Here is a 72,089-nt window from a genome sequence, read left to right as displayed (position 1 = left end):
TTTGTCAAAAGAAATCGTAGTGAAGTCTCTCATTGCTTCATCCACTCTACGCCATTTATCCTTCATTCCTGCAGTTGTGTTTTCAATCCTCTACTATCTTTCACCAAGACTTTCACGGTTGAATTGATGTCTGGTAAGGGCGGTGTAAGTTTCAGCTGAGATCTCCTTTCCATGGTAAGGTGTGTTGGACATGTCAGATGTCGTCTTTGGTACTAGCCGGCCTCGGTTTGTAGCACTGTCGATCGATGTTGAAAGGTTGGTGTCGATCGATATGTTGTTGCGTCTGTCAATCGATATCTATGCTTCTGGTCAACGCACAATGTAGCGCTGAATCTCCACCAACTCCCCTTGTATAGCTTCAATGTTGGAGATTAATGCACTGATTGTAAGATCCATTGGGAAATAGATGTCGACGGGTCTGACTGGTGACCATTCGGGAAACAAGAGGAACGAATAAAAAAGGAATGTTCGGGAATAAAATAGCAGGAATGAAAAGGAATGGTTGTTCCTTATCAATTTTAACAAGGAATAATTTTGTTCTTTAATTTTCTACAAAAAAAGGAATGAAAGGGAATGAGAGGGAATTATTATTCCTTGTGAATAGTGATTATTTTTTGGAAAGTTAGGGAATGCATTATTCCTCGCCGTTCCCTGGTCACCATTCATACCCGTCATCACATCTCCCATGAAGCCTCTCCTCTGTAGTTTCCAGAGCTCTGTAGATCCGTTCTACCAACTAATATATCTCTTCTCTGGTGTGGAAATCTGGTTGAGACTTCATCGTGTGTGGGCGTGGCGGGTTGGTGTCGATCGATGCGGCCAAGCGATTGTCGATTGATTCGTGATGGCGTCTAGCGAGCGGTGGTGATTTTCTGCTGTCGATCGATTGGGGTTTTCTTCCGTCAATCGATGGAGGTTGAGCACCGTGGATTGCGTTCTGAATTCTGGCTATGTCTTGCTGTATCTCTTCCATGCAAGTGGTTAGCCAACTTATACTATCATTCAATGGATAGTAGACAACATCAAGCTTCATCTGGAAGGCTTCTTTGTTCCTATCATGTTCACCACAGACTCCATAGAACATCTCGTTGATCTCGTCCTTGGTGCAGATCTTTGGTACCAACTTTGTCTGTGTGAATGAGCTAGCATGTTCAGGAAGACATATGTAGGATGGTTCATCTATTGATGCTCTTTCCAGAAGTCTTCTGATATCTTCGGTGTGAACATGAATTGTGTGTGCATCTAGATCTCTGGCAAATTCGCAATCATCTCTGTGGACTCCATACTCATCTTTCTCTTCCCAGTAAAATTTCTTGTTACCATAAAGATCATAAGCTCTTTCGCCGAATTCTGGCTGTCTGGCGACCGTTGGGACGTCTATGTTGATCGATGGATGGGTTGTATGGCGAGATCGTTGTTTGAAGCTGTTTTCTATGCCACCAGCTGTGTCATAGAACTCCTTTGTAGTCTTCTGTTCGCGGTTGCTGCGTTGATGCATGAGCAGGTTGTCTACTCTATTGGTTGTCTGAAGGATATCTTCAATATCTTCTCGAGATACGTGTAGTGTGCGGGTCTATAGCTTTTGCGTAGCCATTAGGGTCCCTGAAAATACCAAATTCGTCTGGAGTTAGATACTGATTATCGAATTTATCTTTTTCACTTACAGTGGTTTTCGGTATTGGATGGTTGTCGATCGATGTGGTATTGTAGATGTCGATCGATTGTTGAGGAAGCTTGTCGATCTATTTCGAATGACGAGTGTCGATCGATTGACTAAAAGGAGTTCTTTCCCAAGTAGCTTCTGCTTGACACTGATTTGTATCATCGTGCTTTTGCATATTGAGCAGCTACTCGTCTGTGAAGCTATCTTGTAGTTTATTTTCTCTTGGTGTGTCAGTAATTGTTTCTACGGCAAAGCTCTCATGGTGGTGTTCATCTGCCCAACTACCAATTGAGTAGTCTCCATTTCGTACACGGTTGAAGTCAGTGTCGACCGATTTGTAGTAGGCAGTGTCAGTCGATGCTTGCTTTCGGCTTCGTTATTGAGGTTGAGTGTCGATCGATGGCAAGCTTGTCATATCGAACGATGGTGCATTCCTTTTCCAAGAGGAATGCTGTAAGAGTTTATCTTCCTCATCAAGGATGGCTCTGTACTCAATGGCTTGTTCCTCCTCGAAGTCTTCATCATGCTCTTCTGTATGCATATTTTGTCTTGTGTAAGCGCCAATAGTGGGGTTGTAGTAGTCATTCTCCCATTCATCTGGAATACTATCGACTGATTCGTCATGTGGTATGTCGGTCAATTTATGGTGATCATTGTCGATTGATGTTGATGTGTTAGTCTCGATTGATTCTGAATATTCAGTTCCGTACTCATCTCCACAGTGGCAAGCTGCAATAATTCATGGATCATTAATTCTTCTGGAGATTGTATGTGGCTTCTTGACTTGAATAGGGTCGTAGTGGGCATTAGGATCAATGAGTGTTAGACACAATTGGTTGGTTTGCATGTTGCACACTGCTCCCACTATTGACAAGAAAGCTCTCCCAAGTAGTAGAGAAGAATTCCAGTTTAACTTGATGTCCAAGACATGGAAATCAACTAGAACTAGGCATTACCAATCTGCACCTCTAGGTCTCTCACAATTCCTACTAAATTCTTCTGGGAGCAATCCACAAAAGTGAACAATTCCTGCGAACGCTCCACCAGCAGACCCAGATGTTCTGCCATAACCCTAGGTAGGATGCTGACTGAGGCTCTTGTGTCGCACAAGGCATGTGGGAATTCAATACCCTACACTGTGCATGGTATTGCAAATTACCCAGGATCAATCTTCTTCTTTAAGGTAATCCTTTTTCTCATCTTTTCTCTAGCTTCACAGAACATTCTCCTAATGTCTTCTTCTTTCTCTCTGGTTTCTCTAAATAACATCCACAATTTGTGGCTGTAATAAGCTTCTTTGAATGTCTTATGTAGAGGAATCCTGAAGACTCTCTTTTGGAAATTTTTCTTTTCCTTTTCATTAGTCCCCCTCTTCAGATGTTTCACCACTCTTTCATTTCTTCTCCTTAAGGTTCTTCCAGTAGAAACCCTATCCTCTTCCATAGGATCATCTCCATCATCTGAAGGTGTCTTGACAGGCTCCAGTGGTTGTTCTGAAGGTTTAGGTTTGGTCCTGAGTGCGTTAAGTCGTGCCACATCTATCTTCGGCATCTGCACTCGGTAGGTGATAGGGGCTCGTCGATCGATAGGCGGTGTCGATCGATATTAGCTTCTGAGTGTCTCTCGATGTTTATGTTCGCATGTCGATCGATTCGGACTTTGTCAGGGCTGGGCGGATGTGGGTGTTTTGCTGCGAACTCCTCGTGAGTTATGATCTTCACGGTATTGCAAGATGTGGTTGATTCCGTAGGCGTTGTCGATCGATGCTCTGGTACTCCTGTCGATCGATTTGAGTTGGTGTATGTCGATCAATGCTCGGTGGCTGGTGTCGATCGACACCAATGTGACCCGCCGAAACTCATCAAACTTTCTACCTCGAAGTCGCCTTCTTACAGCTTCTCTTCCTCCAGAACTTGCCAAAAGTCATCCTCAATAATTACATTCACATGGTGCTTCATCACATCATCCCTTACTCCTCTTGTTGAAGCTTCCTGCCTCCTAATACATCTCATGTCTACACAACCTGTATCTCCATCTTCTTCACATGAGAGCTCAAACTCTCAAACTTTGTGTTCAGGTTGGTGTAGACAGAATCTATCTTCACATTGAAGTCCACGGTCGTTCGCTGTTGTGCCTGAAGAACCCTATCGAGCATCTCCTCAATCTTGCTCTCTTGAGTAGGTGGCGGTGGCTTCTGGTAGTAGGAACTTCCAAAATTCTTGTTGTTGCTTTACCTGTTGTTGTAGGGTTTCTGGTATTGCGAGTTTTGGTTGAAGTTACTCCTATTTCCATAGGAGTTTTTGTATCCACCTTGGTTTCCTTGGAATCCAGCTCCACCAATGTAGTTTACTTCTTCTTCCTCTGCTTTACCCTCTACAGCTTCTGCATCTTCAACAAAGCTAACCTGCTTCTTGAGAAGCTTGTGAAGACTGTCCAGTTTTTCCTTCACCTCATCCATCTGATCATTCCCAAAGATGGTGGCAGATCTCTTCCTCTCAAAATCAGTGTTCTTGTTGCTGTTGCTGAATGCTAGTTTTTCAATCACCTTGACTGCCTCCTCTGGATTCCTGGTGTTGAAGTTTCCATTGCTGGAAGCATCAAGAGCCATCTGGTACTGCACCACGATGCCTCTGTAGAAAGTACTCAGTAGTTGTACTTCATTGAATCCATGGTGTGGACAGTCTCTCTAGTAACACTTGAATCTGATCCAATAGCCTCTGAATGATTCTGCAGGCTCCTGAGTGAATGTAGCAATCTTGCTCCTCAAGTCTTCAGCACGCGCCTCATCAAATAAATTGCATAAGAATGCATTCTTGATGTCGCTCTAGGATTTAAGAGATAATGGTTGTAACTGCTTGAGCCAATGCACAGCTTCTCCAGCAAGTGAGTATCTGAAAAGCTTGCAAGATTTAAGAGATCATGGTTGTATTTGCTTGAGCCAATGCAGAGCTTCTCCAACCATGTCTCGCGGTTCAGTATCGATCGATTTATGAGATGGAATGTCAACCGATGTTTGATGAAGGGTATCGGTCGAAGGAAGGTTTGTGTTGTCGATTGACCGGGGTGAGCGAGAATTAGTCGACGGGACTGGTGTCTGGGTGGTTGAGTAGAATCGAGCGACACAGAAGTGTTGTTGTCAGTCGATAGGGAGCGCGCTTCCTTATGGATCGTGCGTTCCAAACTTGCAGGATCTGGCTAGAATAGCAGTTGGGATTCCTTGTTGGTTTTGGTACTGCTGGGCATGTACCTGAAATCCAAGAAAAGAATTTCTGTCAGAATACTTAACAAAAATTAGAAAATAGGCGATCAAAGCTCCCCGGCAACGGCGCCAAATTTGATATCACTCAAATTACCCAAAGGAGTGATTTGTACTCTCTCAAATAAGAGGTCGAGTTGTAGTACTTAGGGATTGATTTCACAGGGAGCTAGCGAACCTAGGGATTCTAATATGATTTGTTAAGCAAAGATGTTTTAAGAGTTCTTAAAAGTAAATTGCAGTTTTATACTAAACAAGTGTTTGTTCAATAGCAGGCTTTTTTGGGTTTTGGTGCTTAAAAGGGAAATAGCTAGACTTAGGGTTTTTGTTCAGGAAAGTTGGAATTATAATCCTTGTTGGGGTAAGAAACGGTCACGACGGAATTAACACCCGAAAACCCTCGGAAATCGTATTTCCGAGAAGATAGTAAAATAAAAATACGATTTTCGTAAAAAATAACCAATACGAATTTTTTACGAAGAAGTATCCTTGAAAGCTCAAAATGGACAACTCAAGCTCGATCATTGCGAAACTACCGCAAATGCACGCTATCCGGTCGCTACGTAGCAACCAAGTCGAAGCCAAAGCTCGGTCGCTACGTAGCGACCGAGCTCTCCCGAAACGTCAAGACGACACCAGTCCATGCACTCTCGTCAAATCTTCAATGCTATCTCCCGAAGACCGTAGCGAGCTCAGTCTAGTTTTTCCGCTATTCTAAATCATCGATCAAACTTTGCGGATTAATACCGCGGAAAGTTTGTTTCTTATCGAAAGAAATCGTAGTTAACGCTTCGAGTCGGAAGACGGCCCAAAGGGACCTAAAACACGACTCGAGGCCCATCCTACGATTTCTTAACCAAAAGCCCGTAAACCACAGCACGGTTTACGCTTGGTCCACAAGGAAGGATAAATGTCAAGTTTCCACGGATAAATACGGAAGTTTTGAAGATAATTGTGAAGATCGGGAAAAATGGAATATCTCCATTTTTATGCTATGAGGGCTTAAGGGCAGAAGAGTAAAAGCGTAAACCGGCCTTGGAGCTAGTATATAAGGAGTCCTAGGCGAGGAGCGTGGGAGGAGATTATTCAGAGCAAACTTAGCATTTAGAGCATTTAGGCAATTTTCCGTTTTTGTTATTTCGAGTTGCGACTCAATTAGGTTTAGCCGTCTTACGGTTGCTAGAACTAGGAATCTCGCCGACAGCTCTCGAGCCCAGGCTTATACCTTGTTGTAAACGCTCATACGCAAATTCGGAATAAGATCTTCTTCGCTCTCTTTTCGATTTCTTATACTTTATCGTTATTATTCTCGTGTTCTGATTGCTTGACGTGTGGTTAATAGCAGATATCCGGGTCCTCTGGGAAATTAGGGTTTTCCTAGTTTCCTTATTTAAACGGAAATTGACAGTGCGAATTTCGGTTCCCACAATCCTCTAGATGCCTAATGAGTTGCATGCATGATAATGTAAAGCTCAACTATTTGATCAACAAGTCTTTCTGCTCTTGTGGGCATTGACTTTTGTATATTATCTAGATCTATGATCTCAACTCTTGTTATATTGATTTATAGAAAGTGTTGATCGATATTCCAATGGGCGTATCGATCGATACACCTTTTCCACCGTCGATCGATTGTTTGAGTGTGATATCGATCGATGCGCTCTAGTCAAGCTTTATGTGCAGGTTGAATGAATGCTTACTATGCTCACTAGATCAGCTCTGGCGTTGCTCATAGTGAGAAACATAGCTCTATTAGAATGTTTTCAGGATGAGAATTAAGCTATGGCTTTTATCAATCAATCCAACGGCAGGTTCTAGGTTGCTAATCTAGAAACATGCATTAATGAACAATCCTAAAGATGATTATCACAACTCAGCAATCTATAGTTCGGGTAATCCCTCCTAACCTATTTAAACCCTAAAATCTAACAAGAGAACTACTCAGACATGGCTAAGCAATTCATAACAACAGTTAAGTATAAAAAATTCATAGAATAAAATAGATATCAGTGGAGTTCCAATCACAAATTATAACTTTGGATCTTCTCTCCTATCTATCAATAAAACAATGAAACACAAAGAAAACCACTCTCTGCCTTTAACATGGCGGCAAGGCTTATATAATTAGGGTAAAAACTCGTCAGGGGCAATCTTGTAAAATAGTGAAATCTTGGGCTTCAAGTCGGCTGTGACCAAACGGGCTTCCTGCGCGCTTCGCTGTTGATCGATACCATGTCTTGTATATCGATCGATTCTAGCTCTCCAATATCAACCGATAGTCGATCTCGATGGTCATCTCGGGTGCTTGCTCCAAATATGTCCAAAAAGCTCCAAAATCATCACTTATCTCCAAAACATTCCTGATCTTATATATATAATAAACAGACTCTATATTAATATAAATATTAGTAAGAACACTTATAAACTATGGATGAAAATGGGGCAAATCAATAGTCTATCATCGGTTGATGTTGAATCTTCTGCTCTTGCGTCTAACTCTGTTTTGTGATGAGTATCGATCGATGTCTTGGTGTTTCCGTCGATCGATGTTTCCCATCTGGTCTCTTGGGAAATCCAGAGAACTCATGTTTCTTCCATGGCAAGGCCAGGGTACTCAATGATGTCTTCTTCTCTGTAGTCCTCATCATATTCATCTGGCTCCATTGTGCTGATTTTCCTCTTTGAAGGTGTAGCAATCTGAATCGTGAAGCTAGGTTGTAGTAATCATTCTCCCAACTGTTGATAGATCCTTCTGGTAAATCGTCTATCTCATTCGCATGGTCACTATCGATTGATATTTCAAGCTCTTCGTCGATCGCCGCATCAGAGTTTTTGTCGATTGATGCCTCAGGTTGAGTGTCAATCGATGCTTCAGTCTCCGATTCCATTTCAGCTTCATGATCTCAGTAGCAAAGTGCAATAAATCATGGATCATCTCCAATCTCCATGTAGCCTGGCTGTTGCTTGACAACTCTAACGGGATCAAAGTAGACAGTAGGATCTATAAGTGTCAGACACCACTTGTTGATCTGCATGTCGCATACTGCTCTTACAGTATCTATGAAGGTTCTCCCAAGTAACAGAGAAGAATTCCAGTTGAGCTTGATGTCCAGGACATGGAAGTCTACTGGAAGTAGGGGCATTACCAATCTGCACCTCAAGGTTTTGTGATGATTCCTCCTGAGTTCCTCTTACAACAATCCACAAAAGTGAATGAATCCTCTGAAGGTTCTATCTTCACACCTATATGGTCTTCCATCACTTTAGGTAGAATGCTGACTGAAGAACCCATGTCGCAGAGCGCACTAGCGTAGTCAATGCCTCCTATCAAGCATGGTACTACAAACTTTCCAGGATCACTCTTCTTCTGTATAATCATATGTCTCATCTTCTCTCTGACCTAGTGGAACATGGTCAATATTCTATCTTGTGTCAAAACATGGGCTCAATCACACCGTGGGAAGGTTTTGGTCCATATCTAAACATCTGACGTGTTTGTGCAGTTCTGCACCTCAAAAGGCTCCAAATGGCCCCAAAATCACCAAAGTTCTCCAAAACGTACATGAACCTACAAACACACTAAAACATACTACAAATATAGTATACTCTAAATAGGTCATACTTTCAGAAGTGAGAGTTGTAATTTAAATTTTTTTGAGTCTCTGCTGTTTCGAAACCTTTTTCAGATGATTGTCCTATATTTTGCTTGAGGACAAGCAAAGGGATAAGTTTGGGGGTGTTGATATGTCATGGATTTTACCCATTTTTACTATGATTTTATATATGTTTTTAGAGTCTTTTATATGCATTTGGAGTCTTTTTTACAGACTTTACATGTTCAGGTACTCATTGGAAATATTGGAGCTTTTGGATCATTTTGGAGCTTTGAGGAACCCTCTGCTGCAAAACATGAAGTCGGAGTCAACTGTTGCAACAAACATCGATCGACGGAAGACATGAAGCGTCGATCGAAATCTTGCTCCGCGAGTTTAATGATCATTTTCGGAAATTACAAGTTTTACCCATATGTTCTTAGATATTACACCACAAGTTCTTGGCCGCCTGTTAGGCTATTTATTAGGGTTTTTCTATTATACCTAGACACATACTTTTAGAGATAGATACTAATTTCTGAGGCAGGTGATACCACTCAAATTACCCTAAGGAGTGTTACTCTCATTAAAAGAGGTTCAGATGTAGTACTTAGCGATCGAATCCACAAGGAGCTAGGGAACAATTAAATCTAGTGTTTATTAATTCTAAGAGTTGTAAGTGTTTAGATGAAATAGTAATAGTAACAAGCGAAGTAAATAGTAAATATAACTTGGTTGGAAATGATATTAGATGCAAGGTCACTATTCAGCTGTTGGAGGTTATAATATAGATGCCTATTTGTTGCATGCATGATATGTTAGAGCTCACCGCTTAACTCAGTGATCAGCTGTCGCATGTTTCACTGGTTAACAAGCTAGATCTCGTGTCTTAACGGTTAGTATGTTGACAACGAAAGAGTGTCGATCGATGGTCCTATAGGGACGTCGACCGATACACCTTTACCTACGTCGACCGATAGTCAGTTGAGGACATCGATCGACGGGTTCTAGCCAGGCCTATGCGCGAGTATGATATGCCCTATTAAGATACTAAATTGGCGGTTAGCCCTCTCTAGCAGTCCTAATATGATAGATAGATGTCAGGATGGGATAACAAGAGTGCTTGAATATGCAATCATATGATCATGTTCTAGTTAGCAAGGCTAAAACAATCAATGAATACAAATTTATCATGAATATCACAACAAGGCAGATCTATAGTTTGGGGCTAATCCCACAAACCTATTTGAACCCTGGAACTAATAAATGAACTACTCAGACATAACAAAGCAATTCATGACAATGAAGAAATGGGAATTCATAGTATAGATGAAAAGAAATGAAAACAAGGAGTTCCAATCACAAGTGATTTTCTCTCCAAAACTCTCTCTCTCTCTCTCAAAGTAAAACTGTAACAAAAAGCTCTCCCTGCCGTCAAAACACTTAGGCAGTATATAATCTACTAGGTTATAAAATCGTCAGGGCATTTTCGTAATTTGGCTTGGACATAGGCTTCAAGTCCGCTGGATCCAAAATGTCGCATGTCCAATGTCTCGACATCGATCGATGGTACTTGTGTACATCGATCGATATTAATCTTCATTTGTCGAGGCATCTCATGGTGTAGATCGACATCATTGGATGCGCATCGATCGATTGTTCTTCCTCTCGTCGACTTCCACATGGTCAGCTCGGATGAAATGTCCTTTAAGCTCCAAAATGCTCCAAAGTCATAGCTTTACTCCGAAATGCACCTGAACCTGAAAACATACCTAGAAGAGTAGAAAACATAGATATATATATATAGTAAAACATTTATATACCATGGATGAAAACAGGTCAAATCCGAGGTATATCAACTCCCCCAGACTTACCCTTTTGCTTGTCCTCAAGCAAAACATACAGGCAGTCTCTCTGAAAGAGGTTTGAAAATATTTGGGACTACAGATTTTAAAGCATAGAAATCTTTTCCTCAACAATTTTGCAACCACATCTAAAAAGTCCTAATCACAGAAGCACACTATGCAATATCCTAGCTTAGCAACCATTTCTAACATAACACAACTCAGCAATTCACGTCTGACATCCCCTCTACTGACTTCATTTCTTGTCATAAATATAAAGTGAATGCTTTACCTTGGGAGTATCGATCATAGGATGCAAGGATTTCTCTCTCTCTAATTTTCTCTCTTGAGTCAAAGTCTGCTTCCATTGCAGGATCAGTGACCAAGATTGGACAGGCTTCCATGAATCAAAACTTAATGGTGGCTGCCACTTCTTTTTGACCTATATCCAAGAATTCTTTGTGAAAGCGAGCCTTGAAGATTGCCGCCTCCAAGTCCCGTTTCAAACTCTTTAATTGGATTCTTTATGAATCAAGCCTTAATGGTTTTAGCCACCAAGTCCTGTTCAGACTCATCCTAAGTAAACAATAGATCTTTTTTTTTTAATGGGATATAAATCACTAACTATTCTAGGGTCAAAATTTAGAGAGAGAAAATGTGATAAATAATCTACACAAGGCGTTACCTTCCAGACCTGTCTGAAGAATCCGATCCCATGTATACCAAGCCCCAAGACAAGCAGTTATGTCAAGTTTAGTGTTGGAAATCAGTTTTGGTTACTTCATACGGTCAAGGCAAGTGTGTAGTTGATAGGTTGATCTGCTTTAGCATCTATAGTGCTATCTGCAATTAGTAAATCTAAAATGGTGCTAAAGATTGGTTAGATATTCTAGTTTAAATCAATATAAGATTATAGTCCCATTTTCAATCGCTAAGCATAATTTATTATAATTCCTTTTATATAAGAATAAAATAAATTATATCAGTAAATCTCCCCCCAGACTTAAATTACACTGACCCAGTGTAACTCAGCCGGAGTTATGATGGAATAATTCATAGGTACGAAATGTAACAAGTAAGGAAGATACATCTGACCGAATTAGATATCGATCGATGGGAAAATGTTGCATCGATCGTCGTGTGTTTGTCTATGTCGAGCGATGTCGACGTCTCGTCGGCGGTCGATATTCAGGTCCTCCTACTTGGGTCTCCTAAATCTGAAAGAAATAAAACGAAAGTAAATAAATGCTAGCTAATAAAACCAAAATAAAATACCTAATAGTGGGTTGCCTCCCTTTCAGCGCTTGGTTATAGTCATTTAGCTTGACTGTGGTAGTGATTGGCTATTTGGTGGATAAACAGCTGCTTGTTGGAAAACAAGCATCCACGTCATCTCTGCACATTCTGGACCAAGATGCAATGAAACTTCTTGTGGCCTCATCATTTCTTGTCCATTTGTCATCCATCTTCTTAAGTACATTGGAGATGTTCTGTAGCCTATCTTTAACGTTGTCAATGCTGACCTGGTGCCAGCCTATGTTGTCATAGGCGTATGCTGAAAGTTCTGTCAGTTCCTCGTGCATTGACTGTATTCTTTTGTGTATCAGCTGATCGCCGGCTGGTGTACACTCGGCGTCGATCGATGCGATTAAGTGTTCGTCGGTCGATCTCGGCGACTTACCATCGAGTGATTTCGCTCGCTTCCTGTCGATCGATGCTGATATATGCGAGTTGCCTCTGAATGGCTTTGACTTCTTTCTGTAGCCATTCTGTGTGGCTGTCTAGTTCACCGATTCTGTTGTCGAATGGAAAGTAGATGTCATCGCAGCGTTTGTCAAGTCGTTCCTCCATGGTGCCTTTAGCAGAGTAGATCTTGGATGTGATCTTGTCAACCTATGCTGCTGTGTAGGGAAGTAACTCCACAGGATTCTTGCCATCGATCCATGGCCCTCTTAGCCTCTCGATCGAAGATGAGTTTGCCTGCAAAAAAATTTGATTAGTAATTTTATCAATATCCCCTTGGGCACAAAGTATTTGACTAGACAATTTGTTTAAATGTAGCATGACTGGTGATACGAAGCGGTCATGCATGACCTCGTAAGTCTGCAGCCTATCATCCATGGCTGAGATCTTAGCGTCGAGCGATGTGATGGTACACACGTCGATCGATGTGGCTGGTTGTTTGTCCTTCTTGCGAATGGTGTCCAGATCTTGCTGTAGTAGCTCGATTTTAGTGCTCAGCCAAGCCACGTTGTTGTTGAGAGGGTAGTACACGTCGTTTATCCTCGTGTTGATGTATGAGACTTCCCATTCATCCTTGTGTTCTGCTGAACATTGCGGTTCTGCAGGGATCTGGGCTGTCGGAAGACTGACGTCGATCGAGGGTGCATGTGGTGCGTCGATCGATGCTGAGGTCGTGGCTTCCTTCTCAAGTTACTGTCGTAAACTCTCAATTTCTGTCCTCATTTCTGCCATACTTCTGAAAAGCTCATTGTAGCATCTATCTAAAGGTTGATGTGTATCTTCTACCAATGATTTGAGCTCCTCTCCCAGTTTTTCCTGAGCTCCACAAATTCCAGTCACCATCTCGTTGATTTCATCTTTGGTGTAGAGTTCTGGTGCCAGTCTTGTGAGTGTGAAGGAAGTGACATGTTCTGGAAGACAGATGTGGCTCTCTTCAAAAAGAGATGCTCTTTCCAGTAATTTCCTGATGTCGTCCTTTGTGACAGGTATCATCTCACCAGCTACGCCTCGTGCGTGTCCACACTCATCTCTGTAGAGTCCATACTCGTCCCTTCGTTCCCAAGTGAACTTTCTGGCTCCGTACATGTTAAAAGCGCGGTATCCAAATTTATAACATCTGTCGATCGACGTCGGGTCATCCTTATCGGTCGACGTTGGTGTTATCCTGTCGATCGATGTTTGAGTTGTCCCGTCGATCGATGCTTGGCCTTTTGATTGGCATGATATATCTGGATTGATTTCTGTTGTGGCGACTCCTACGTGTTTGTTTGGATCGGTTTGAATGACGTCTGGAGTGCCACGTTGCTGTGAGAATAGGTTGTCAGGTCCATTGGCCACTTGAAGGATATCTGCTATGTCCTCTCTGGACACTTGTAAGATCCTTCCATCTATTGCACGTGCGTTGCCATCTGGGTCCCTGAAAATACTAAATTCATCAGGTGTTAGAAAACCGTAATGAATGTTTGCATTATCATTCAATTTAGAAATAGAAAGATTAGGTTTAAGAGTAGTATTGATTGATGTTGATACAGATGCATCGATCGAGGGCAGAATAATTTCCGCAGAACTTGTGTTCTTGAGATGATTTCTCTTCATGGATTTTCCTGTTGATGTAGACGGAAGAGTGTTCATCTTTTCTGCTTGTGTGTCTGCTCTGGTGTGTGGAGGTGGTTTCAGGGGTGCAAAACGTTTTAAATAGGTATCTATAAACCTAGTTGGAGAAGGAATATTCTCCTGCTCCTGGATTTTTGCTGCGGCGCGAATATCGATCGATGTTCCTGTATGGGTGTCGATCGATGTGAACGGTTGTTTTGCTGGACGAGGGTGGGTATCGACCGATGTGGAGTGCACTTCGTCGAACGATGTTGGAAACGTGTTGGTGAACTTATGTGTTTCAAATCTTTCATCCTGCAAAGACATTTCTATTGCACGTTCCTTCCAATAATCCTCATCGTATTCCTCTGTATGTGCCTCGTTAGGTGAAGTAATTACAGTGTCAACTCCAAAACTTTCTTGGAAACCACTGTCTGCCCAACTGTCTATGGAGTAATCATCACGTCCTCTCTTGCTTGGAGGTTGGAAGGCAAAGTGTGGGTAACAATGATTAGGTAGAGCGAAATGGTCAACCGGCTGAGCAACGTCGAGCGACGTGTTGTTGCGGTCATCGGTCACCGTTGACTCGTTGGAATCGATCGATGGAAAGGTGTGGGTGTCGATCGATTCCGAGTACTCTGATTCGTACTCTGCTCCACAATGACATGCGCCAATGAAGCCAAGTTCTTTCCAGTAATCCACAGAATTAACAATTTTTCTTTTAGGTCGGATAGGATCGTAGTGGATGTTGGGGTCTATCAGCGTCAGACACAATTTGTTTTTGTTCATGTCACGTACAGCTCCTACTGTAGCTAGGAAAGATCTTCCAAGCAGAAGTGAAGAGTTCCAGTTAAGCTCGATGTCCAGGACATGAAAATCTACCGGGACAAGGGAATTACCAATTTGTACCTCCAGATCTCTTATGATACCTCCTGATCGTTTTTCTGAAAGATCCACGAAGGTGAAGGATTCTGTTGAAGGTTCGATGGTCAAACCAAGATGGTCTGCCATGATCCTAGGGAGGATACTAATTGATGCTCCTGTGTCACACATTGAATGGGAAAATTCAACACCCTTGACTACGCATGGTATTGCAAACTTCCCAGGATCACACTTTTTCGACAATGTGATCATGTGTCTCATCTTCTCTCTGACTTGATGAGACATTCTCATAATCTCCTCCTCAGTCACCTTTGTTTCTCTGAAGAACATCCACAACCGGTGTGTGAAGTAAGATTCATCAAAAGCTTTTTCGATTGGGATTCTGAGGATTCTTTTAGTGAAACCATCCATCTCCTTATCGTTAGCTTCCCTCTTAAGGTTTTTAGGAATTTTCTCCTTTCTTTTCCTTAACCTTCTCCCTTCAGTTTCCTGATCTTCTTGAACTGGTTATGGTAAACTATTCAAAGGGTTGGGTTTTGGTTCGGGTGGGTGAGGATGCTTAGCTGCGAATTCCTCATGAGTTAGAATTCGAACTGCATTGCATTCAGTCGATTTAGCGGACGACGTCGATCGATGACTGGAGTAATCCGTCCATCGATCTTCGTCATAGTCTGTCGATCGATGCAAGTTCATCGACATCGGTCGACACCATTGGGATCCGCCGAGACTCATGGAGCTTTCGATTTCGAAGTCTCCTTCCTCAAGCTTTTCATGTCTCACCACTTGAAAGAAATCATCATCTATGATGGCATTTACGTGGTGTTTTCCTTTGTCAGCTCCTGCCTCTCAAGCGAAAGCTTCTTGCCGTTTTATAGTCTCGCCAGTTTGAATCACTTGCGTTTCAAGTTTTCTTACCTGAGTCCCTAAGGTCTCGATTTTGGTGTTCAGATTGTTGTAGGCGGAGTCTATTTTACCGTTGAAATCCACGGTGATATTTTGTTGTCCCAACAGTTGTCGATCAAGCATTTCTTCGATCTCGCTTTCCTGAGTCTGGGGTGGTGGATTCTGGTAGTAGGAGTTTGAGTAGCTTTTGCTGTTGTTGAAGGGTTTTTGAATTTGTGAACTTTGGTTACTTCTTTGACCATTTCCAAAGAAGTTTCTGTTTCCGCCCTGGTTTCCAAATTTCTGGAATCCGGTACCTCCGAGGTAGTTCACATTTTCTTCTCCTTCCGTATCTGCTACTTCTCCTTCAGCTAAACAGACTTGCTTCCTAAGAAGCTCGTGCACCACATCTAACTTAGCTCTTACTTCGTCCATCTGTTCCTTCCCGATAGAGGCTACAGACTTCTTCTGTTCAGAGTCAGTGTTTTTGGTGCTGCTGCTGTTAGCAAGGTTTTCGATAAGTTTCACAGCTTCTAATGGATTCCGAGTAGTAAAGTTTCCTTCACTCGCCGTATCAAGAGCCATTTGATACTGTAAGGCGAGACCTCGGAAGAAAGTACTTAGCAGCTGCACTTCGTTAAATCCGTGGTGTGGACAGTCTCGCTGGAAGAACATATATCTAATCCACGCATCTTTGAAGGACTCTTCAGCCTCCTGCGAGAATGTGAAAATCTTGTTTCGAAGTTCTTCAGTGCGCGCCTCATTGAAGAAGTTTCGTAAGAAAGCATTCTTGATGTCGGCCCAGGATGTTAAGGATCCTGTGGGTAGCTGCCTAAGCCAGTGCATCGCTTCTCCATTCAGCGTGTATCTGAAGATCTTGCACAGCAGGTAATCTTCGGGGACTCCTTCCATCCGAATAGCAGCGACTAAAATCCTCGAACCGTTCTAGATGGTCCATTGGATGCTCGTGCGGTAACCCTGAGTAGGGTATCTGCGACACGAGAGTGTAGTATTGAGGCTTCAGCTCGAAACTCTGCTTCTGGATCTCCAGAAGTCGAATAGCTGATCTGTTGGACTAGTACTCATCTGGGCGATTGTAGTTGGCCAGTGGTTTCGATCGAGCGTCCTCGTCTACAGGTTGAGCAGCTCCTGTAGCATCAACATCAGGGATTACAGTCCCCTGAGCGTCTATTTTCTGACATGTTGCATTACGCAGATGACAGTCCTGGTCATACAGGTTTCCATTCTCGTCCTGTATTAGAATAATAATGTTTACCTTTTTTGACGACACGGTATCAATCGACGTACGCGGTGTAATATCGATCGTTGTCAAATGATTAGGATCGATCGACGATGAAGGTCTGGTGTCGGTCGACGGTTGATTGTGAGTATCGGTCGGCGACGAAGTTGTTGCGTCGAGCGATGTGGAACGTTGACCTCTACGGATGGTGCGTTCCAAATGAGCAGGATCGTCTGAGAACAGCAAGTCTTTCTCCTTGTTGCTTCTGGTATCGCTGGGCTTGCACCTGAAAAGACAAGAAAACCATTATGTTAGAAAGGGGGTAGAGAAAAGAATAAGAATCAATAAAACTAAATCTAAAGGCGATCAAAGCTCCCCGGCAACGGCGCCAAATTTGATACCACTCAAATTACCCTAAGGAGTGTTACTCTCATCAAAATAGGTTCAGATGTAGTACTTAGGGATCGAATCCACAAGGAGCTAGGAAACAATTAAATCTAGTGTTTATTAATTCTAAGAGTTGTAAATGTTTAGATGAAATAGCAATAGTAACAAGCGAAGTAAATAGTAAATGTAACTTAGTTGGAAATGATATTAGATGCAGGACCACTATTCAGGTGTTGGAGATTATAATATCTATAGATGCCTATTTGTTGCATGCATGATATGTTAGAGCTCAACCGCTTAACTCAGTGATCAGCTGTCGCATGTTTTGCTAGTTAACAAGCTAGATCTCGTGTCTCAACGGTTATTATGTTGACAACGAAAGAGTGTCGATCAATGGTCCTATAGGGACGTCGACCGATACACCTTTACCTACGTCGACCGATAGTCAGTTGAGGACATCGATCCACGGGTTCTAGCTAGGCCTATGCGCGAGTATGATATGCCCTATTAAGATATTAAATTGGCGGTTAGCCCTCTCTAGCAGTCCTAATATGATAGATAGATGTCAGGATGGATAACAAGGGTGCTTGAATATGCAATCCTATGATCATGTTCTAGTTAGCAAGGCTAAAACAAGCAATGAATAAAAATCTATCATGAATATCACAACAAGGCAGATCTATAGTTTGGGGCTAATCCCACAAACCTATCTGAACCCTGGATCTAATAAATGAACTACTCAGACATAACAAAGTAATTCATGACAATGAAGAAATGGGAATTCATAGTATAGATGAAAAGAAATGAAAACAAGGAGTTCCAATCATAAGTGATATTCTCTCCAAAACTCTCTCTCTCTCTCTCAAAGTAAAACTGTAACAAAAAGCTCTCCCTGCCGTCAAAACACTTAGGCAGTATATAATCTACTAGGTTTAAAACTCGTCAGGGCATTTTCGTAATTTGGCTTGGACTTGGGCTTCAAGTCTGCTGGATCCAAAATGTCGCATGTCCAATGTCTCGACATCGATCGAAGGTACTTGTGTACATCGATCGATATTAATCTTCATTTGTCGAGGCATCTCATGGTGTCGATCGACAGCACTGGATGCGTATCGATCGATTGTTCTTCCTCTCGTCGACCTCTACATGGTCAGCTCGGATGAAATGTCCTTTAAGCTCCAAAATTCTCCAAAGTCATAGTGTTACTCTGAAATGCACCTGAACCTGAAAACATACCTAGAAGAATAGAAAACATAGATATATATATATATATATATATAGTAAAACACTTATATACCATGGATGAAAACGGGTCAAATCCAAGGTATATCAGCAGGCATCTCTACACTTGTTAGGAGAGAGAGCTTAGGATTGGAGAGAGAGATATGAACTTCATATACAAGAGAAGATCTTGAACTCCTTTGTTTCTTACTCTGCTTTGTTTGCTTTTGATTTTATTATATTTCAGCATTATTCAGACCATCATAATGTTTCTTATGAATATATATGAGTAGTTTCATTGTTAGATTTAGGGTTCTTCAAAGGGTGATCTATGTATTGATGAAAGGAATAATTGTTAGGGAATTAAAATAGTTCTTCATCTAGTTGTTCTTACTGCTAAGTCTAGGCTTGATCACCCTGAACTTAGATCTTAGGATTGATTGGCGCAAGCGGAAGCTTTGTCTGTCACCTGAAATTAAGCTAGTCTGATCTAATTAGCTAGGCACACATAGAAGTTGGTCTAAGCAATTAGAGAACACATCAAACCCTCTCACTAAAGCTTGCTAGAAGGAACATCGATCGACAACCAACATGTGTATCGATCGGCGTTTTGAAAGGTGTATCGATCGATACTTATGAAGTATATCGATCGACATTTTCTAATGATTAACAAACGAAAGTTGAGATCTTAGATCTAGACATTAGATAATATGAAGAAACAAAAATTCATAGATTATAACTTAAGCTTGAGTTGGAGAACAATTAATATTTATAAATCCGTAAATAACCATAAGAAGGCATACTTATCTTACCTAAGAAATTACCTGAATCTAGCAATTCATCTTTAATTGTTTACAAGCTCAATTAACTTCAGTTTATTTACTGTTTACAACATTTCTATCTAGCTTTACTTCAAAAACTATAAAATCTATTGTGTAATCCTAGGGTCTGTGGATTTGAACCATAAGTACTACAGCTAAACCTCTTATTGAGAGACTAAAGTCACTCCTTAGGGTAATTTGAGTGATATCAACATGAGTTGGCAAAATGGTTGGCTCCATTCTACCAATGAAATCATTGTATAAAGATCTGAGAATCTCTGGTGTTACTTCTTTGCAACGAGCTGATTTTTCTATAACTGAACAAATATGTTTTGAAAAATAGATGCATACGGTAAAGAGAGGAGTATCACTTGTTGATGATGCTCTTAATTTCCAACTACAGCTTCCAACCCAACACTTTACGATTAACCGATTCGGTCTTGAGTACTCAACGTCTTAATCAAAATTTTGCACTATCGTCAACAACTTAAGTCATGTTTTTAATGCAAACTTGGAGTCAAAACTTTGGCCAACAACTATATTTAGTGTGTTCAGTTTTTGCCTGGCTTGCAGAGTCACTTCCTTAGGCTTTCTTTATTTAGTCGCTAACAATCTTTGGCTTATACATTTGTTTCATCTATTTATCTACTTCTAAAGTTAATATGTAGGATATAAAGTCATCATCAGATGTGGCACCATCTGAATCATCGTAATAAGCAAACCGTTGTTTGTCAGTGTCTGCATCTTCATTAGGATTACAATCAGACTGGCTTACGTTTTCTTCATGAGTTCTCTGTTTCATCGTTTTTGTGTTGCCTTTAAAAGTGACCTCGTCACGTAGACAAACTTGTTCAAGCTTTAGGAGACGGAAGAAACCTTGGAATTGTCGAAAATTCCCAATTTTATCTGGAGGTGTGTCATGTGTTAGCTTCATCAAGCTCTTCTTTCTAAGCATGTAACTCAGTTTGATATTAACATATCCTTTATCTAATCCATAGTACTCATAAACCATGTTAATCATATCTGCGAAGCTTGTGTTGTCATCCATTGGAACTACTTCATGATATACTATGGATTTTAATAGTTTTTAGCCAAAGTATATGTCTTTTTTGGAGTTTATTATATATCTTTGGAGTCTGTTTTAGGTCTTTTCAGGTCTAGGTGTGTTTTGGAGCATTGTGGAGATTATGGAGCCATTTAGAACATAAGGATGAGGAAACTCATAGTTGTTCAAGAAATTAGAAGTCAAAGCCCTTTTTTAAAAGTATTGTCGATCGACACCATGGTAACCCTCGACACCGACGCGAGTAAACAAGCGACTCTATTTCAAGATCAAGTCTGGCCCATAAATTTCCAAATATTACAAGATTGCCCCTGGTCGATTTTATATCTAGTATTTATAGTTTTTAACCCATTTTTAGGTGTACATATTTAGGGACACACTTTCATTGAGCTTTATTATTCTCAGAAGTTTTAGAGAGAAGATAAAGACTCCTTAACATATTTGTATTAGAACTATAGTATTTTTTAATCTATCTATTTAATGAAATTTATTCTGTTTATCTTTCTGTTTTCCTTTAATTGAATCCTTCAAAAAAATTATATTACTGCTTGTATTCTAGAGCAGCTAACTAGAAAACTGAATATACGATAATTAACAACCGCGAGCGTCGGTTCGACTTGAAATTAATTTTGTTGAGATAGGTTGTTAGGCGCACGCGAGAAGTGGTTTAATTAATCTGGAGAACATATCTATATGAGCGTTAATGCTTGTTTAAGAGAAGTATCAGTCGCCACTATATAGTAGCGATCAATACTCTTCTTAATTCTCATGAGAAAGCTCGAATTATAGGATTTAAGCATCTGATTAGACTCGCAGTGAGAGCTGGATATCTTACTATTGAATTATTGTTTTAGGACGGTACCTATCACACATTTAGCATCAATAAACTACAATTTGGACTGCCTGAAACCTCTAAGTCTAGCGTCTTTCCCATATTATCTTACAACCTAATTATTTTTTTGTTTGATGTTTTTATTATTACTTGCCTAGCTTAATCTTGATTTCTCCTAAGAAATGAAGAGTTACAGTTGTGAAGAATGATAAAAACGAGTTGATCCCTATGAGAACTGTTACTGGGAACAAAATATGCATAGATTACAGGAAGCTCAACGCTGCTACAAATAAAATATCATTCCCCTCTACCCTTCATAGATCAAATGTTAGAAAGCCTTGCAAACCACAAGTACTACTGTTTTCTCTATGGGTATTCAGGATTTTTTCATATTCCTATCCATCTGGATGACCAAGAAAAGACCACATTCGCTTGTCCATATGGTACTTTCGCATACCACAGGATGCCCTTTGGGCTTTGTAATGCTCATGCTACCTTCCAAAGTTGTATGATCGAAATTTTATGGATGTCTTTATGGGTGATTTATCGGTGTATGGATTCGATTTTACATCATGCCTTAACAACTTATGCAAAGTTTTAGCAAGATGTGAGGAGAAGAATCTTGTCCTTAATTGGGAGAAATGTCACTTTATGGTCAATGATGGAATTTTTCTGGGGCATAAAGTTTCAGCAGCCGGTATAGAAGTAGATCGAGCAAAAATCAAAGTAATGACCCGGTTTGCCAAAGACGCAGGGGATTCTTAATGCAAAAGAAAGACGCAAAACCAAGACTTTTGAGATGGATTCTGCTCTTGCAAGAATTGGACATCGAAATCAAAGATAAAAGGGGAGTGGAAATGAAGTTGCAGATCATTTCTCTCGAATTAGAGTTGACAATGACGTTCCAATCGATGATTCCCTTCCCATAGAAAACGTCTATTAAGCAAAATCAATGTTTATTGGTAATGTGTGTCTTACATCTGAGAAAACATCGATCGACACTCGTCGTGAAGTGTCGATTGACATCTTAGACGACCATCATGATCCAGTGATAGTTGACATAGATATCAATGTCGCTCGCTAATTTACACAAACAAATATAGGTTCTCCCAGTGATAGAAGTTCAACTCGGGAGGTGTGTGTGTTGACTGCTTCCAGTTCAGATAGGCCATGGGATGCCGATATAGTGAACTATCTTGCCGCAGATGTAGAGGCAGACATATTTAAAGGATATACTAAGAAGATGTTTCTAAGAGAGATCCGAAGATATCACTGGGACGAGCCTTATCTCTATAAACATTGTTTTGGTTGAATATACAGACGTTGCGTAGCAGAATCTGAATTTCAAGACATCCTATTTCACTGCCATGGATCCGATTATGCTATGCATTTCGCAAGTTTCAAGACAGTATCAAAGATTCTACAAGCAGGCTTCTGGTGGCCTACCATGTTTCGAGATGCTCAGTTCTACATAGCACGATGTGGTCGCTGCCAACGAAAAGTAAAAGTTAGCAAAAGACATGAAATGCAACATAATTTCATATTTGAAGTGGAAGTGTTTGATTGTTGGGCATTGACTTTATGGGCCCTTTTCCTTCTTCGTAGGGGAGAAAATATATCCTAGTCGATGTCGACTATGTATCTAAGTGGGTAGAAGCAATAGCATCCCCGACGAACGATGCTGCTGTAGTCGTGAAACTTTTAAAAACGTAACATTTTTCCTAGATTTGGAGTTCCTAGAATGGTAATAAGCGATGGAGGCTCTCATTTCATCAATAAATTATTTGAGAAGCTGCTTATGAAGCATAGAGTGCACCATTCAGTAGCTACGCCTTATCATCCTCAGACCATCGGACGAGTAGAAGTTTCCAACCGTCAATTCAAGGAAATTCTGGAAAAGATAGTAGGAAAAACAAGAAAGGATTGGTCTACAAAATTGGATGATGCACTTTGGGCTTCCAAAACTGCATTTAAAACGCCACTTAGAACTACACCATTTCACCTACTTTATGGGAAAGCATGTCACCTTCCGGTGGAGTTAGAACACATGGCGGCTTGGGCCGTAAAAATGATGAATTTCGACGTCAAACCTACTAGGGAAAGGAAATTGGTTCAGCTGAATGAGTTAGATGAAATCAGACATCACGCATATGAAAACTCAAAGCTATACAAGGAAAGAACAAAATTTTATCATGCTTATGTAAAGATTATCTAATGTTTAGAAGAAAGTTTTAAAATAACGCTTCATGATTTTAAAATTATGTGGAAATCCAATACTTCTTTAAAAAAACATCTATTTAATTGATTGAAAATCTTTTTTTAATTATCCAGATTTGAGGATATACATAGTGGATTATTCGATCGTGCTTCTGTTGTTGGTAATTTGGTATACACACGTATCAATACTATTAAAACAAAGCACAAAGTTCGACCCAATTTATTTCTAGGTAATTTTTTTTTAAAGCTATACATTATAATTAATACAATTACAACATTTTTTAGTCTAAGAAACTAATATTTATAACAATAAATATCAATGAACTTATTTATGGTAATATCAATGAACTTATAAGGTAACAGTTTTTATGGTAAGACTTTAAAATATGCTAATTTGATACCACATATATTTATATAATAAAGCATAAATAAAACTTCTTATGTTATCTTATAAATTTTATAATGGTTGATTAAATTGTTTGTTTAAATTATTGTACATAACTTAATTTTTTTCTATCACGGGTTAAAAATATTATTAATAAATTATTAAACATTAAAATTATTTTTTTACCAATGTGAAATAACTTAAAAATATGGAATATTTTATTTTAATTTTCAAAATAAATTATGCATAGTATATTATAAATATTATAAATAAACATAGTATATTATTTGAGTTTTTTAAAGAAAAAAGTAAAATAATGATCTCATGTTATAATACGGGTTATAACCTACCATAATGATAAATATATTTTTGTATATAACGGGTCAAAAATATCTACAAAAATCTCTATAAAAAAATTAAAACCAATTAAATATAACATTTACAAAAATTTAAATATAAATTACATATTTTAAACTTTCATAGTTAATAAATTTTAGTTATCTTGTTACCAACTCCTGTATTTAAATAATTGATTGAAATAGTAATAAATAAATATTTGTGAATATTGTTTATGCCCTATAATATTTAGTATCTTTAGACCAAATACCCAATCATTATAAATAAAAACATAATCAATCTCGGAACCATTAAAAACCTTTTTAATTTTTAAAAACATAGTTATGGATTTGATAACCAAAATCTCTAAACTGACCAATGTAAAATATAAAATCAAAAGGTTAAAATAACATATGCTTTGAAATCACAGCTCAAAATAATATAAAATATAAAATCAAAGCATGGGAAGCGTTAGGTTTAGGCCACATAATACAAAAATTAAATATATACCACATTTTCTCTTATTTTGCGAAGCTCTTTGCAGTTTAGATGGTTAAATGAGAGAAGTTATGACCTATTTCCTATAATTCGAGCCAGTCCACAACCACTTTTATAGTTTTTTTTTTCATTGGCAATTAATATATAACTAGGTTAAGATCTGCGCCTTGCGCGAGATGAACATTATATATAAAAATAGTTTTATATATTATATGTTATTACATATTCTAAAATAATAAATATATATTAAATAATTAAAATTCATTAACTATTACATATATAATTAAACCATGAATCACAAAATTTGAATGTGAGATTTTAAACAATTTTAGTAATTTATAGTCATTTTTTAAAATTTAAAATATAACATCTACAAAAAAATATAAATTTTTATTATGTGATTGTTGTGGTTGTTTAATTTATTTTAATAGTTTAAAATTAGACAAATATGATAGAAGATACACTAATTTTTTTAAAAATCTTTATTATTCAAAATCATTAGTTGTCATATATACTTTAGCCGCATTAGGCAATTCCGTAATTTTTATTTAAGGAAATTATAAAGAACATTAATAATGAATTTATGGTTAGTTTAATAAAAAACTTATTATATAATTAGATGAACCAACATAATTCTCTAGTGATTCTAAAAATCATTCTAGTGATGACACATGGCTATAAAAAGAAGTTGTAATGCTTCCACTACAAGAAAACATCAATTTTACAACTGCAACAATGGTTACAAGATAGTTGCAAATATCGAAAATGTAACTATTTTGCAACTACTAGATGTAGTTAAAAAAACTTCGTCGCAAAAAAAATTGGTTGCAAATTAGTTGCAAAAGAGCAACTACGGTGAAACTACGTAATCAGTAGTAAACTAGCGACATATTTGTAACTATCGTCGTAGTTGGACAAAATTTAAGACTACTTTTTTTCGATACGCATTAGTCTTGAAAAAGTAGTTGCTAATTAGTCTCAATTCTAATTTGGTTATAAGTTAGTTGCTAATATTAGTGACTACAATATTTATATATAGTTACAAATTAGTCACAAGTATTTATGATTATATATCAACAATATTATTTATATTTTAACAAATTAATGGTTAATAAATTATTAGTTTGAATCCCCTAAATTATAAAAAATAATTAATAATTTTAAAAAGTTTCAGAATCAAAATTTAATATTAATTTAAATATAATTAAAAAGTCAAATTACAAAGATAAATACACATATATAAACACAAATACACCATCAACATCTCGGACTCCCACCAGCTTCTCCACCGGCTCCAGTTGCACGGCTCCACGACGACTCGAAGTTCCATCTGAAGCGACGACTTGGAGTGGTTCCAACTGAAGCCACGACTCGATCTGGTCGTGGAGCCACCGGTGTTGGTCTAATACATACAGCCTCTACAGTTCCTTCGATTCGTTAGACCACCTCCATCTCTGGCGCGTCTGCTCTGTCAGACCACCACTTCTTCTTCCCGTCTTATAGCTGCTCCTTTTTCTCAGATCTGTAAACAAAACAAAAATCAATTAGAATAGCATAAGGAGATGAAGAAAAATAACAAAGACTAAGAGAAATGGAAGAGGAAAAAAAAAGAAAAAGAAAAGAATGCGACAAGGTTTCAAGAAGAAGATGAAGAGAATAAAAAGGTTCGATGTGTGAAACTGACAAAGGAGAAAGCACAGAAGAGGAAGAAAAAAGAATCTGATTAAACTGTGGCCGTTAGATTTATTAATATCAACGGCGGATGAATGACAAAAGCCAATCCTTGCCTTTTTGATTTGACCACTCAGAAGCAAGCTTTCAGATTTTATCAACCAAATTATGCTACTAAAGTGCAACTACCTTAAAGCAAATGGTTGCAAAATAGTGGCTAACAATACCCTAAACCTTAAATATCTTTTGATTGCTTTTAAAAACTACTATATCTAAAGAATACATATGATTATATATTAAGTAAAGAGAATATAAAATCATTAATGTAGAACAATCTAATTGAAAAAATTTCAACCTAAATCCAAATCATTACACATGAATGTTACATTTAGGCAACATATGTTTTGTGAATATGTGCATATATCCAGATTATATCGATTGTTCTATTTTATACAAGATAAAAAAACTTTTGAGTGTCTTCTGTTATTTAATAAAGATTCATAGTAAAATATTTAGAAAATAACTATTTTGGCTAATTAATAGTAAAACGCATTTTATTGCAGTGGCAAACTAGTAACAACATTTGCTATTTTTTTTGTTGAAGGACAACATTTGCTATTACTTGTGACTAATTTGCAACTTTATTGTGTGTTTACAGTTTCAAATTAGTAGCTATTGATACCATAAACTCTATATATCATTTTTTATTATATATGTAAATAAGTAGACAATAATGCAACTAATTTGCAACTACTAGTGGAAATAGTGAAAATTTTATCCTAAATCCCAAAGTAACTTATAATCATCTTATAGAATGGTCTATAGCTTCAAAATAATTTATCTATATACAAGATATATACTAAGATATGAGACATTAATTAAAATGATTGTTAAGTTTATTAATTTACAATCAAAATTAAAAAAAAATACACCTAAAATTAATACAATGTGTTAGTTGTGTGATTATATCCTTTTTTTAAATGACTCAAATTTATTCAAGATATAGTTAATTTTTTGTTTATTAGTTTATTAACTAGTGGTTCATAGTAAAAAATTAAAGCATATGAAAATTAAACTTACAAGTTGCACAAAAAAGAAGAATAATTGAACTTATATAATTGTAAGAAATGATACTATCTTTGCTACTACATTGCAACTACGACACATTTAAAAGTTGCAAAAAAGTTACAGATAATTGTATTAACCTTGCAATTAAATTGACAAGTGCCAAAACTTTATCCTAAACCTCAAAATACATTTACCTCAATTACATGGTTTAGATACATGTTAAAGTAGCCATTAATATACACGTATCATTAATATACATGTTTTTATAATAAATGTATGAAATTTGCAACTAATTTGTGACTTGTTGGCTTTTAACTAAACAAAGTAGTCTCATAATCGTTACAAAGCTACGGCTACCATTTTGCAACTACGAGATTTACATTATTGTGAGACTAATTTATAACTACCAGTTTGCAATTACATATGTAGTTGTAATTTGGTCATAAAAAATGCTACTTTCTTGTGACTACGCGGACTAGTTACGAAAACGTCACAAATATGTCTCAAAAGAGCGACGTTAATACCATCTTCTGTTACGGTTGCATATTTGCAACTAATATATGACTTCTTTTTTCTAATTGAAAAATAGTTGCAAATTAGTTTGAAATTAGTCACACATTTTTGCAACTAACATTTGTAGTTGCAAGAAAAGTCTCAAAATTGATGTTTTCTTGTAGTGTTCTCAAATAATATATAGGGGATGACTCCACACTGCTTTGACAAGCTTTAAGCCTCAACAAAAGTTTGGGACGACACTGATTTGGTATTTTTTATCGTGATTATCTTCTTTTTTTTACCAACTCTTGACTATCTTCTTAATTCTAACTTACCAGGATCATGCCCCATCCTCTTTGATAGCTGAAACATGGAAAGAAAATATCTATTAAAATAAATTTTTACTTTTGTAATAGTCATAACGTCAAAGTTTGACAATCATAAAATATTGAGTAATTATAATGTTTTGGTAAAAACTATTTATAATCAATGATTTAAAAATTTATTACTAATATTATATGATTTTATATGTTCACACACATAAACAAACTTTACCAAATAATAATTTGTTTAATTTGGATTAAAAGCAATATTGTGTTTAATGAATTATGAGACAATATATGACATATAGTTTTATAATTTGGATGTGTTCATATAGGTAATGTGGAAAGATAATTACTAATTTAATAATGAGATTTTTTTCTGCAGTGAACCAAAAGTTGAATTCAAATGCCATAGGAACCTGTTTTTATATATATATTTTTTCAAAAATAATTGTTTTATTCTATCATTCTCATCATCCTCTTTTATTTACAACATTTTCCATAATCATAATAACACCAACTTTCATGAACAACCAATTTCAAGCTCTAAATTCACTGAAAATTGACAACTACAGCTTCTTTTCTTACATACACAAACCATTTCTCCTTCACTTTCTCTCTCATTTTATTCCAAAATTATAGTTTTTCATTTCAAAATTTATAAACTTGTTAGAGGTACACAAGTTCATCTTTCTTGGTTAAGAACACATGGATAGCTTTCATTACAAAGTAATGTGTGCTTAGATAATCAAAACATGAATCTTATTCCATCAAGAAAAGTTGTACAGAAGCATTATGGTCAAAGCATAGGCTTGTTTTGCAATTAATTATTTTTGTGTGTGTTAATAGAAGTCTTCTGATAAGCATGTTAGTTTGCAATTGACCAAAGTTTTTCTGAAATTTGAATTTTTCAAAGAAGACTTCTCCATGAAGTTTCCGATGTATGGCAAGAAGTTTGCGTAGGTTAGTTTTGAAATTGAAAATTAATAATAAGCATTTAATATTAATTAGAAGACTTCGTTTGGCGGAATTATTCTCAAGTAGTCTTTTTAATTTTATTCTGAGATTCTCCTCGAACATTGGGTTTTGAAATCACACTTCTATAGAATTCTTCCCATCGAAAACTTCTCTAGAAGTCTTCTCTTAAAAAGAAAAACATCTAACCTACACAGACTTCTTGCGACACTTTAAATAATTTATGTGATGGTAAGAAGACTTCTATAGAAAAGTCAAATATCTACAAAGTTTTAGTGAATTGCAAAACTAACCTAGTTATCAGAGGAGACATTCTGGTATAATCAAAAAAAATTTTAATACAAAAGTAAGCCAAAATTTACAAAGGAAGACTTCTTAAAAATTTTCATTCGTAAATTTGTAATTACAAAAATAACCTAAACTGAAGACTTCTGTAGGCCTTCTCTAAGGAGACTTCTTTGAGGAGACTTCTTTAGAAGTATTATACGTTAATGTTTATTAAACTTGCCTTTAGTCCAAATTTAAAATGATTTTTAAAGATTTTTTTAATTCATGTGTATTAGTTAATATTGGGACTCCTATATGAAATAAATAACTTAATTGGTTATAATATGAAGTTACAAATATTCATGTTTATAGCTAATGAGACATTATGTGGTTGATAATGTCAAATCAATGAAAATGTTCTTTTTGAGTGATGTTTCTACACATGTTGAACTTGTTGAAATGACTTGAAGATTATAACATGTACATGTTCACCGAGTTGGTGGAGTTAACCTACTCATAACCAAAGTCTTCTATCTATCTATATTTAGTATTTTGGACTTATTTTATGATTTTTATGCTTTATATTATATTATTGTGTTATGAATTTATTGTTATGCTTGGTATGCTTTGGAATTTATATTATTGTGTTATGAATTTATTGTTATGTTTGTTAAGTTGAACTTGTGTCAAGTGTTATATTACTATAAGCCTCCCTTTTATGTTTGTTATGAATTTATTGTTATGTTTGTTAAGTTGAACTTGTGTTAAGTGTTATATTACTATAAAACGCACCGCAGTTAGGAAACCCTAGGCGACCCCAATGGCGATTCCAGATCGTGATCTCCTTTGAGATTGTGATCTCCATCTAATCTCTCGCTCTTTGGCGTGAGGTTATCACGAGGAAGTTAGCACGAGCGGAGCGTTCTTTGACATCACGGATTGCTGTACATCCGTAGAAGGTCACCCTCCCAAACATAGATCCGCTTCACTGCTGATCTACAGAGGCGGTCCTTCATACTTTCAACCATAGATCGGAGCGTTTCAAGATATTACGGCTATGAAACCTTGATCTCACAACTGCGAAACCCTCAGGATATCACGGCTGCGATACTGACGTGACTCTTACGGCATCACCTCTCTCATTACATTCTAATGATGAATCGTTTCCATCATGCGACGCATTTACGATCAGTTCATATGACTGACGTGAAAGGGAAAGGGATCTGTTATGAGAGGAATGATGAACCCATTCAACTCACAGATCAGGATGACTCGCCTACCATTCGTGACTACCGGCTTTCCCTAATCGGGAAGATTCTTAACCCTAAGAAGCAGTCGGTTGAGAAGCTGCTCCAGACAATGCCAGCGCAGTGGGAGATGCAGGATAAGATCACGGCTAACGATCTTGGAAATGGAAAGTTTCTTTTAAACTTTGCGAATGAAGGGGACCTCCTATCCGTGCTACGTCAGGGGCCGTTTCACTATAACTTCTGCATGTTTGTGCTTGTTCGATGGGAGCCTGTGGTTCACGATGATTACCCCTGGGTAATCCCGTTTTGGGTCAAGATCACTGGTATTCCGCTACATCTGTGGACAATAAAAAACCTTCGAAACATTGGGAATAGACTCGGTTATGTTGATACGCTTGAGCTTGAGGCAGGACGCATGCTTATAGATGTTGACTCTAGGAAACCCCTCACTTTCACCAGGAAGATAGCATCACCAGAAGGAGATGAAGTCTCCATTCAGATTCACTATGAGAAGCTGTTTAAATTTTGCAAAACATGTGGATTGATTATTCATGAGATGGCTTATTGTCCAACAAAAGAGTATAACTTGAGAAGCCAGGTTGAGCGCCCTGGAGTCTTTGCTAGAGTCCAACTCCCTACGGCTGATGTATCTCGACAGCCATCGCTGCGGCAACATCAACCTAACGACATGCTTAATAATTATGGCCACGAGAGGAACATTCGCAGGAGTAGATCGCCGACGAGGGGACAACGCTATGATGGTGGCTTTATGAGAGATGCGAGAGCTGCTCATCATCGTTATGGTGAGCACAACGATAAGTTTCCAGGGAAATATGGTCGCCATGATAGAAAGATACCCTCGGCCTTCACGCGACAGAGCGTGCGTTATGCTCCATACGAGAAGAACAAACAACATTCTTGGAGGATCAAGGATCACTCGGAGACACGTGAGGATGTTAATATGAAAAGCATTGCACCTTATGTTCCTATACCAAGGACAGGGGATATTGGAGGTTCATCTACACAAAAGTCTGATGGTGTAATGATGCAAGACACCCAGCAGAGTAGTGGGAAAAGGATAGCAAGTTTGATCGTCACTCCATCTCGTCAAGCTCTTGATGATAATGTGACGAAACGACCTAGAGTCTCTCCTCACTTGTTAACTTTCTCTCCTACGGAGGAAGTATTACCGGTCGATGCTCAGGTTATTGGTGCTTTAAATGACATGGAAATTACAAGTAACAGTGCAGGGAGGTTAAATGACGCAGATAAGAGTGAGGACAGGAATGGGGATGATTTGCTGGGAGAGGACCTAATGGATATGGAGGCTGACATCGTTAAGCGTACGGAGAAGGATGAGCGCAATGATAAAGGTGTTCTTGAGAGATCAAAACCGTCATCATCATCCACGCGTGGAGGAAAGCGTAGAGCCCCTTTGGGTTTACTAGGTAAGAAGGCTGAGTTCCTCCGTCGAGGTTCCCCAAAGCTTCGCAGATCATCATCTAGGGACACATCACATTCTCAGAGGCACCGCTCGGGTCCGGGGAATCATTCGAAAGGCAATACACACAGGGATAGGGGTTTGGAGGGATCCAAAAGATCCCCCCAACATCATCCATGAAGACATTCAGTTGGAACTGTCGAGGGATTGGGAACGACCTCACAGTTCGACGCCTTACAGAGATGTGTCAGAAGCATCGCCCAGGACTTGTGTTCCTTTGTGAGACAAAGAACAGAAGGCTGCTGTTTCAAAACATTCAGGCCAACTTAGGATTTGATCATTTGTTTACTGTTGAGCCACTTGGACTCAACGGAGGTTTAGCTTTATTTTTTATGGATGAATTTCAAGTTAATGTTTTATTTTCAAATAACTGTATGATTGACATTGAGACTGTCATTGATGGAATAAAAGTCTATATGACGTTTGTTTATGGGAACCCTGTATTAGAGAGACGAGATCAAGTTTGGGAACGTCTTACGCGTTTCTCAACAACAAGAAATGGACCTTGGTTCATGATAGGAGATTTTAATGAAATCACATGTCATAATGAGAAAGCAGGAGGAAGACAACGTCCTGATAGTTCTTTCCTCCCTTTTAAACAGATGCTTCATGATTGTGGGATGCTAGAGTTTCCTTTCACGGGGGACATGCTCTCCTGGGTAGGGAAGAGAGCAGAAGGAACAACCGTTCGATGTCGTTTAGACAGAGCGGTTGGAAATGCAGATTGGCACGAGAAGTTTCCTCACTCGACTGTGAAGTATTTGAGGCTATGGGGATCAGACCATCGTCCGATTCTTGCAGACATACTCATTAAACCGACTAGAAGATCAAAAAAATTCAAATTTGACAAAAGATGGTTAGATAATGAGGAACTAAGGCAAGTCATTCTGGAGGGATGGAAATCTCCTGATCTTCCCCCCATTGCGAATATAATGGAACATATTTCCAGCTGCCGAAAAGCCTTGAGTGAATGGAGGAAACAACATAATATTAATTCAGCAAAGCTAGTAGAGGAGCTCAAGGAAAAAGTTGAGGGCTTATACGCAGAATAATGCGACGACTGAGGAAATTGCAGCAGCGTTGAAAGAACTCTCTGATGCTCTTAAAGCAGAGGAAATGTTCTGGAAACAGAAGAGTAGAGTGTTTTGGCTGAGAGAGGGAGATAAAAATACAAAAATTTTCCATGCCCTAACGAAGCAAAGGAGAGCAAGGAACAAAATCACGCAGTTACTGGATGCAAATGGTAACATAGTTGAGGACGAGGAAGGCCTGGTAGCCATTGCTACTAGCTATTTTCGGCAAATCTTTGAGTCTTCTATTCCAGAATACATTGAAGAGGCGCTGTCTGAAGTTCCTACGACGATTACGGGATCAATGAATGACAACCTCACAGCTCCTGTTTCTGAATGGGAAGTCAAACTAGCTCTTTTTGCCATGCATCCAGACAAGGCGCCGGGACCAGATGGGATGACTGCACTTTTTTATCAAAAGTTTTGGGATATAGTCAAGGAGGATTTAACTCTTATGGTTAATAAATTCCTTTTTGATGGGACTGTGACCAATGGTTTGAATGATACAAATATATGTCTTATCCCAAAGACAACTAAGCCAAATGATATGGCTCAATTCAGACCCATAAGCCTGTGTAATGTCAGCTACAAGATCATCTCTAAAGTCTTATGCCAGAGACTAAAGAAAGTCTTGCCAGGATTGATATCAGAAACTCAGTCAGCCTTTGTTGCGGGAAGACAGATCTCAGATAATATCATGATTGTTCAAGAAATGTTTCATGCCCTGCGAACTAAACCAAGTGGACGTAATAAGAGGATGGCCATCAAGACAGACATGAGTAAAGCATATGATAGGATGGAATGGTCGTTTATTGAAGCTCTGATGCGAAAGATGGGGTTCTCGGAAATATGGATTACATGGATCATGAGGTGCATTACGTCGGTCAAATATAAAGTTCTTATGAATGGGCAGCCAAGAGGACATATTGTTCCATGTAGAGGCCTGCGTCAAGGAGATCCTTTGTCTCCTTTCATTTTTATTCTGTGCATGGAAGCGCTCGTTAGCCTTCTCAATCATGCAGAGAACCAAGGGAAGATAACGGGGATGCGTGTCACACGCGCATGTCCTTCAGTATCCCACCTTCTCTTTGCGGATGATAGCCTTTTCTTCTGTAAGGCGGAGCTCCGTGAATGTGACGAAGTAATGAAAGTAGTCAGGACATATGGTAGAGCATCTGGCCAATGTATTAACTTTGACAAATCTTCCTTACTCTTTGGTAAGAGGATTAATGCAGCTACTAGGCAAGAGATCAAAGATGTACTTGGAATACATAATGATGTTGGGATGGGAAAGTACTTGGGAATCCCAGAGGATATTAGTGGCTCCAAATGTAAACTCTTTGCATTTTTAAAGGATAATCTGATGCACAGAGTTAATGGATGGACAGGTAGATGGCTCTCAAAAGGGGGGAAGGAGGTAATGATCAAATCCATCTTACTCGCTCTTCTGACATACGTTATGTCGACATTTCTGCTCCCATTGGAGATTTGCGAGAACCTCGCTAGTGCCATTGCACAATTTTGGGTGGAGTTCAAATCCACCAAAAAGAGGAATACACTGGGCGAAATGGAAAAAAGTTTGTCTACCAAAAGAAGAGGGCGGGATTGGTTTCCGTTTAATCCATGAATTTAATCTAGCACTATTGGCAAAGCAATTATGGAGATTGACTCAGTACCCTGATTCACTGGTTGCCCGAGTTTTGAGAGGCAGGTACTATAGGATGACCTCGCCATTAGGAGCAATCTCTGCAAGTAACCCATCATATGTGTGGACAAGCATTTACGCTGCAAGAAAGCTTTTGCTTCTGGAGATCAGACAGAAGATTCATTCTGGTTATGAGATCAAGGTGTGGGAGGACCAATGGATCCCAACGATACCTCTAGACCAGCTACACCTGTAGCACCTGTGATGCATCCGAATATGAGAGTTAGTGACCTCATTAACCAGGAATTGAAGGAATGGGACGTAGGGCTACTAGAGAATTATGTCCACCCCGATGACATACCACTCATTCGTAGTATGGCTATAAGTTCTACCCATCGCCGTGATACCTTCTGCTGGAACTACACGAAGAATGGCCAATACACAATTAAATCTGGATACTGGGTTGCTCAAAATCTGTTGACGCCAGAAGAGGAAAAGGAAATACTGGAACCAAGTATTACTAAACTTCAAGCCTTTGCTTGGAAGTTGAAAGCGCCAAGAAAGATGTGCCATCTTATATGGCAATTGATAACGGGTCAGGTGGCAGTAACGAGGAATCTCGCAAGGCGGAATATGAGGTGCGATAATTATTGCCCAAGGTGTGGAGAACTAGAGGAATCTGTAATACATGCAATATTTGAATGCCCTCCAGCTCTCCAAGTGTGGTCCTTATCAGCAACTCCTACGAGCACAGGTATATTTCCAGTGGCAAGCGTCTACACAAACATGGACTATCTATTCTGGAGGAAGAATGAAATCTTAGAGCCAGACCAAGACAGGGATCCTTATCCCTGGTTAATATGGTATATTTGGAAGGCTCGTAATGATAAACTTTTTAGGGGAATAGATAGAGACCCCTTGGAACTAGTTCGATATGCAGAAAGTGAATGTCAAGCGTGGTTCAATGCAAACGAGATGATACCACCAGTAGTACAGGCCATCAGCAATGAGGAAAACCAAGTCTTAAGCTTGTGTAATATTTGTCTGCTAGATGGATCTTGGACAGCTTCTGATCGCTTTAGTGGATGTCGATGGGTCTGGATGGATAGCGGGGAGAACACACAACTTCTGGGAACACGAAATTTCATTCGATGTGAATGAGCATTGCATTCGGAGGTAGAAGCACTGCGATGGGCGATGGGCGATGGAGAATATGCTTCAACACTCGTCATGCCAGAGCTTTGGAACAGACTGCAAGGAGCTGATTGCAATGATAAAGGAACCCCATGAGTGGCCAAGCTTTGCGACAGAACTGGAGAAGATAGAAACGCTGCAGATTTGCTTCCCGGACTTCAAAATCACCTATGTGCCACGAGTGCGCAATCAGTTTGCTGATTTTTTGGCTAAGACTGCTAGGACCTTTCGTAGAGAGTTACTTTTCATTGGTTGTCTATTCCGGTCTGGCTACCCAGACCACCTCAAGCTTGAGTAATGGAATGGCCGTTCGACGTAAAAAAAAAAAAAAAAAAAAGTTGCCCAACTATAATCTTTAAATTAACAATGAAAACAATATTGTATGACTACAGACTACAAGAACATGAATAAATGAGTAAAAACATTACACAAAGATTTTTTTTTAATAGATTTGGAAACAAAGTGAATATATTCTTCTGAATGATCTTGAAATTAAAATGCTGGTTTCATGGCTAATGTACACGTAGTCAGGCGCATTGCCAGTGGACAAAAAAACATAAACGTATGGTATTAATAATTAGAGGCGCATAGAATTAAATTATGCCAAAATGCATATCATTTCGGCCAACGGTACTCGAAGATATGCTTAAAAGCTAAACTAATTGCTTTTACCATCCAGCCTATAAAAGGTTATAAACCATACTTTAACGAAAGAATGATAAGAAAAAAAGGGATTCAGATAGAACATATCATCAAACTTTTGGTTCAACTAAGCAAAAAGATGTTTTGTTTCAAGCAACTACTAGATTTGCACTAAAGACGTGATGGCTATTATGATCAAGACTGATTCTTTCCACTAAACGATAATCCAATGGCTCTCAACTCAATAATACAGTCAAAACATGCAACTACTGATTGATGAAAAAGAAATCGTATAATATGTAAAAACTGATTTATCAGGTAGATACATTTACAAAGATGGTGACAAGTGAAGAAAATATGTCGCAGGGACCATTTCAAGGAAGGCCTAGTTTCTTTGCTTTTAGTTTTAGGCAGAGACCGTCAAGACCTCAAGAATATCCAGAAAAAAAGTTTAATCATTGCTTCACTTACCGTTTACCGTATACACTCCTGCTTTTTCGTCTAATAGGGTAATGTGTAAATTTAATGAGAAGAGCGGAAAAATTATTTGATCATAAAATCTGAGTGATCGATAAAAACATAGGAGCATAAATGATTGCACAAGTAGGAAACAAAATAATGAATGCGTACATGAGTAAACTAGTGTTTTGACATAAGCTCTGTTCGTTTCATCGCCGCGGAACGCAGCGGTAGCGTCAAAAAATTAAAGCTTTAACGATAACAACACGGAGCACAGATGAACCAGGGCTGACTGATTTTGCAGTCGTGCGGCAACAAACGAAGGATAAAACAGACGCAGAAAATATCAGCGGCATCGGCTTCTCATTGCTTGTGTCTCTGGAAGTCCACAAACGATTGCCGCTGCGTCAAATTACTCTATTTCTGTCTCGTTCACCGTACATTATTTTGCCACTGCCGCTGGATGTGGCGTCTGTGAAACGAACAGACCTATAGAGAAATATTGTTCTTACTTCCAAGGCGTTACGACAAGTTGCATCGCAGGCACCAATATCGGGAATAGCACTGAAAAAACCCGTCATGGTCAGTCATGAAAGTTATGGAAAAAAAATGTTCATTGACAGATCATAATCTATACAAAAGTAGATAAATGCGGAAAGATGTACAAATTCAATATCAATTATTCAAAAACTGGCAGTTCTGTAAAAGCAAATTCAATAATAAGACTTCCTCTAAGAAAAAAGCATCTCAAAATCAATTAGCAAAAAAACTTCATCAAACCTACCTTTTACTTTTTGATGGCAGAAGAAAGCAAAAAAAAAAGTGTGATATAAATGGTTATAAAGAAACTGAACAAGTTACGTGCCTAGTAGACATAAGTGTTTTGGCAACAATAATCAAACCCAAAATCTAACACAATAACATTACTGAGAAAGGCAAAAGTAATCTATGTCGACAGTTCTAGCAAGTCCCATCATTCAAATTAATAAGTTAGTCAAAGAACCCATAGCGCACATGCAATTTGCATAGATATGGTCAAGCAATCAGCATCAGCCATTCAAAAGCAATACCATTGGCACTGATTAGAGCGAAAAGAAGAAAAGTAGCATGAAGCAAATACACGGATATAAAATCTCTTTCTTGCAGATATGAGAGTAGTACATAGAAAACTACACACGTTTTCTACTATTTATCATTGTCGTGCACGTAACTGAACAATTTCAAGCAGCAAGTAGCTTCTTCTGTATGATTTTTGCACTTAAACGTGTAGAACCACTTTGGCAAAATTTCCTTCCATAAAGAAGTAATCTGATATGAATTAATATTGGTGAAATCTACAAAAAAATAGGTCCTACGTATAGTGGTATAGTTATAGTTGTCCTCAAGAGTCAGTATATAGGCATAGCCGCATAGATGTTGATATAGCGATAATTGTCCTCCAGAGTTGGAAACCTGTGAATCAAAATGCTTTCGTAGTGATATGAATCGGCACTAGTAACAACGAACACAAATCAATACATTTCTGTGAATCAATTTTATAGAGAAATTGCGCAATTAGTTTTTGTTAGACTTGAATAGTAACTTCGTGGAGTGAATAAAGACCAGAGAAAGAGCGAAGCAGCAATAAGCTTCTCTTTGAGGCCATGCCATTGCAGAGAAAACATTCTGGTTCCGAATGCAGAACAAGCTTTCTTCTTTTGTTCACTTCCCCATTATGGTCCTCCACGTTTTGTAGCAACAAACGGCCACCATCCTCGTTGTTCCAATATCATTCATTTTCCGCATCCTCGATTTTCAAGTAATATTCATTTAGGCCCATGAAAAAATTCGGCCCATACTCAACTTCTACAAAATGAATATTAATTATTCAAACACTTATTCCAAATTATATTTACTCAACTAAAATTTTGTATCTAAAACTATAACAGTAAAGCTGCAATTCATAATTTCAAATAATCATGATAGTCACATTTTATAAATTTTGAGGAAAACAAAATCTGAATTTGCTATTTTAAAAACATATAACTGATAGAAGTATAATATTTTTTATATTTTTTATAATATTAAAAGAATTAATGGTAAAAAATTCTCTAAAAGTATAAAAAATTTGGATTGATATTTTTTATCGAATTAAGAGATGATATGTTAGAGGTGTTGAAAATATATTAAATTAATTAAAACTAAATGGAGAATGTATGTTGTCCAAATAAAAAAATGGTGAATGTATTGAGCTAGGGAAGAAATACATTCACCATTTAGAAAAAGTGTAAGAGAAATATTTAAGCATTCGAATCTGAAAGATAGGGTTGGTACAAAATATAAGAAAATTTTGATTTTATTCGCTATATATTTCGATTTTGAACTCAAAAAATTGGATATTCGTAATTCTCGAAAGAAAAACAAATACTAATTTATATGTAATATTTGTAAGAAATGAAGTCACTTACAAATGCTAATATTTTTAGAATTGAATATTTGATCTGATATATTTTATATATATATACACATACATACATATGTTTAAATAAAAAATATATAAATTATTTAATTATTATCTTGTATGAAATTAATTATTATAATAAAAATATTATTATAGTTATTAATGTTTAAAAATATTTAACTTTTTATTTTTGTAATATACAAACACTTAATATCCAGATTGGTATGATTCAAATCGAATCATATCACATATATCTTCCAATTAATGCCCACTTCCACTTGTAGAAATTGATAATGTAGATTATTACAGGTTAAACTTCTCATTCTCATGTATTTCTTTTCTGTTGTTGTAGAAATATCACCCTCTCTCTCTATTAAATTTCGAATTTAGGTTTTTAATTTTTTTAAAAATATTTATATTTATAATTAGAAATAGAGAAATTTAGGAAAGTATTCGAACAAGATTTGGTGACTACAACCATTAAGGCTTACTTCATAAGAATTCTCTAGGTAAAGGATTAGAACATGATTTGGTGGTTACAACCATTAAGGCTTGATTCACAAATAATCCTAGGATATAGGTCAAAAAGAAGTGAACAAGATTTTGTGGCTAACACTATTAAAGCTTGATTCATGGAAACTTGTCCAACCTATGTCAAATGATCTTGCAATAAAGTAGATTTTGACAAGAGGAGAAATTAGTAGAGAGAGAAAATAGGTATTGTTTACCTGCATGTCCAGATACATGTTTGAGAATCTTCGCATCCTGTGATCGATACCCCCAAAGTATAGCCTACACTTTTATTTTATGCAAGAATTGAAGTTGGTAGAGGGGATTGTCAGACATGATTGGCTAAGTTGTTGACTAAATGAACTTGGTTGCTAGACTAGGATATGGTATAGTGTGCTTCCGAGATTAGGACTTTCAACGGTGTTGATTCTAATTTTTAAAATATGTGAGTCCCTGCTGTTTTCAAACCTCTTTCAGAGAGACTGCATGTATGTTTTGCTTGAGGACAAGCAAAAGGATAAGTCTTGGGTAGTTGATAGACCATGGATTTGACCCACTTTACCCATGGTTTATAAGTGTTTTAATTACTATTTATTATATTATACAGTGTATTTAGTATATTTATAGGATCATGAGTGATTTGGAAGAAAGTGATGATTTTGGAGCATTTTGGGGATATTTGGAGTAAGCACCTGAGATGTCGAGCACGACCATCTGTCAACATTAAAGCAGAATAATCGATCGATATTCACATCTTGACATCTATCAACAGCAAAGCGCACAGAATCCCCTTTGGTGTCAGCCGATTTAGAGCCCAAGTCTTCACCAATTTACAAGATTACCCTTGACGACTTTTAACCTAATTATATAAGCTTTGCCAACATGTTAGAGGCAAAGTGTGCTTTCTAGTTTTACTGATTTTCACATCAAAGGTTTTCTAGGATTTTTAGTATACTGGAGACAAGATCCAAATAGATTTGTGATTGGAACTCGATTGATATCTATCTATTAATCTAATGCAGTTTTATACCTAATTGTTGTTATGAATTTCTTGGCTATGTCTGAGTAGTTATCTTTGTTAGATTTAGGGTTTCAATAGATTATAAGGGATTAGCCCCAACTATAGATTGCTAAGTTGTGATATTCATCTTTAGGATTGTCATTAATGCATGTTTCTAGATTAGCTACCGAGAATTTGCCCTATGAGTTGTAGACATAAGCGAAAGCTTGTATCTCACCATGAATCCATCCTAACTGAGCTACGATTTCTAGAGTAAGGCGAGAGCTGATCTAGGAAGCTTATTGAGCATATTCAACCTGCGCATTAACGCTTGACCAAAAGCGTCGATCGATATTCCAATCGATTCGGTCGACGTTTCAACCAGTGTATCGATCGATATTCCTATAGAATCATTGATTGACATTGGTCAATAGACAAACCTAGAAAGCGAAAGCCTATAGATTTGTTATCAAGTGTTGAGCTCTATAATATCATGCATACAACTTATTAGGCATCTGTAAGATTATAATCCTGATTACCTGAATAAAAGCCCTAAGTCTAGCTACTTCCATACCTCCCAATCAAACAATCAAGCAATTAACTTGCTCACAAACTTGTCTTTTACATTTAATAATAAACAACCTAGCTTAATCAAATTAATTAGATTTATTAGGTTCCCTAGCTCCTTAAGAATTTGATCCTTAAGTACTACAACTGAACCTCTTATTTGAGATAGTAATTCACTCCTTAGGGTAATTTGAGTGAGATCAGTAATACGATACTAATTTGCGTAATTGTCACTTGGTTTTTTTAGGCAAATCGCGGATTGTCGTTTAGCCGTTAAGTGATCGGATGGAGCAGTGGTTGCTCAAATGTTTTGGCTTGGCATGGAGGATGTGTCCAGCCGCATAGCCTAGGATGTAGCTGGTTAAGGATTAGACCATGGAACTTCCGTGTTAACATGAAGGTCATGTTAATTTAGAATTGTCTTGAAGGGAACGCCGAATTCTGGTTCGGACTTTTACTCGAGGGCGTAATTGGCTGAGGTACAAAGAGCGTTTGTCGAGATTGATATGCCAAGTATGCCAGGGTTGTCCGTGTTAAGATGGCCGATAGTTGTAGAAAACAATTTTCCACTTTAATTTTAAATTATAAGATGAGTGTTTCGTATAATGTTTCCTATAGTCGTATGAAATTTGTTCTGTTTCTGTCTGAGGAAGCTGAAGCCTAAGAGATTTGATACCGAACCCGTTCAGAGTCAGTTGCGGGATGATTGCCTGCTCGGATGTGACCGAGGAGGATGAACAGCAGAAGCCAGCAAGCCGCATCGGTAAATAAAGAGATCTATAAGATCGTAGTGCGAAGAGATTAACTTTAGATTGGTTCTCCAATGTTGGATCATACAGCTTTGTTTTTGCTATACAAAAAATACTTCTTCGTAAAAACTGTTATGTTTATTTTTGAAAGTTGCTTCGTATGACTTGATATGATTGTACAAAGGATTTTTCGTGTAAGTAACGTCGACTGGTTTTATGAAGGTAGTAAATCAGTGATGTGTACGGACATGTCAAAGTAGCGATGTTTCCGCAGATTTTTCGTGAAACATTTCTGCTTTGATATAGATCTTTGGTGGAAGTTGCTTGGAGTTACTCATGGAGTGCTGAAGTTTATTTTGCTATGATCTAGTCGCGGAATGTTTTTGTAGGTTTTTGAGAGGATGCTCATGACATATTCATTTTTCTGCCTGTTGCTGCGAGATGTTGCTTTTCAAAAACGTTTTCTTGACGCAGATCAAAAAGTTTTTGAAGTATGGGAGTATACAAGTATAGTATACGTACCTACTCCCTCTTTTTTTTTTACGAAAGAAAACGGTTGAACCAATATTTCTAAGGGTTGTATACGTTTTTTCTTTCGAGGATTGGGTTGATCGAAAATCAGGGTCGGTTTAAAGACGATGCTAGGATTGTGACTTGGTGGTTTTTAGGTTGACGACTTGGAATATGTCGGTTTTTAAGAAAATTGTTTGGAACAAATTGATTTTAAAACGAGGTTCGTGTCTCTAGTTCTTTCTTGGTTTAAGAAGCGTGCTGAGTACACGTAGGGATCATTTCTCGGTTTTGCGGGAGTTTAGATCGGTTAGCAAGATCTAACTGAACAATTAAGGAACAATAGATCGAGAAAATCGCCTAAGACTTAGTTTACTAGGCTATCCACCTAGATCCTATGTTTTCTAAAGTTTATGGCTTTCTCCAAAGCGTTTTTATTTCTTACTACGTTCCTTACTCATTTCCTCTTCCTCTTCTCGTGTGTGTCCACCCCTTACAGATAGTAAGGATATAGATTCTTCCTAGATTTCTTTACTTTCCTTTCTGCGTTTAGGCTTAAGCATGTCTTGCGGTTTTTGTTCGGTGATCCGTATTTTTCAGATCTGGGTCTCCGTATCATATTTTATACGAAAACAAATGAGTATCTCGTCGAAAACCTTCTGGCGTTTTTGAATATGCCATGGGCGATAAGTGGATAAACCTGCTGATATACCATGGATTTTACCACATTTCGACCATGGTATATAACATTTTTAGTGTCTATTATATATGTTTGGAATCTTTTTTTTAGTATTTTCAGGTTCATATACGTTATGGAGAACTTTGGTGACTATGGAGCTTTTTAAGGTGCAGAACAGCACAGACGCGTCAAATGTTTAGCTACAGATGGAGATCTTTCTACAGTGGTATTGCGCCACATCTTTCCAATGCCACCGGTTTGAGGTCAATCCAATGGTTAGATCAGACGTTATGACTATTTTACTAAAAAGTGGCCAGTCTGCCTCGCGACAGGAAACTGTCGAGGAGACGAAGGAACATCGATCGACGGTGCAACCATGGTGTCGATCGACAGTGATCCCAGAAGACTGGCCGCACCTATTTTGTGACCAATTTAGGCCCAAAAATCACCACATATTACCAGAATAGTCCTTGACGACCTGAAACCATATTTTACTGTTTCTAAGCCATTGTTGACGGCTATGCTTCATATTATTCTAGAGAGAGAGAAACTTTAGGAGTGGAGAGAGAGATCTGAACACCTTTAGAGTGGAAAGATCTTGAACTCCCTTTGTTTTTTACTCTACTTTATCTTTTTATTATTATTCTATTGCAATATTATTCAGACCATCATAATGCTTCTTATGAATATGTCTGAGTAGTTATTTAGTTAGATTTAGGGTTCTTCAATGGTTGAATTATGGTTTTACTGAGCTCCTAGGATGCTTCTCTGGATGGATTTGGATAGATCCTTGCATAAACGAATCAAAGACTCAAGTTTATCAAGGTTTGTGAATCGATTGGTGACACAAGAGGCTGCGGAAAGGCGCCTTGATAATCCTAGGAAATAGATCGGATATGACACACAAAACTAAGGCCCTTAACACTGGATATTGCACACTAGACACTTCAACAACTCGCCAAGCAAGAAAGAAGACAAAAGAGTTTTAAAACAAAAGATAACTTAGCTTAGAATGAGAGTTTTCGAAACACTTAAGTAGAGAGATCCTTGTACATGCACAAGGTCTCGAAAACATAAAGAAACATAAAGAGAAAGGCTCCACACGGTTTTGAAATAAAGACATAACACTTAGACTAAAAACATAACATAAGATAGATTATGAAGTCAGTCCAAGTTGCCTAGGCCGAGATGCATCCAAGATACCTCATCTTGGAGATGTGAAAGTGAACTTGTGGCCTCATTAAAAACCTTGATTAGAAAATCCAGTGGGACAAAACCAATCAAGGGTTTGAATGGGGAAGTAGCTTGAATGGTGATAAGTGTGTCTTGGTTGATCAAGCTTCTACCAAGACATTCTTCTTCCTTCGATGCCTTCATAAGCAATGCTCCAATGGTCTCGTTAAGTCTCTTGGTTCTGGAACAATTCATAGGCTCATCTGGAATAGCTAAGGCATCCTCATCAGCTGGATTGTCTTTGATCTCCTTGTCTTCATCAGAAATCTTTTCCATGATCACATCATCCGCTCCCCCTTGAAAAGGATTTGTCCTCAAATCTGGTTCATCTGCAATAAAAGGGATCAAGTCAGTAACATTGAAGCTATTACTTATCTCATACTTACCTTGCAAGTCCAGCTTGTATGCATTTTTGCTGATCTTCCTTATGACTTCAAAAGGACTATCAATACGCGGCATCAGCTTGGATTTCCTTTCATTTGGAAATCTCTCCTTCCTAATGTGAATCCATACTTTATCTCCAAATTTAAACACCATCTCACACCTATTCTTGATAGCATACTTGTCACATTGCTCAGTTTTCTTCTCAAGATTGCGCCTAGCCTGTTCATGTATCTGTTGCACCATTTCGGCCTTCTCTTTGCCATCCATACTAAATCTTTCACACTCAGGTAAAAGTAGTAGATCCAAAGGTGAGGTGGGATTGAACCCATAAACAATTTCGAATGGGGAAAACTTAGAAGCATAATGCATAGCATGGTTATATGCAAATTCACAATGAGTCAGATAGTCTTCCCAAGATTTCAAATTCTTTTTAATGAATGCACGCAAGATAGTTCCTAGAGTTCTATTAACTACTTCAGTCTGTACATCAGTTTGAGGATGACAAGTAGTAGAAAATAACAAATTTGTTCCAAGTTTAGACCATAGAGTTTTCCAAAAATAACTAAGAAACTTAGTATCTCTATCTGAAACTATAGTCTTAGGCATTCCATGCAAGCATACAACCTCTTTAAAGAACAAATTAGCAATGTGCAATGCATCATTAGTCTTATGCCAAGCTAAGAAATGTTCCATTTTAGAGAACCTGTCAACAACAACAAAGATGGAATCCTTTCCGGTTCTAGTTCTAGGCAATCCAACAATGAAGTCCATAGAAACGTCATTCTGATATACCTTGGATTTGACCCGTTTACATCCATGGTATATAGGTGTTTTACTATATATATATCTATGTTTTCTACTCTTCTAGGTATGTTTTTAGTTTCAGGTGCATTTCGGAGTAAAGCTATGACTTTGGAGCATTTTGGAGCTTAAAGGACATTTCATCCGAGCTGACCATGTAGAGGTCGACGAGAGGAAGAACAATCGATCGACGCACATCCAGTGCTGTCGATCGACACCATGAGATGCCTCGACAAATGAATATTAATATCGATCGATGTACACAAGTACCATCGATCGATGTCGAGACATTGGACATGCGACATTTTGGATCCAGCGGACTTGAAGCCCAAGTCCAAGCCAAATTACTAAAATGCCATGACGAGTTTTTAACCTAGTAGATTATATACTGCCCAAGTGTTTTGACGGCAGAGAGAGCTTTTTTGTTACAGTTTTACTTTGAGAGAGAGAGAGAGAGAGTTTTGGAGAGAAGATCACTCGTGATTGGAACTCCTTGTTTTCATTTCTTTTCATCTATGCTATGAATTTCCATTTCTTCATTGTCATGAATTGCTTTGCTATGTCTGAGTAGTTCATTTATTTGATCCAGGGTTCAGATAGGTTTGTGGGATTAGCCCCAAACTATAGATCTGCCTTGTTGTGATATTCATGATAGATTTGTATTCATTGCTTGTTATAGCCTTGCTAACTAGAACATGATTATAGGATTGCATACTCAAGCACCCTTGTTATTCCATCCTGACATCTATATATCATATTAGGACTGCTAGAGAGGTCTAACCGCCAATTTAGTATCTTAATAGGGCATATCATACTCGCGCATAGGCCTGGCTAGAACCCGTTGATCGATGTCCTCAACTGACTATCGGTCGACGTAGGTAAAGGTGTATCGGTCGACGTCCCTATAGGACCATCGATCGACACTCTTTCGTTGTCAACATACTAACCGTTGAGACACGAGATCTAGCTTGTTAACCAGTGAAACATGCGACAGCTGATCACTGAGTTAAGCGGTTGAGCTCTAACATATCATGCATGCAACAAATAGGCATCTATAGATATTATAATCTCCAACACCTGAATAGTGGCCCTGCGTCTAATATCATTTCCAACCAAGTTACATTTACTATTTACTTCGCTTGTTACTATTGCTATTTCATTTAAACATTTACAACTCTTAGAATTAATAAACACTAGATTTAATTGTTCCCTAGCTCCTTGTGGATTTGATCCCTAAGTACTACATCTAAACCTCTTTTGATGAGAGTAACACTCCTTAGGGTAATTTGAGTTGTATTAAATTTGGCGCCGTTGCCGGGGAGCCTTGATCGCCATTAGATTTAGTTTTATTGATTCTTATTCTCTTCTTTACCCCCTTTCTAACATAATCTTTTTCTTGTCTTTTCAGGTGCATGCCCAGCGGTACCAGAAGCAACAAGGAGAAAGACTTGTTATTCTCAGACGATCCTGCTCACTTGGAATGCACCATCCATAGAGGTCAACGTTCCACATCGCTCGACGCAACAACTTCGTCGTCGATCGATACTCACAACCAACCGTCGACCGACACCAGACCTTCATCGTCGATCGATCCTAATCGTTCGACAACGATCGATATTACACCGCGTACGTCGATCGATACTGTGTCGTCAAAAATGGTAAACGTTGTTATTCTAACACAGGACGAGAACGGAAACATGTATGACCAGGACGGTCATCTGCGTAAACAGGTCAGAAAATAGACGCTCAGGGGACTGTAATCCCTGATGCTGATGCTACAGGAGCTGCTCAACCTATAGACGAGGACGCTCGATCGAAACCACTGGCCGACCACTGGCCGACTACAATCGCCCAGATGAATACTATTCCAACAGCTCTGCTATTCGACTTCCAGAGATCCAGAAGTAGACTTTTGAGCTGAAGCCTCAATACTACACTCTCGTGTCGCAGATACCCTACTCAGGGTTACCGCACGAGCATCCTATGGACCATCGTGAACGGTTTGAGGATTTAATCGCTGCTATTCGGATGGAAGGAGTCCCCGAAGATTACCTGTTGTGCAAGCTCTTCAGATGCACGCTGAATGGAGAAGCGATGCACTGGCTTAGGCAGCTACCCACATGATCCTTAACATCCTGGGCCGACATCAAGAATGCTTTCTTACGAAACTTCTTCGATAAGGCGCGCGCTGAAGAACTTCGAAACAAAATTTCCACATTCTCGCAAGAGGCTGGAGAGTCCTTCAAAGATGCTAGGATTAGATTTAGGTTCTTCCAGTGAGACTGTCCACACCACGGATTTAAAGAAGTGCAGCTGCTAAGCACTTTCTTCCGAGGTCTCGCCTTACAGTATCAAATGGCTCTTGATACGGCGAGTGAAGGAAACTTCACTACTTGGAATCCGTTAGAAGCTGTAAGACTTATCGAAAACCTTGCTAACAGCAGCAGCACCAAAAATACTTACTCTGAACGGAAGAAGTCTGTAGCCTCTATCAAGAAGGAACAGATGGACGAAGTAAGAGCTAAGTTAGATGTGGTGCACGAGCTTCTCAGGAAGCAAGTCTGTTTAGCTGAATAAGAAGTAGCAGAAACAGAAGGAGAAGAAAATTTGAACTACATCGGAGGTACCGGATTCCAGAAATTTGGAAACCATGGCGGAAACAGAAACTTCTTTGGAAATGGTCAAATAAGTAACCAGAGTTCACAATTTCAAAACCCTTCAACAACAGCAAAAGCTACTCGAACTCCTACTACCAGAATCCACCACCCCAAACTCAGGAAAGCAAGATCGAAGAAATGCTTGATCGAGTACTGTTTGGACAACAACAAATCACCGTGGATTTCAACGGTTAAATAGACTCCGCCTACAAAAATCTGAACACCAAAATCGAGACCTTAGGGACTCAGGTGAGAAAACTTGAAACGCAAGTGATTCTGGCGAAACTATAAAGAGGCAAGAAGCTTTCGCTAGAGAGGTAGGAGCTGACAAAGGAAAACATCACGTAAATGCCATCATAGATGATGATTTCTGGCAAGTGGTGAGACATGAAAAGCTTGAGGAAGGAGACTTCGAAATCGAAAGCTCCATGAGTCTCGGCGGATCCCAATGGTGTCGACCGATGTCGATTAACTCGCATCGATCGACAGACCATGACAAAGATTGATGGATGAATTACTCTAGTCATCCATCGACGTCGTCCGCTAAATCGACTGAATGCAATGCAGTTCGAATTCTAACTCGTGAGGAATTCGCAGCTAAGCATCCTTACCCACCCTCCCATTTCTATGATAAAATCGATTGATCGGTTGAGCAAACCATCGATCGACAGAGTGAGTCCGACGTCGATTTTCACAACACACCTCCCATCGATCGACATGCACCTCTGACATACCGAGTGCGGTTACCCTCAATCGATAATGACTATATCAACGCACTCAAACCACCACCTAAACCATTAGCTAGCCCACCCAAACCAAAACCCAACCCTTTAAATAGTTAACCAGAACCAGTTCAAAAAGATCAGGAAACTGAAGGGAGAAGGTTAAGGAAAAGAAAGGAGAAAATTCCAAAGAACCTCAAGAGGGAAGCTAACGATAAGGAGATGGATGGTTTCACTAAAAGAATCCTCAGAATCCCAATCGAAAAACCTTTTGATGAAGCTTACTTCACACACCGGTTGTGGATGTTCTTCAGAGAAACAAAGGTAACTGAGGAGGACATTAGGATAATGTTTCATCAAGTAAGAGAGAAGATGAGACACATGATCACATTGTCGAAGAAGAGTGATCCTGGGAAGTTTGCAATACCATGCGAAGTCAAGGGTGTTGAATTTTCCCATTCAATGTGTGACACATGAGCATCAGTTAGTATCCTCCCTAGGATCATGGCAGACCATCTTGGTTTGACCATCGAACCTTCAACAGAATCCTTCACCTTCGTGGATCTTTCAGAAAAACGATCAGAAGGTATCATAAGAGATCTGGAGGTACAGATTGGTAATGCCCTTGTCCCGGTAGATTTTTATGTACTGGACATCAAGCTTAACTGGAACTCTTCACTTCTGCTTGGAAGATCTTTCCTAGCTACAGTTGGAGCTGTATGTGACATGAACAAAAACAAATTGTATCTGACGCTGATAGACCCCAACATCCACTACGACCCTATCTGACCTAAGAGAGAAATTATTAATTATGTTTTCTACTATTCTAGGTATGTTTTCAGGTTCAGGTGCATTTCGGAGTAAAGCTATGACTTTGGAGCATTTTGGAGCTTAAAGGACATTTCATCCGAGCTGACCACGTAGAGGTCGACGAGAGGAAGAACAATCGATCGATGCACATCCAGTGCTGTTTTCGACACCATGAGATGCCTCGACAAATGATCATTAATATCGATCGATGTACACAAGTACCATCGATCGATGTCAAGACATTGGACATGTGACATTTTGGATCCAGCGGACTTGAAGCCTAAGTCCAAGCCAAATTACGAAAATGCCCTGACGAGTTTTTAACCTAGTAGATTATATACTGCCTAAGTGTTTTGACGGCAGCGAGAGCTTTTTGTTACAGTTTTACTTTGAGAGAGAGAGAGAGTTTTGGAGAGAAGATCACTCGTGATTGGAACTCCTTGTTTTCATTTCTTTTCATCTATGCTATGAATTTCTATTTCTTCATTGTCATGAATTGCTTTGCTATGTCTGAGTAGTTCATTTATTAGATCCAGGGTTCAGATAGGTTTGTGGGATTAGCCCCAAACTATAGATCTGCCTTGTTGTGATATTCATGATAGATTTGTATTCATTGCTTGTTATAGCCTTGCTAACTAGAACATGATTATAGGATTGCATACTCAAGCACCCTTGTTATTCCATCCTGACATCTATCTATCATATTAGGACTGCTAGAGAGGGCTAACTGCCAATTTAGTATCTTAATAGGGCATATCATACTCGCGCATAGGCCTGGCTAGAACCCGTCGATCGATGTCCTCAACTGACTATCGGTCGACGATGGTAAAGGTGTATCGGTCGATGTCCCTATAGGACCATCGATCGATACTCTTTCGTGTCAACATACTAACCGTTGAGACACGAGATCTAGCTTGTTAACCAGTGAAACATGCGACAGCTGATCACTGAGTTAAGCGGTTGAGCTCTAACATATCATGTATGCAACAAATAGGCATCTATAGATATTATAATCTCAAACACCTGAACAGTGGCTCTGCGTCTAATATAATTTCCAACCAAGTTACATTTACTATTTACTTTGCTTGTTACTATTGCTATTTCATTTAAACATTTACAACTCTTAGAATTAATAAACACTAGATTTAATTGTTCCCTAGCTCCTTGTGGATTCGATCCTTAAGTACTACATCTGAACCTCTTTTGATGAGAGTAACACTCCTTAGGGTAATTTTAGTGGTATCACATTCCAAGGATGATAAGGAATGGGCAAAGGAGTATACAAACCGTGAGTTTGGAATTTGGCCTTAGCTTGCTTGCAAGTTGCATACCTTTCACAGATTCTTTCCACATCTCTTCTCATGTGTGGCCAAAAGAAATGATCCTGCAAAACTTTAAGAGTCTAGGCTACACCAAAATGTCCCATAAGACTTCCTCCATGGGATTCCCTGACAAACAAATCTCTCAAAGAACAGTGAGGCACACACAAACGATTATCGTAGAAAAGTAATCTTCATGTCTAAAGTAATGTCCAGTAGCAACGTTTTAACACAAATTGTATGCTTCTTTAAAATCAAGATCAGATTCATACATTTCCTTAAGTTGTTCAAAGCCTAACAACTTAGCATCAATAGTAGTTAAGAGGATATACCTTCGAGATAGTGCATCAGCAACTATATTTTCTTTACCTTGTTTGTACTTGATGACATAAGGAAATGTTTCTATGAATCCTACCCATCTTGCGTGTCTCTTGCTGAGCTTGTTTTGTCCTTTCAAGTACTTGAGAGACTCATGATCCGTGTGTATCACAAACTTCTTGGGCCATAAGTAGTGCTGCGAAGTTTGCAAAGCTCTCACCAAGGCATACAACTCTTTATCATAAGTTGCATAGTTGAGAGTGGCGCCTCCAAGCTTCTCACTAAAGTAAGCTATGGGTCTCTTTTCCTGCATAAATACAGCACCCACTCCTATACCAGAGGCATCACATTCAATCTCAAAAGTTTTATTAAAATCTGGAAGTATAAGAAGAGGGGCATGATTAAGCTTCTCTTTAAGGCACTGTAAAGCAGTTTCTTGTGCTTCTCCCCACTTGAATCTAACTTATTTCTTGATCACCTCAGTCAAGGGAGCTGCTATGGTACTGAAGTCTCTTACAAACCGCCTATAGAAGCCATCAAGTCCATGGAAGCTCCTCACTTCACTTACTGTCTGAGGACTTGGCCATTCTTGAATTGCCCTCACCTTTTCTTGATCCACCTTTACTCAATCTACACTCACAACAAAGCCTAGGAAGACCAAGTTATCCGTACAAAAAGTACATTTCTTAAGGTTAGATTAAAGCTTTTCTTTTCTCAAAACATCAAGAACATACCTAAGATGATCTATATGCTCTTCTAGACATTTGTTGTAAACAAGGATATCATCAAAATATACTACCACAAACAATCCTATGAATGATCTAAGCACATGATTCATCAATCTCATGAAAGTACTAGGAGCATTGGTTAATCCAAATGGCATAACTAACCACTCATACAAGCCATTCTTATTTTTAAAAGCAGTTTTCCACTCATCTCCCTCTTTCATTCTAATTTGATGATATCCACTCTTTAAATCAATTTTAGAAAAGATGCTAGAGCCATGCAATTCATCAAGCATATCATCTAATCTAGGAATAGGGTGGCGATACTTCACTGTTATGTTGTTGATTGCTCTACAATCAACACACATGCACCAGCTACCATCTTTCTTAGGCACAAGAAGAACGAGTACAGCACATGGGCTCATGCTCTCTCGTATGTGACCTTTCTCCATCAGTTCCTCAACTTGTCTTTGGAGTTCCTTGGTCTCAACTGGATTGGTCCTGTATGCTGGTCGATTAGGAAGAGCAGATCCTGGTACAAAGTCAGTCTGATGCTTAATTCCACGAGTGGGTGGCAAACCAATGGGGTTGTCTTCCGGAAATACATCTTTATATTCCTGCAAAAGAGTAGCCATCTCACTCGGATACACCGGTGTACAATCAGTTAGATTCAAAAGAGTTTCTTTAAAAACAAATAAGAGAACTGATTGATTAGAGTAAAGAGATCTTTTAATATCACCGGTTTTGGCATAGAAGTTGTGTTGCTTGTTTTGCTCTGGCTTGAGGTCGATTTCTTTCTTCTTTTGAAGCTGAAGTTGATCTTGATGCACTTCTTTAGGAGTCAGAGGAACCAGGATAGTTCTTTTTCCCTTGCACTCAAAAGAAGGCTTGTTGGTTAAGCCATCATGGGTTACACGTCTATCAAATTGCCATGGCCTCCCAAGCAAGATGTGGCTCGCTTCCATTGGTAATACATCACAGAGAACCTCGTCCCCGTATCTCCCAATAGAAATAGGTATCAAGACTTGAGTAGATACCTACGTCTTGCCTTCTTCATTAAGCCATTGCAACTGATATGGCCATGGATGTTTCTGCACTTTTAATCCTAGCTACTTTACCACTAGCAATATTTACACAGCTTCCTCCATCCACAATGAGACTACAGACTTTTCCTTGAACATGACACCTTGTATAGAACAAATTCTCACGCTGCTCGAGCTCTTCGGTCTTGGATTGTAGATTCAGAAGTGTTCTTGCCACCAACAGCCTCCCTTTTACCGGTTCTTCTTCACATTCTCCTTCAGATTCCTCATGATCAGTTCCAGATGCATAATCTTCAGATTCATATTCTCCATTCTCAAGAACAATCATGATCCTCTTGTTAGTACACTCATTCGCATAATGCCCTCGCCCATTACACTTGAAACACTTCAAATCTCTAGCTCTTGTACTAGTGGCTTCGGTTTTTCCCTTGTCTTTGTTGTAGCTACTAACAAGCTTGGTCTCCTCTTTCTGATATGGCTTCCTCTCCTTCTGATAACTCGGTTTGTCCTCCTTAGTTCCTTGATATTTAGTTCCATAACTAGATCGAGATGCCCTTTCCTTTTGAGTTGTTGCTCCACTAAAATAGCTCTGTGTAGCATCTCATCCATTTCCATGTAGTGCTGCATCTCCACACTGTCTTGTATCTCACTGTTAAGTCCTCCAAGAAATCATGCCATAGTAGCTTCTCTATCCTCAGATATTGATACCACTCAAATTACCATAAGGAGTGTTACTTTCATCAAAAGAGGTTCAGATGTAGTACTTTGGGATCAAATCCACAAGGAGCTAGGGAACAATTAAATCTAGTGTTTATTAATTCTAAAAGTTATAAATGTTTAAATGAAGCAATAGTAACAAGCGAAGTAAATAGTAAATGTAACTTGGTTGGAAATGATATTAGACGCATGGCCACTATTCAGGTGTTGGAGATTATAATATCTATAGATGCCTATTTGTTGCATGCATGATATGTTAGAGCTCAACCACTTAACTCAGTGATCAGCTGTCGCATGTTTCACTGGTTAACAAGCTAGATCTCATGTCTCAACGGTTAGTATGTTGACAACGAAAGAGTGTCGATCGATGGTCCTATAGGGACGTCGACCGATACACATTTACCTACGTCGACCGATAGTCAGTTGAGGACATCGATCGACGGGTTCTAGCCAGGCCTATGCGCGAGTATGATATGCCCTATTAAGATACTAAACTGGCAGTTAGCCCTCTCTAGCAGTCCTATTATGATAGATAGATGTCAGGATGGGATAACAAGGGTGCTTGAGTATGCAATCCTATGATCATGTTCTAGTTAGCAAGGCTAAAACAAGCAATGAATATAAATCTATCATGAATATCACAACAAGGCAGATCTATAGTTTGGGGTTAATCCCACAAACCTATCTGAACCCTGGATATAATAAATGAACTACTCAGACATAGCAAAACAATTCATGACAATGAAGAAATGGAAATTCATAGCATTGATGAAAAGAAATGTAAACAAGGAGTTCCAATCACGAGTGATCTTCTCTCCAAAACTCTCTATCTCTCTCAAAGTAAAACTGTAACAAAAAGCTCTCTCTGCCGTCAAAACACTTAGGCAGTATATAATCTACTAGGTTAAAAACTCGTCAGGGCATTTTTGTAATTTGGCTTGGATTGGGCTTCAAGTCCGCTGGATCCAAAATGTCGCATGTCCAATGTCTCGACATCGATAGATGGTACTTGTGTACATCGATCGATATTAATCTTCATTTGTCGAGGCATCTCATGGTGTCGATTGACAGCACTGGATGTGCATCAATCGATTGTTCTTCCTCTCGTCGACCTCTACATGGTCAGCTCGGATGAAATGTCCTTTAAGCTCCAAAATGCTCCAAAGTCAGAGCTTTACTCTGAAATGCACCTGAACCTGAAAACATACCTAGAAGAGTAGAAAACATAGATATATATATATAGTAAAACACCTGTATACCATGGATGAAAACGGGTCAAATCCAAGGTATATCAGATATGCAGGCTCTCAGCATCAACAACTCCATCTCTTGAAAATACTCTTCTACATTCCGTGAGCCTTGAGTGAGTTTTCTTAGCCTCTGATGGAGATCTCGGTGGTAATGGCTAGGCACAAACCTCTTGCACATAAGAGCCTTCATCTCTGCCCAAGTCTCAACAGGATATTCCCCATTGCGCCTCTTATTTGTGACTAGCTGATCCCACCAGCTTAAAGCATAATCATAGAACTCATTAGCAGCAATTTGAATCTTCTTACATTCTGTGTAGTGCTGACAATTGAAGACTAGATCAATCTTTTTCTCCCACTGGAGATAAGCATCAGGATCGGCCTTGCCATGGAAAGAAGGTATCTTGATCTTAACTCCAGCAAGCTCATCTCTTTGATACCTACGCCCTTCATGATCATGTCTAGATCTCCTGCTGCTGGGGAAAACCCTAAGTGTTGGGGAAAAATATCCCGGTATTATTTCCCCCAGTCTCCAGGCAGGACTCGGATCCCCGGATCCCTAGTAAATGGGTTCCTCGGGTCCCCACCAGTGGGAACCCTGGGCTCGATCCCTGGATCTTACTCCCTTCCAAGAAATGGAAAACTTCCAACAAGGACAACCTTCCATATTTCCGAAAATGGAAGAGTTTGACCTAATGAAACCGACTTCTAGACGACTATATAAGAGCGACAACAGCCCTCAAGGAAGGGATCGAATTCTCAAAGGCTTAGAGACTAGAATTAGACAGCTACAACTAGGGTTTATTAAAAGATCATTGTAACCTCTCTTGTTCGTGTTTGTCTGATCAATAATACGTCTCTTCAAGCCCATATTCTCATTATTCCCTCAAATCCTCATGAAATACATACAAACTCATTTGGTTTACCAGCTTATCCATCGTTCTGTGGTACTCTAGAAGAGCCTACACAAAAATCCACTAACAGTTTGGCGCTAGAAGGAGGGGAGTAATCAAAGCTACGTGACGATGGCGGTGGATAAGCAAGACAATGCATCAGAATTTGCCCCAAGAGAAGCCGAGCTTCAACGACAGATCGACGGACTGCAGAGCCAAGTAACCAACTTGCACACTCGGGAAACAACCAAAAATCCAGAGCTTTCCTCCGATGTTCAGAGCCTGTAGGAAAAACTTGGTGAACACTCCAAACAGCTGGAGTTAAGCGCCGAGAAACTCAACCAACTACAGACGGAGAACGCTGCACTCCGAAACCAGAACAAAGATCCCAACACGTCGAGCAACAAGAAGCGTCGCTTCAATACTCGGGTTCGACCAATGGGAAGCCTGAACACTCCCAACACCGGAGAAGGCACCCCTAACGCGACTCCTGCATCCGGAGCGGCCGGGGCAACACGAGAAGGGATCAAGGATCACCAGATCCACGACCTAGAGGAAATTGATTCCGAACCTGAACCCGAGAAAGGAGAACCCAAAAAGACGGCAGCCGAGTCTTCCATAACCGCCTATCTGGAGCAGATGTTTTCCAAGAGGTTCGACGCCATGCAATCCATGGTGGAACGTTTACGGGGAGTAGCTCCCCCAATCCAGAGGAGCAACCCAGACTCGTACACAGATACTCCCTTCGCGGAGGAGATCGCGTCAGTCGAGATGCCTCGGAAATTCTCCATCCCATGTACGATAGCACCGAAGACCCCAACGATCGCACAATATAAACAGAGGATTTTAGCGGTTGCGCTCCCCAAGGAGTCCCGTGAAGCTACCACGTGTAAAGGGTTCGGCTCCACTCTAATTGGACCCGCCTTGCAATGGTATATCAATCTCCCTACCAGGTCCATCTCTTCCTTTGCCGGGCTGAGCGACAAGTTCGTAGAACAATTCGCAAGTAGCAGGAGCCTGGAGAAGACTTCAGACGGTCTCTACGAGATCCTCCAGCATCGAGTAGAACCCCTGCGGGACTACATAGCCCGTTTCAATCAAGAGAAGGTATCGGTCCCTGAATGCAGCATCCCTACCGCAATCTCTGCTTTCAAGAGAGGCCTACTTCCAAACGGAGGGCTCTACAAAGAGTTAACCATGTATGTAATAACGCTCACGAGCAGATAGAATTTTGGTCGAGAAAATTTGTTAAGATCAGTTTGAAGATTGATCGATCAGAATTTAAATAAAAACCGAACCGATAAATTAATGCCTCGACGGGACTGTCTTGTGGTCGAAAGACCTTCCCTTGATAGTTTGGTCGAGTCTTATATATATTTTGGTCGAATTTTTATTAAGCTGAACGAGATTTTCCAAGAGCCAAAGGACAAGGAATATTTGGTCGAAATATTATTCAGAATTATCAACCAGCTTCCTTAATAATCTTGACCCGTCTAATCCATAACCTCCTAAGCCAGCATGGTTGTTTACTTATCAAGTCACATGTCATGCACCTTCCTGCTTGCTTGCTTATGTAGTAATGGGCACATGCAAGTCACAAGCTGCTTGTTGTGCTTGCTAATTAATTCAGTCACATGATTGTCACCAGCTGCTTGCAGCTTTCTTAATGTGAAGGAAAGGAGAGCTGCTTGGCTGCTTAGAGTGATGAAGCTGGTCACCACCTGTCCTTGCACAACTTAGCTTTGTCCTGAGTAAAACCCTCAGGTGAAGTAAGGTCAGAACCTATTTTAACCCTTTCCCCACCTGCTTGGTCGTCCATAACCACAAGAAAGCAGAAAAAATATTCAGAGAAAATCAGTAAGAAAGATTTAAATAAAAATCTGAGAAAAAATAAGAGAAAATTCAGAAAACTCCTTGGATGATTTTTCTTCATCACCTTAGTTCAGTCTGATGATGTGTGGAAGATAAAAAGTCCAGCTGTGAGCTAAGCTTGAAGAAGAGAATCATCTGAGTTCATATGGCCACCAGTTGTTCTTGTCAGTGGTCGAGTAATGTTGAAGGATAAGACTGGTTCATCAAGTAGAACCGTTTTCTGTCTAGTTGGTTGTGGAGTTTTGCTAGATCGGTCCAGTCACTCCTTGTAGCCGCTCAGTCACTTGGTTTGAATTCAGATATCAAGGAGAGTGGTCGGATAAGTCAGATAATTATGATCGTTCTGAATCTCAAGTGTATCGGAAGTGGAGTATGATTAGCTTGAGCTCGTGTCTAGTCTATCTTAGCCAATCTCAAGGACTAGAAGGTGAGTCTAGATAGATGGTTGATCAATATTGAATGTAGATGATTGATAGGCTTTGTCTCTTGATCAATTTTGAATTGGCGAGGTGTTTACTTAGTGTAAACACTAATAAATATTTATGAACGATCATAGAGGTTTATTCAAAACCTTAGTACTTGTTCTCAAGTACTAACAGATATGTATAGTATTAAATATATAAGTATAAATCATGTGAGGTCTTATTATATACTCAGTCTCCCAAAAGATCCCGCATTACCGTGAATTGTTCCTGCGATATGGAACAAAGATACGAAGACACGATGATGGGGTCGCACCCTGGAGGCCATGTAACTGCATGCAGCGTTAGATGTTCAATCTTTGAATATCTAATAGAGATGATGGTTATATTTATTTCCCCTCTAGGCTCGGTTAGCCTTGGTGGTTTTACGGGTTTAGTATATATATATATATATATATATATATTATAAGTATGAGTGAATGGCGGGTATCGTGGAGGTTATGTCTAAGATAAGATTCACATCGGTGAAACTATATGCCTCATATATGCATTTTTATTAGTTATGGGATATATTTCCACTGCATACAAATGGAGTTGATTGCTCGAGATATTACTAATATATGTTGGGGTGCGGGACTAGGCTCACTGAGTAAACTAGTTACTCATGACTCATTTGTGATGCAGGTAACTAGTAGACGGGAGACCTTACTCTAGGACGGGAAGGAACAGCATTAGCCAGTAGTAGTTTTATTATCCTTGCAAAGTCATTTTGATATATCTTATGTATAAGATTTGTAGACCGAAAACCTCGAGGTTAATTTATAACAAATTTTGAAAGATGCTTTTAAATGATATATAAAAATGTTTTTAAAATACGGGTTCCATATGATATTAGTCCTTGTCCGGACGAACTAACTATCGGATATTGCTTTTTCGGGTTGAAAAGCCTAGAGTGATATCTGATAGGAGTGTTGGTGTTCTTTGGTTGTTAGTCTAAGGTGATCGGAAGTATTATGAGAACCTCGGATCGACCATCGAGGAACATCGACCGTGTCATTTCCGGTCATCTATGATCGGGGGTGTCACAATGTACCCTTGCAAAACCATGGAGAATGTGCTATCCTGAGCGTGGGCACATGTGAAGTGGGAAGAGGACGTCGCTAGCCATGCGAAGGCTCAACCCAAACAGGATCAGAGGTCTACCCGATCAGACCGGGGAGACCGAGAAGAAAGATCCTCCCAAAAGGGATCCAAGGACTCCGAAAGCAGGAACCGAGGCAGGTTCCAATACCGGCCATTAGAAAAAGAAGAGGGGATGCTTGTGTCTACATGGCCCGATATCTCCCATCTCTCAATATCCACACCAAAGATGGTTAACACGCTGAGGCATATGGTCCAACAGGTCAAGTGGCCCCCAAAGATGAAGGCACCTGAGTCATTCCGGAACTCGGGAATCTGGTGCGACTTCCATCGCGATCACGGCCACAAAACTGAAGACTGCGTCGCCCTGAAGATCGAGGTCAACGAACTGCTCCAAAAGGGGCATCTCCGAGAATTCCTTTCAGAGAAAGCCAAGACTCATCTTAGCAAAGAATCATCAGGGAAATCCAAAGGAGACGCACCAAGCTCACCACCTCGCGAAGACCGGGTGATTCACGTCATTCAGGAGGCTCTGAAGTAAGTGGCGTGACTCATGCAGCTGCGAAGAAGAGCACCCATAATGCTAAACAGGTTCTGGAGACTGCTTATCCTAAACGCCTACTTCTAGGTACCGACGAGATAAGCTTCACAGCCAAGGAGCAAGAGAAGATATTAGCTCCCCACCATGACGCTCTAGTTGTTTTTCTCACTGTAGCGAACTGTTTGGTGAAAAGAATACTAGTAGACAACGGGTCCTCCAACAATATCATCTTCCTGACGGCATACCAAGACCTAGGGTTAGAGGAGAATACCCTGACGCGCAAAGTAACCCCACTCATCTGGTTCAGCGGCGAGGTTAAGCAAACCGCTGGGGAGGTTGTTCTGCCAGTATATGCTGAAGGGATCAACCTATCTACCAAATTCCTGGTCGTGGACTGCCAATCGGCATACAACATAATCTTAGGACGACCCTGGATTCACGGCATGGGAGCAGTCCCCTCAACCCTCCATCAGATAGTGAAGTTCCGTACACCCTGGGGCATTAGAGCAATCCAAGGAGACCAGGAGAATTCTAGGTCCTGCTACCAGACCACCTTAAAAGGGAAGACCAAAGTCTTATAGCAATTACAGAAAAGACCTCAGATCCCGCGGATTCAGGAACCCTCTGCATAGTTCGGACCCTACATCCAAAAAGCTTCCATAGAGCTTACGTCGACCGCTTTGCATGGTCTCCCCTAAAAACCTACAAGGCTGCACCTGCTCGTAAAATCTGGTCCCCACAGGACCCTCGTCCCCCGCCTCACATAGATAAGATAGCCGGAAGCTTCAACAGTTATCAACCAGCAATCTCACAAATAAACAAGTGGGGCACGAACACGTCGACAAAACCCCCTCGGAAGAGAGCTCCCAGCAGGCACAAGACGGAGATAGGAGACCTCCGAACACATTTGCTCCAATGGATGAATGCGACCACATGCTTCATGGAAGCGCTGAAAACCTCCATTGATAGGAGACAGTGGCCCCCGAACGTCAACAACACACAGATCTGTAAGGGCCGGGGCATGAAACAACTCCAAAACGAGGTCTCTAGATTCAAAAAAATGCAGAACCCTGCAGAGGATGAAGGAACCCTCCAGCGACATTCGTCTCAAAAGCAAGTCAAACCCCATGGGTCACGCAGCAATAAGAGGTAAAACATGGCCTAACCACCGGGGTATCTCGCAAGTTGATATCTTGTACGGTCTCCGGACCATGATTTTTATATAATTATTCTATCTTTTATTTAAGCATTATGTTTTTCTACTCATATGTACGCTGAAAGTCTACGGATATAGCCTATATAATAAAATAGTTCCGACTATGAGAGAGAGTACGAATACCATAATACTTAAAGGGGCAAATGAGCTGGATCAGGTCAAAGAGACCTCCGATCCTGGCCAACCCTCAATGATAAGTGGCACGACCACACAAAAACAAAACGGGTATGAGACATAAGGTAGGAATGGGTCTGCGCAAGCCCGAGTATGCCGTCAATACTACCTAAAACCCTTGTATAGCCTAAGGCATATCGGGGTCCCAAACTAAAATACCAAAAAAGTGAAAGGTACATGTATTAAAATGCTATGTGCCAAATTAATATAGGGGACACGAGGTGTAATTGCCACTGAGAAAGTGCAAAAGTCCGGGAGCACCTCAATAATATCATGTTTCTCCAGACATGGTAAACAGCGTAAGTCTGGCACTTGGGTTTTCACCCACACCAGCACCCTTTAAGACTGATAGTGGCTTTCTGCAGAAAGCAGAGTGCAGCACGGGAACTCGATAGTGACCAGCCACGAGCAGTAGAAAGCGATACCCAACAGGTAGCGAGAGTGGCCACACCTAAGGTGGCAGAATGCGGTCCCTTTAAAATTTAATTCCGGGTTCTGAGAAAGAACTCCGGGCTCAAATAGGCTTTAGAGTCAAAAACCTACGGGTTCCTAAAAAGGACCTCAGGGTCCGAAGACCATGAGTCTAAAACAAGACCTCAGGGTCAGGAACCTATCGGTTCTCTTTATAACTTAATACCGGATTCTGAGAATTTTGGGCTCATATAAGCTTGAAAAGTCAGGAACCTACGGGTTCCCTAAAAAGACTTCAGGGTCTAGGGACTACAAGTCCAAATCAAGACCTTAAGGTCCAGGACCTACGAGTTCCCTAAGAAGGGACCTCAGGGTCCCAACATTATTCAAAACCTCAAAGTGATCCCAAGGGCCTCAAAAGAGATTCAACCTTATGAGACCTATGAGGTCTGATCGTCGTAAAATCCAGAGGTTCTAAGGAATCTAGACTTTCAGGATCCCTTAATCCATATCTAAAAAGCCTAGAAAGGCTCATGGTTACCAAACGATTGGATCAACGCTTGATTTTTCAAAGACGATCCAAGATCCTAAGATCATCAGACGACCTGCATTTTTTCCAAAAGAGAGACAATCGCAGAAGCAAGCATCATATAAAGATCTCAAAAGAAGGAAAAAGCAAATCCAGAAAAGCTTATTTAAAGCCACAACAGGGCCATCATTCAAACAAATTCCGAGCAAGCCAAGAAAGGCCGCTACTACAACAAAGGAAAGAACATAAATTCAGAAGGAAGATCCTCCAGGCCTCGAATCGATATCCATCCCGAAATCCGGAGGAATGGTGGGCTCGTTCTCAAATGTAGGAACCGGGGCACCTTTATTCTTGGCTTCCTCCAAGACCACTGTCTTGTATTGTGCCAAAGCTTTGGCCAGATCCCAGTGGTCGTTCTTTCTCTGCAACTATTCTCTCACCAACTCCCACCGAGCGTTAATTCTTGCCCCGCTTACAGCCATCACCGTCTCAAGCGTCAGATTTTCCATGGCCTATTCTAGCTCCTGGTACTTCTTGCCAACGCTCAATGCATCCGCCGAGGATATCTCGGCCAACCTCTCCACATCCTTGATCTTATCCTTAAGATCCCAAATCTCTAGTTCACGGGCTACGCGCTGGGCCTTCTCCTCCGAAAGTTGATTCTTCAGTTCTTCCAGCTCCTCTTGGCTGATCGACGAGCTCTCAAGAGACAGCTGCTCCCCAAGGTGATATAGCTGGGAGACGTTCTACACAAAACCACATCAACCAATCAAAGAGCCAGAACGGAAAGAAATCAAAATCATAACAACATACCCAAAGAAGTCCTCCTTGAAGAACCTGGATAACTTCTAGGGGGTTTCCCGAAGGGAGAGTGGTACCATCATGAGGAAACAATTGAAGATTTAAGTTAGATAAAGCCGCGGCAAGATTCCCCGCAGAACGCACAACTTCAGACGACTGGTATGACGCCCGTGTCGTCACACCTCGACCCCTGGCCTTCTTAGCACAAGTTAAAACAGAGGGTTCGATTTTCACCACCGTCGCCTGACGACTTCCAGTAATCATCAAATCATCGCGGGATACGGTTCTGCTCGCAGACCCCTTTTTGCGAACATACTCTTCGCCGCCTTTTGATAAGCTACGAAAGGATCATTGCTAGTATCTCCAGACATGCTTCCTGAGCCAAAGAATGTCAATCCTCACGAGTATTCAAAGCAAACCAATCAAAAGTGAAAATGCTTACCCCTGAGGCTGCTACGTCGCAAGGCGCTATCACTAAGCAAGAAAGGTACTTGGCGACGATCAAGAGGAAGTTGGCGTGCTCGAACCACAATATCCTATCCCTCCGGAATAGGAGGATGCGTTCCAGCTGCAAACACAACAAAGTGGGTCAGAGATCAGATAGAGCAGAATCATGCGTATCCCCTAGACCCACCTATAAAGTTCCAATGATAGGAGTGCCCAGGGAGCGCCATAAAAACGTATCGTTCCTTCCACTTTTTAATAAAAGCAGATCCCTTACGATCACTTCTCGGCAGCTCCTCCACGATAGGGAATCCACTACGAGGACAAAGATGGAGCCGACCTTCGTTCCCATTAAGAGGGGCCAGATGGTAGGAGTACAAAACCTCGTTAACTCCGAAGGATAGGTCTTCTAGATCGCCTGGGTTCTGAGTGGGTAGGAGTAATCTCCAAGACGGAGGATTCAGATGGGAAGGAGAGATCTCGAAAAAGTTGCATAAAGTCGCTATAAGCGACGGAATCACCCCTCTAAAACCATTATCGAAAAAGCCTCATAAACAGCGATTTTCCCAGGGATAAAATTAGAGACTCGCTCCTCCGGCGAAGGTACCCGGAGAATAAAAGAGGAGGGAAGAGAATAGTTTTGCTGCCACTCTACTAGATCATCCTCACTCACAGAAGACGCATGACCTATCGGGGAAGGAGATGCGTATGCGTATGGAGTAGGAGCTGTTACATCTTGTTCCGACCCTGCGCCTGGGTCAGGAGAGCTGTCGGATCGTGAAGCCAGAGAATCCATTCTTCTCCTCGAGCCAGCTCTATCGGTCGTCGGGGGCGTCAGAGAAGCGGATCGTTTGGACATGATTGATCGGTTCCTAATCGATAGATGGCCACCACAGCAGAATAAGAAAACTAAGAGCCTAGGAAATCACACCAGACAAGCTAAAGAGAGAAGGATGAGAGAAGTTGCTGAGCTGAAGACGACGAAAGGTGAGGAAAAAAAGAAGAGCGTGCAGAAATATATACAAAAAAAAAAGAAGAAGCTGTTGAAAGTCTTCCCTGGAAAGAGGCGCATCTCACCAGATCTCGGGCCGCGGGATTCAAAATTAAAAAGATTCATTCGCAAAAGAAAGGAAGGAAAATATCAGTCGAATCTCTAATATTAAAAGAAGAAATTTTCCGAAAACAGAAAGGACTCCTATCTTTTGGACCCGCGCGTGAACCGCACGACAAAGGGACTGGCCTTACCTAGGTTCAGAATGAGTTCCGACTTGAGTGGAACCTAGGCTAATAAGATCATCGGAACAGGGTCCTGCCTAAAGGGAGCCTGCTGAGAATGAGCAACCCCGGTTGACTTGAGTGCACATGTTATTCCCCGACTTTGATGACAAAGTCGAGATATTTGGGGCAAACTGTTGGGAAAAAATATCCCGGTACTCGGATCCCCGGATCCCTAGTAAATGGGTTCCCCGGGTCCCCACCAGAGGGAACCCTGAGCTCAATCCCTGGACCCTACTCCCTTCCAAGAAATGGAAAACTTATGACAAGGAGAACCTTCCATATTTCCAAAAATTGAAGAATTTAACCTAATGAAACCGACTTCTAGACGACTATATAAGAGCGACAACAGCCCTCAAGCAACAGATCGACTTCTCAAAGGCTTAGAGACTAGAATTAGACAGCTAGAACTAGGGTTTATTAAAAGATCATTGTAACCTCTCTTGGTCTTGTTTGTTTGATCAATTATACGTCTCTTCAAGCCCATATTCTCATTATTCCCTCAAATTCTCACGAAATACAGACAAACTCATTCGGTTTACCAGCTTATCCATCGTTCCGTGGTACTCTAAAAGAGCCTACACAAAAATCCCCTAACACTAAGGATCGAGGTCAATGAACTGCTCCAAAAAGGGAATCTCCGACAATTCCTCTTAGAGAAAGCCAAGGCCCACCTCATCAAAGAAACAGCATGGAGATCCAAAGGAACTGCACCAGCCTCACCACCTCGCCAAGATCGGGTGATCCATGTCATATCCGGAGGCGCAAAGAAAAGCACCCGTAACGCTAAGCAAGGTCTGGAAACGGTCCAACCGAAGCACCTACTTCTAGGCACAGAGGAGATAAGCTTCAAAGCTAAGGAGCAAGAGAAGATCCTAGCTCCCCACTATGATGCTCTAGTTATCTCCCCCACCGTAGCGAACTGCTTGGTGAAAAGAATACTAGTAGACAATGGTAGCTCCACAACATTATCTTCCAGATGGCGTACCAAGATCTAGGGCTGGAGGAGAGCGCTCTGACGCGCAAGGTAACCCTGCTCATCAGATTCAGCTGCGAGGTCAAGCAAACCGCCGGAGAGGCTATCCTCCCAGTATACGCTGAAGGGGTCAACATGTCTACCAAATTCCTGGTCGTAAATTGCCAATCAGAGTATAAGATGATCATGGGACGACCCTGGATTCACGACATGGGAGCAGTCCCTTCAACCCTTCATCAGATGGTGAAGTTTCCTACACCCTGGGGCATCAGAGTAATTAGGGGAGACCAAGAGAACTCTCGATCCTGCTACCAGACCACCCTGAAGGGGAAGACCAAGGTCTTATAGAAATTACAGAGAAGACCTCGGACCCTGAGAACCGAGGGATCAGAGGTCAATGATACAAGTAGTTGCGGGTCGTTCTGGAGAAGGCGGACCCCAAATCATTCCAAGAACCTGAGGAATCCTCAGAGAACCTATGTCGACCGCTCCGCATGGTCTCCCCCGAAGCCCTTCAAAGTTGCATCTGCTCGCAAGACCTGGTCCTCCCAGGACCCTCGTCCCCGCCTCACATAGACAAGATCACCGAGAACCTTATCAGGTATCAGCCAGTGGTCTCGCGGATAAATAAGTGGGGCACGAGTACTTCAAGGAGACCTCCTCAGAGGGTACATCAGACGGATCCAGAGCAAAGGGCGCCCCACAGACGCAGGAGGGAGACACTTAACCAGACAGGAGACCTCCGAACCTGGTCGCTCCAGTGGATGAATGTGACTACACGCTTCGTGGAAGTACTGAAAACCTTCATCAACAGAAGACAGTGGTCCCCGAACACTAAAGGCCGGGGCATGAAACGAGTCTCGACCACGGTCCCTAGACCAAAGAAAAAGGCAGAACCCTGCAGAAGAAGGAGGAACCCTTGAGCAAGGACGCTAGTCCCAAAAGCAAGTCAAACCCTGCGGATCACCTAGCAACAAGAGGTAAAACATGGCCTAACCACCGGGGTACCTCGCAAGCTGAGATCTTGTACGGTCTCCGGACCATGATTCCTATTAATTATTTTATCTATTATTTAAGCATTATGTTTTCCTACTCCTATGTACGCTGAAACGTCTTCGGACAAAGCTTATATAAGAAAATAGTTTCGACTATAAAAGAATAGTAGGAATGCCATAATACTTAAAGGGGTAAACGAGCCGGATCAGGTCGAAGAAACCTTCGATCCTGGCCAACCGTTAATGACAAGTGGTACGACCAGGAAAAAAAAGGGTATGAGACATAAGGTAGGAATGGGTCTGCGCAAGCCCGAGTATGCCGTCAATACTACCTAAAACCCATGTATAGCCTCAGTCATATTGGGGTCCCAAACAAAAATACCAAAAATGTGAAAGTACCTGTATTAAAACGCTACGTGCTAGAATAATACAGGGGACACGAGGTACATTTGCCCTTGAGCAAGTGCAAAAATCCGGGAGAACCACATAATAGTCTACTTCTCTAGACGTGGAAAGTAGCAAAATCTGGCACTTGGGTTTTCACCCACACCAGCACCCTCTAAGTCTGATAGTGGCTTTCTGCAGAAAGCAGAATGCAGCACGGGAACTCGATAGTGACCAGCTTCCGAGAGGTAGAATGCAATACCCCAACAGGTACCGAGAGTGGCCTCACCTAGGGTAGCAGAATGCGGTCCCTTTAAAACCTTAATTCTGGGTTCTGAGAAAGAACTCCGGGCTCAGACAGGCCTCATGGCCAAGAACTTATTGGTTCCCTAAAAAGACTTTAGGGTCCAAAGACCATGTGTCCAACTCAAGACCTCAGGGTCCGTAACCCACAGGTTCCCTACAACGAGCTCCGGGTCCTAAGCTTATCAAAACTCTCTAAGTGACTCCAGGGTCCCAGAGGAGATCCAATTATGCGAGACCCACGAGGTCTGATCATTGCAAGGTCCAAAGGCTCCAAGGAACCTCAGCATCCAAGGTCCACGAGTCCACCAACGATCATAACATCTAGAGCCCGTGCGGCCCAGGTCCTGTAAGTGACCCTCAAGCAATCAATGCTTAGCTCAACAATCCTTCGATTAGGACTCGTGAGTCAAGCCTTGAGGCCCCGAGGTCCCTCAATGACCTGCAAACTTTCGAAAGATTGAAAATCGCAGAAACAATACGGATATCATCTACGAAAGGAGAAAAGATGCAAATCCAGAAGCATACTTCAAAAGGGCACAACATGGCCATAGTCTTAAAACAACAAAAAGGTACAGAGGCCTAGTTCAAAGCTTTCAACCCTTATCAAAGGCAACTACAAAATGAAAGAAACCCCTTCACGGGGGTTAGAGTTCTGGAACAAGAAGGTCAGTTGATGGGAGGATCGTCAGCAGGCTCCGGCGGACCGCCCCTCTCAGGAACCTGTGGCTCATCATCAAAACAAGGAACATGGAGACCAAGAAGCTCAGCCTCAGTAGTCTTCATGGTCTTATATTGCTCCAGGGCTGCCGCAGGCTCCCAACTGTCAGCCTGACAGTGAAGCCATTCTCGCATCAGCTCCCAACGGGCCACAACCTTGGCACCATTTACGGCCATTGCCTTCTCATCGAAGACCCCCGCGGCGTATCACAACTCACATATGTCCTCCTCCTTGTCCTCTAACTGCTCCTGCAGAGAAGCGTTCTCCGTTGCCACACGCTCCTGTGCATCTTCCTGATTCTGTACTTCGACCTTCAAGGCCTTAATTTCCCTCTCTTTGGCCAAGACAGCGTCTTTCTCCTCACGCAGCTGAGCGGTCAATGCATCCACTTCGGCCTGGGCAGTTGTCTTATCTTCCATCCTCTCCCCAAGATGTAATAGTCGAGATGCCGCCTGCATCAACATAATCCAAACTATAAAGTGAGACGTTGCGAAAGCAAGACAAAGAACATGATATGCTACCTTGAGTAGGTCACCCTGAAGAGAGCGGATGGCCATAAAAGAGTCCCCATCCGATGCCAGACACGCAGGGGTCAGAGGGAACACCTTCGCATTCAAATTGGCCAGGACCTTGGACCAATTATCAGAGACCGGAGGAGAGGATTTGAGAGCAATGACAAAGAGTTTAGACTTTTTCTTGGAGCATGAAGGAGCTGTGATGGTAGTTGCCTGACGCCTGCTACCACCAACAAATTGGACCTCTTCATCTTCAACAGGAGAAATTCGCTTGGCTGCAGCCTTCCTTGTGGACATTGCCTCAAGAGCTTTCTTATATTCCGCCAAGGCCTCATCACCTCTAGAACCCGACATCATGCCTGAAAGACAGAACCAACCTGGCTTGAGTTCGTAGAAGGAAAACGGGAAAAACTAAGATAGAAAAGCTTACCTCTAATGCTACAACCATCTAGCGCTTCATCGCTTACAAGGAAAGAGACTTCGCGGCGTTCAAAGGAAGCTCCAACAGCTGCTCGACCGTATCCCTTCCTGAAGGATAATCCGAGCGAGATATGACTGCGTAAGAAAACAAAAGACATCAGCATCAGACAGTTAAAGAAACTCGTGGCAGTTTCTATGATCCACCAGCTGCACACCAAGTGGGGGAAAATCCAGGAAAAGGCATAAAAGCAAACTTCGAAGTCCAACACCCCTCGAAGACAGGGCAACGTTTTTTCTCAGCCTACGAAAGCTCCCGCACAAGAAGCGATTTTCCACGAGGACGCAAATGATACCTAAACTCCCCACCGTTCAAAGGAGAGATGGAATAACAGTATAGAACCTCAGCGACTCCAAAAGTAAAACCCTCAAGATCATCGAGATTCTGCATAGCTATCAAGATCCTCCAAGAAGGAGGATTCAGCTGTCCAGGAGAGATCCTCACTACTTTCGAGATCTCGGACACCAGAGAAGGAACCTGGTCTCTGAAACCCGATTCGAAGAAACCTTCATATACAAGGATCTCACCCAGCTCAAAATCTGAAACCCTATCAAAAGAACCAGGGATCTGAATGGTAACATCGTCAGGAAGACGAAACTTCCTTCCCCAGTTTGCAACTTCCTCTACTCCTATTACCGATAGACGAGCCCACCGGCGAAAATCTGTCTCCTCCCGGAGATGGCGGAGCCTCTCCAATGGTAGCATTCCTGAGTTCCTCTATTTCGGCGGTCAGATCCAGAGAAGATTCTGAGAAAACCATGGATTCACAGGCCTCGTTTCCAACCCTACGTCTTAAATGAACCCTAGTACCTATCGAAGAAGAGCCGAGGACGAGATCTAGTCCGTTTGTCATCCTAAAAAGTTCGGAATAAAGGATGGGGAGAAAGAGGATGTTACCTGAGAGAATGAAGACCTAGGCATGAGCAACAGAGATTGCGCAAGATTTTGGTGAGAAAGAAAAGGAAACCCAAAAATCTAGGCAGAAAAAACGGGGAAACAAAAGCAAAAACCCTATGATTGACTTACACGCGTCAAAAAGATAAGGCTGCGGGGGAAAACGAGTCTCGAAGCCGTTGAGGGAACCTATCACTCAATCCTAGGGACCCGAAAAACTAACGGGACCTTGAGGAACCCTTTACCAGTATCATCTCTCCGACTCTCTCCAGCCTATACGCAGCCTAAACATCAGAGTTCCAACACCGTCATGTCCAGAAGATAAGAGAAACTACTACTAGCCTCCGGTCAAACACGAAAGAACTGATCCTAACTTGGGTTCAGAATGACTTCCGGCTTGAGTGGAACCCAGGATAGCAAGATCAATGGAACGGGGTCCTGCCTAAGGGGAACCTGCTGAGAATGAACAACCCCGGTTGGCTTGAGTGCACAGTTTATTCCCCGACTTCGATGAAAAATCGAGAAATAAGGGGCAAACTGTTGGGGAAATATACCCCGGTATCATTTCCTCCAGCCTCCAGACCCTCAGGGAACGCTCCAGGTCCCCACTAGAAGGAACCCTAAGTTCGGTCCCTAGAACCGAGCTCCCTTCCAAGAAATGGAAAACTTCAGATAAGGAGAACCTTCCAAATTTCCGAATATGGAAGAGTTTAACCTAATGGAACCGAATCCTAGACGACTTATAAGAGCTACTAAAACCCTAAAGCAAAGGATGGACTTCTCAAAAGCTTAGAGATTAAAGCTAGACGGCTAGAACTAGGGTTATCGAATCTTCTTTGTAACCTCTCGCGTTCTTGTTCATCTAGTCAATAAAACATATCTTCAAGCCTGTCTTACTATTCTTTTACTTAAATCCTCACGAAATACATATAAACTCATCTGGTTTACCAGCCTTTCCATCGTTCCGTAGTACTCATAAAGAGCCTACACAAAAATCCCCTAACACCCTGAACAAACTCTGAGTTTGAATAGAGTACATTGTGTTTGCGTAAGAATTTGGAAAGTTTTTACCTTTCATTTTTACCTGGTGTTAAGGATAGAAGACGAGGTCGGAGCCGGAGCTTCGTAGTCGGAGTCGGAGTCGGAACTTCTTCATGCGGGTGTATGGAGACCAGGGTCCTGCCCGGAAACTAGAGTAGTATTTTCCAAAATTATTTACTCCCAATAGTTTGCCCCTTATCTTTCAATTTCATGGGTGAAGTCGGGAGATAACATGTGTAGTTTGGCCAACCGGAGTCGTTCCATCTCAGCATGCTTATAGTGGACAGGACGCTGCTTCCCTTTTTCTGATTTCTTCTTAGGCCTGGACCGTGTTAGAACCTGGAGGAGAGTCGTTTTTCCAGATGGTAGACCAGGGTCTTGATGAGTATTTCCAGGTTCTGGACCTGTTCAAAGGTGATCATGTAGGATTCGGGACCTTGATCTTGTATTTCAGTGGACGACAAGATTTGCTTTCCGGTCTTGTAACCCACGTAGGTTTCTCTCAGTGATGTAGGGTTCGACGGAGATGGACTTGCTGATGCTTCAATGAGCTTTGACATTCGTCAGCTGGATACAGGATCCTTAGACCTGTAACAGGACGTTGGAGGAATGGAGAT

General features: G+C 40.3%; 1 protein-coding gene and 1 non-coding gene across 2 annotated transcripts; both read right to left on the bottom strand.

Moving 5' to 3' along the window:
• Positions 1 to 48,082: 48,082 nt before the first annotated feature.
• Positions 48,083 to 48,189, bottom strand: LOC117128716. Its single transcript, XR_004452110.1, has one exon. It is a non-coding gene; the product is annotated as a small nucleolar RNA R71 (small nucleolar RNA).
• A 4,086-nt stretch (positions 48,190 to 52,275) lies between these two features.
• LOC117125747 lies at positions 52,276 to 53,405 on the bottom strand. The gene is made up of 3 exons (XM_033278397.1): positions 52,820 to 53,405; positions 52,450 to 52,510; positions 52,276 to 52,345 (listed from the first exon to the last, which is right to left on the bottom strand). Exons 1-3 carry the CDS (start codon positions 53,403 to 53,405, stop codon positions 52,276 to 52,278), a joined length of 717 nt encoding a protein of 238 aa, XP_033134288.1.
• Between the last annotated feature and the right edge of the window lie 18,684 nt (positions 53,406 to 72,089).

Source organism: Brassica rapa, chromosome A09 (assembly GCF_000309985.2).
Source record: "Brassica rapa cultivar Chiifu-401-42 chromosome A09, CAAS_Brap_v3.01, whole genome shotgun sequence".
In the NCBI taxonomy this organism is placed as follows: domain Eukaryota; kingdom Viridiplantae; phylum Streptophyta; class Magnoliopsida; order Brassicales; family Brassicaceae; genus Brassica; species Brassica rapa.
This window is presented reverse-complemented; position numbering and strand designations above follow the sequence as displayed.

What these genes read in the sequence shown, in the direction of transcription:
- LOC117125747 (XM_033278397.1), bottom strand. Translation starts at nt 53,405, where the DNA reads ATGGAAGCGAGCCACATCTTGCTTGGGAGGCCATGGCAATTTGATAGA. An exon ending in TCTTGTGCCTAAGAAAGATG is followed by an intron (nt 52,511 to 52,819) that starts GTAGCTGGTGCA and finishes TGTTTGTGGTAG; the next exon opens with TATATTTTGATGATATCCTT. An exon ending in GAGCATATAGATCATCTTAG is followed by an intron (nt 52,346 to 52,449) that starts GTATGTTCTTGA and finishes TTGTGAGTGTAG; the next exon opens with ATTGAGTAAAGGTGGATCAA.